Here is a 72,089-nt window from a genome sequence, read left to right on the forward strand (position 1 = left end):
AGGAAATGAAATCACTATCTTGAAGAGATGTGTACATCTCTAGTTCATCACAGTATTGTTATCATAGCTAAGGCATAGAAACAACTTAAGTGTTCACCAGTGGATGAATGGATGAAGAAAATGTGACCTATATGGGTGATTATTCAGCCATTAAAAGGAAGTAAATCTTGCCACAATCTTGTTACAAAATGGATAAACTTTGAGGGCATTAAGTTAATCGAAATAAGTCAGACAGTGAAAGACAAATATATGATCTCACTTATACGTGGAATCTAATAAAACTAAACATAAACAGAGAGTAGATTAGTGCTTAGTGCTTGCTAGGGCCAGGAAAATGGATGAAATGGATGAAGGTGTTCAAATGATACAAACTTCTAGTTATACAATAAATAAGTACTGGGGATATAATGTACAAAATGATAACTATAATTAACAATACTATATGGTATACTGGGAAAGTTGCTAAGAGTGTAGATCTTAAAAATTCTCAACAGACACGAACACAAAAGGTAACTGAGCTGATGGATGTGTTAACTAACCTTATTATGATAATCTTTTCATGAAATTCTAACATCAAATCACCCCATTATACACGTTAAACTAATCCAATGTTTTGTCAATTATATCTCAATAAAGCTAGAAAAAATAAGAAAAATATTGTATTTTACTTTCATTTATTCCTTGACCACTGTTCTTCTTTTGTTTATGTATATCTGAGTTTCTGACCTAATTTTCCTTCTCTCTGAATAACTTCTTTGACTAGATCTTACAAGGCAGGTCAGCTAGTGATAAATTCTCTGCTTTTGTTTGTGTGAGAGTCTTTGTTTTTCCTTCACCTTTGAGGATAATTTTGCTCAATACCGAATTATAACTTGATTTTTTTCTGACACTTTAAAATTTCATCCCACTATCCTCATGCTTGTGTGTTTTCAGAGAAGTCCACTGTAATTCTTAACCTTGCTTTTCTGTAGGTAATCTCTCCAGCTCCTAGTCCTTTTAAAATGATCCCTTTGTCTTTGATGTTCTGTTGTTTGAATATATCCTGTTGTGGGTTTTTTTTTTGTTTTGTTATGTTTTTGTTTTTGTTTTCGTGCTATTTATCTGCTAGGTGTTTTGCGATTTTCCTCTATCTGTGGTTTGATGTGCATCATTAAATTTAGAAAGCTCTTAGCCATTGCTACTTCAAATATTTCTTCTGCTCTCTGTTTTATTTTCTCCTGCTTTTCCAATATTTGTATGGTACATCTTTTGAAACTGTCCTCAAAATTCATGGATTTTTTTTTCATTCTTTTTTTCCCTTTATTTCCATTTCAGCTTTGGATTTTTCTATTGCTATATTTTTAAGCTTACTGACTCTTTCCTCAGCCATTTCAAGTTTATCGATGAATCCATTAAAGATTTTTTCATTTCTGGATCGTGTTTTTAAAATTTGGTTTCAGTATTTTCTTTTAATTCTAAATTCAAATTTTCATACCACTGCTTATAATATCCATCTATGGTTGTATGTTAATCTATTTTTTTCATTAGCACTCTTAACATGTTTAGCATAGTTAATTTGTATTCCTTGTCTGATAATTCTCACATCTATGTCATACCTGAATCTGGTTATGATGTTTGTTTGTTTTTTTTTCTATAGTCCATGTTTTTTCTTGTCTTTTAATTTTTTGTTAAAGATTAAACATGTTGTTTTGGGTAGTAGGAGCTGACATAAATGGGCCTCTAGTGTGAAGTTTTATGTTAATATGGGTAGATGTTTGATGTATTTAAAATATTTTGTTGTGGATGTAGTTGCCAGATATTCCAAATTCCTCTAGTGTCCTTGGTCTTGTCTCTTCTTAGCTTTGGGCTTTTTAAAGTTCTGCTTTCCAGAGAGCATTTGCATTTTGCAGCTTTTTCAGCCAAAAGGCATTATGACTTCACTATAGCCTATTGGTATGGTGATAAGGTATGTTGGAGACAAAATATTTAATAATTTATTAAATCTCAGTCTTTTAGTGAACCCATGTCTCTAGTCTGCGATCTTCACATGTTTTCTTTATATACAATTTCCAGGTAATGATACTTGGCTTGAGAAGCCCTCTGTCATCTTTCTTACACAACGCCTACGTAAGTAGTTATACTGCCTCCAAACAATCTAGTTCGTATCACATAAGGCGGTCGATAATGTAAGAAGCACTTTTATAATTCCTACTCTGTATCAGGAACTGGTTTTAGACTTTATATATTTTAGATTATTTGTTCCCTATAAATAAGCCATGAAGGGGTACTATAATAATATATGCATTTTGTAGTTGAAGATACCAAGAGACAGGTTAAATAATTTGCCCTGAGTCAGTAGCAAATAAGTAGCAAATCAGGAGTTTGTCATTGAGAAGACTACCTCTTGAGTAATTAGAAATTTGGATGGATGGATATTGGCTAAATGAGCCTTTGTTTTGCCAGATAAAAGCATGATTTTAGTTTGTTATTACTTTCTCATGCCCTCATGTAAGGGCATAAATAGCACAGTGTTTTTACAACCACTTAGTATATTGTTTACCAGCTATTTGTGTGATTGCTACCTGACAGCAAGTCAATACTTGTTACTTGTGAATGTTTTCATTTCTTTAGTGATCCCCAAATTTATATTCCTCCAGTCCCAATTATTGGAGTATAATCCAGTCTTCACTATTAAATGAATTAGCTAGATGAATCTGTAAATGTTTCTGATGAAATTAGATTTCATTTTCTGTGGAGTCTGGTGGAGGAAATTAGGCATTTAATTCAATGAATTATGAGGACATAGTCTGAGCTGTATTGATTTATTTACCCATTTTCTTTTATTGTGGACTTTGAAAATGTAGTTATAACTATTATATTTTCAATAAAATAGGAAACTGTATTTTCACTATAGAATGGTGGCATACATTTCAGTTAGTTTCTTTTTAAATGGTCCTTATAGTTTATATTTAAAACTTCTTATACTTCATGCCCTGTTTTTTTTGTTTTGTTTTTGTTTTTGTTTTTTGTTCCCTGTTTTATATATTTATTGCCATGGTCAAATATATTCTATGCTTTAGTCTAAAAAGTTGGGTCATCTGGCTGCTAAACATTTTATCTTCCTCATATTATACTGCCCCATATTAAATAAATTTTAACATTTTATGGAATATCAACATGGAAACAGCCAGAACACAAAAGGTGTCTTCTGTAAGCTTAAACTATGAATTTATCAAATATCTTCATTTTCTTTAGATATGAGAATTTGAAACATTTAAAAATGTATTTTTATGAAGATAGTCAATTTTGTCAAACAATTGGGCCCACTGATCAGTCATTTTTAGGTAAATATGATGGTATGTAATATCACGGGAAATCCACTTTATGCCTCAAGCATATAGAATATATAGGTGAAGAAATTAAATGTGTAGCTAAGCTTGAAATCAAGAATTGAAGAATCCACAAGCATTTGAAATGAAGCAGAAAAGCAAAGAAAGAATACTGAATAGACACCAAGCCAAATGCCCATAGGGAAACTGGGACCAGATATGCGCTTTAGCTTAGGGCTCTATACTACTGATATATTTTAATAATCCTGACCACTGAAGCACACAAGAAGTATAGGAAGCAGAAATTGAATTGCCATGAGAAGGCCAGGAACCACAGGCACATACTGTGAAATGTAACCCGGAAAAACTCCACCCCAGCTGCCACAGGGAAATAGCAAAGGAATTTTCTACCACCTCTCAGAACTCTATCTTCCCAATTTCATCCTTGTAAACCTTTGTTCAACTTGAAAGGTGAATAAACTGGGCCTTCTCCTGCCTCAAGGCCTTTGAATCTATTGTTCCCTCTGCTTTGGATATTCTTCCAGAGAGCAGTGTGTCTGTGTTGCATCCCTTTTCTTTGATCAGGTCATTGGTTAAAGATCATTTTGTCAGAGGCCTTTCCTAACTGGTGTATATAAAATAGCATCTGCCCTTCTCCAGCCAAGAACACTGTATGTTCCCTTTGTCTTACTTTAGATTTCACCCTAGCACTCGTCATCATCTAAAAGATGGCAAATTCATTTGTTTGCCATCAATCTTCCTCTAGTAGAATTAAAGCTATGCTTACAGAGACAGATTTAATCTCTTAGTACATAGAAAATCATCTGGCATGAAGAAGATGCTTAATAGTGGTTGTTATTAAGAATGTGAGGGAGGCAGGAAGGAAGGAAAGACATACTCACAAACAGGTAAAGCAGATAAAAGTTTGCCTTTCTCTCTTTCTTTTTTTAGAGAGATTTTTTTTTTTTTTTTTTTTAATTCATGAGAGACACAGACACAGAGGTAGAAACATAGGCTCCGTGTGAGGAGCCCGATGCAGTACTCGATCCCAGGACCCCGGAATCACGCCCTGCTCAACTGCTGAGCCACTCAGGTGCCCCCTAAAAGTTTGCCTCTCTAAAAGTAAAGGGGGCATGATAGTTTGGGTGTTATTGCTCGCTAAGTTAACAAGCTCTTCTCATTTAAGAAAAAAGTTGCTTAATATCAGTGATACAGTATGAGGGAGTAGAGATGTACATTTGATATTACAAAGAACTAATATTAACTGTGTTGAAAATGCCAAGTTAGTATTCATCAGTGTATTACTTCCCTGTAATCTGAGATCTAGTTTATGGCAGAAAGTATTAATTCTTAATCCTGCTTGAGTATAGGATGTTTGTCAAGATTGTACAACTATAAATATGCCAAAGAATTTATACAACCTTTCTTTCTCAGTTCATACTTTCTTCATGTTCTTCACCAAAAGATACAAAGCTTGTAAACTTTTGTTCATTATGTGTCTGATGTCAAGTAGATTTTGAATAAGATCAAAGCAAGCAAATATCATCCAGTGGCCATGTCTAGTCAATAGAACTCTCCATGTTGTATGGGACAAATAACTAATTTCTAAATCTTTTATTGCCTTTTCATGATTTTGTTGTGTAACTTTGTGCTATTCAGGTTAGAAATGCTCACTTTCTATCTAAAAGCTTTAATTTCCCATAATGTAGATTGTAAACCTTCATCTAAGTCTTGAAAGATGTATCATACTGTGCCTTCTTTGGATCCATCCTGAAGGAAAATGTAAAAATCACAACTTTTATCATCTTACTTCCTGATTTTTAAGCAATATCCATCAGAATTGCCCTTGGTTATGAATATTTGAAATCTACAGGGAAAACATGAATGACAGTAAAGAGAAAACAGGGTCAAAATGGTCAAAGATTTGTCAGACTGAAGAAGAAGATGTTTTAAGAAAGGTGAAAAAGAAGTTTCTTTGAGATATCTAAAAATGAAATCTAACGTTCTTAAAACATTTTATTTATTAACTCAGTTCAGTATCATGAATATTGGATTTAATTCTTTGAGGCAACCTCTCTTTACATTCCTGTCTTGAATCTAGAAGAGTAGCTTAATGTGTAGTGTGGTTGCTTACACGTCATTATAGGTTTTATATTGTTTTAATCATTCATTCTTCAGTAAGCATTTATTATTTTTGACTACATGCATAAGCATTTAAGTCATGGGGAGAAATCTATCCCACTTAGTGAACTGATTCTGCATGCTATTATTGTGATCCACATTTATCAGCATGGGGTCTGGATATCTGGGTAGGCTGAGTTAACAACTAGAGATCATTCCTCTTCCTTTGCTCCTCATAATTCATAGGAGAAATAAGATAGTCACTTCAACACGTGATAAGATAGTCACGTCCAACAACGTGAAAGTAGCAGGAACAGAGCTGAAAGGAAGGCAGAAAGAAGCTCTGTTTCCTTAACCTCCCAGAGGAGTGTTTGGCTAAAAATTTAATTCATTGGCTTGATATAATTCAGGCCAATCTATAAGAACTGTTTACATTTTAATGATGATGGAGCTCTAAAATTATTATTATTTATAGAAGACATCATAACGATAATTAACAAATGTTAAACTGCCTCTTTGTTATTATCTTAGCCAAAAGTCACAGTTGGATGCATTTTCCTCCTATATTGAGCAACATATGATGGAATGAGCCCTTTAAAAGATTCTTTCTGGGCATAATTTAATACAGAGTTTGCTATGAATCATTAACAATGGTGGTATGATTGTAGCACTTATTTTTATATAGCTTTTAAATTTAAATTAAGTAGTCTGTTGATACAGAGGAGTAAATTATTTATCAATATATAGTAATCCAGAGAAAGAAAGGTTGAAGAAAAGAAAGATTACTCACTTTTAAAATGAATTATTATGTTGTGGTTTCTATTATACTGCACTGCTAATTTCTTCAAGAGGAGAATAAAAACAAAATTTAATACCTATGGATATATAATATAGTTGGGTAAATTGTTGGCTATATGATATTGGGAATCTGTGGCTAAGCTATAATATTGCTTACCAAATTATAAAATAAATTATCTGTAAAAAATGCTTAAAGATTAAACATATTTTGATTGAGCTAGAGATTTTATGGTAATTAGACATAATATAATGGTCATAAGGTCAAGTAGAAAGCCATCATTTTCTAGAATTTCTAGAGAGTGCCTAAATATGTAGCCACAGGAAATTTTTCCAGATGTGATGAGAACATTTCAGAAAGAAAAAAAAGTAAATTTGTAGTTTATATCTGTTTATCCTTCAGAGAGGTCATATTTTTTCTAAACTTGGAGAGAAAGTAGAAGTTCACTTTTTCTTCCTTTCTGTATCCTCCAGACTGGACTTTATTTTAGGTATTCAAAAGTCCCTGATAGTTCCTTCTTCTTTCTTTGAGGTAGCACAGCAGGTCTTGGGCTGGGATGAAAGTTACTGAAATTTGGCTTATGAAGGTATGAAACATGCATGTCAAAAAAGAGTCACAAAAAATTAGATTATTTCTATAGAAAGACAGAACACCAGGAGGGTAAGGAGTAAACCTAAATGGGCTCCAGGAAGTGAGGAAAAGATTGAAAAATGAGGAGATTCACATGCATCATACATTCAAAGCCTAGGGAGCATCTGCGTAAAAGGCTCGCCTTACCCTACCAAGATTCTCAGCAGGCATGGAGAGTAAGGGGCATCTTTAGTGTAATAGTGCAAGGATGGGTGACCAGAAACACCAAGCCAGAGACAAACTCCAGTTTTGTCAGACTTTAGAACATTGGCCAACTACTGTGTGATAGAAAATATTTGGCCATAGAAAATGATCAAGATAGAGAAAAAAATAAATCTCAATTCCTCAACTCTCCTTTCCCAGAAGATAGTCAAAGAACCTACTATGAAGATTAAAATATACTTTTGCTGTTATAGACTAGAAAGATAGAATGTCAGGGTTGGAGCAATAATTTCTTACTGTACATCTGAGTCATTGATCAGAATTCACCCAAGTTACATAAAGCAAGCAAATCAGTGAGAAATTATAGAGATGTCAGTGACAGGAATTTGAAGACAGTGGATAAAATAAAATATTCTCTCTCCTATGAAAAAAAAAACTGGATGTAGATAGTTCATGTCTAGCATGGTGATTCAGCAGTGTTATTTGGGGTGTATCCTGCTTCTGAGTTTAATTTTCTTCATGTTTAGTGTAGGGTTTCCATTCCTGAGGTTCTTCTGTGGCCCAATATAGCTTCCGATGCTCTAGCTAACGTGTTTATGTCCTGAGCAACATAAGGGATGAAGAAGGAAAGAGAACAGGTCAGATGCCTCAGAGGAGTCAGTTCCCTTTAAGGAGCTTTCTCAGGATCTTAGTTTTTAAGAACTTGGTAATGTATACACCTAGTGGGAGGCTAAAGAATTGATCTTGGCTAACGATCTCTCCTGAACAAAAGATAGGATTCTTCTATGAAAGAGCGGGTAAATGGATACCTGGTATGCAACTAGAGGCTGGGCCACAAAGTAAGATGACCACAAAGAATAAAATATGTGCAGGGCTTGAAGTAATTAGCAGAGCATTGAGAGGTCATATATGTAAATCAGAGCCAAAAAGATCCTGATTCTTTCCTTCCTTTCTTTCTTTCTTCCTCCCTTCCTCCCTTCCCTCCCTTTCTCCCTTTCTTCCTTCCTTCCTTCCTTCCTTTCTTTCTTCTTTCTTTCTTTCTTTCTCTTTTCTTTCTTTCTTTATTTCTTTTTCTTTCTTTCTCTTTCTTTCTTTCTTCTTTCTTTCTTTCTTTCTTTCTTTCTTTCTTTCCTTCTTTCTTCTTTCCTTCTTTCTTCTTTCCTTCTTTCTCTTGCTTATCAGAGAGAGAGAAAGTGAGTGAGCATGTGCATGTGAGTACAGGGAGGGGCAGAGGGATAAGGAGATAAGCAGAGTCCCTGCTAATTGGGGAGTCCCTGAGAGCATGACATGACTGAAATCCACAGTGAGACACTTAACTAGCTGAGCCACCCAGGTGCCCCATCCCAATTTTTTTTCATGTCAGACATCAATAATTCTATATGAGAAAGATAAAACATAAATAAAGAAGGAGGCAATGAACTATCATTAAAATGTGGTTGAGGATTAAAATGCACTTCCTTTCTGGACTTGATGATTTTATGATCTTCCTCCTTAAGGAAAATATATTTTCTACATGGTTAACTGTAGAGTTTTGGAAGATTGTCTAGGAAAGAATGAGACTAAAAGAAAGTTCAGCTGTAGAGATTTTTAAAAATATTCATTTCTTCTGTTTCTTTGATACAGTAGTCAATGAGTCAGTATATCCTATCAAATCTAATTATTTAATTGTCATGTCAATGAATTTCTTCTTATTTTATTTTTAAAGATTTATTTATTTATTTATTTATTTATTTATTTATTTATTTATTCACGAGAGACACACAGAGAGAGGTAGAGACATAGGCAGAGAGAGAAGCAGGCTCCATGCAGGGAGTCTGATGTGGGACTGGATCCCAGGACCAGGATCATGCCCTGAGCCAAAGGCAGACGCTCAACCGCTGAGCCACCCAGGCATTCCGAGCTTCTTCCTATTTTAAAGAGCAATGGTTAAAAATATCACTCATATCATTTGAAGAATTTAATCATGGATTTAATAACGCTGACTACTGAGAGTGCCCTTGCGATTCAGAGACAGCATAGCTATGATTTGGTCCAGCACTCTAGTTAGCAAAACATCAGGGTGACTCTTTTGCCAGTCTAGAAAGTTTTCTGTTCTTGATTATCAGATTTTTTGGGGGGTGGCAGGGGAGAGAATAGGTCATTGCGGTAGAGTAGACACATGAGAAGAGTAAAAAGCAACACTGGAAAATCTGTCTTCACAAAGACATTGTAAGTTGTTTTACTCAAAGGAGCATGAACCAATAATAGCCTGAACAACTTTCAGACCACATACTTTAGTAAAGCGCTTGTTTCTCAGTTATAATTTTTTACTACTTATGCTTTTTTTTGTTTTTACTAGCTTTCCTCATTTATTCAAAAGTCTTTTTAGTTGCATGAGGTTTAAAGTATTTTATATCAGTGAAGTGGTAAAAAGTAAAAGTTGCCCATTAAAAAAATGTATTTGGAATTAGGCTAATTTTTATCTTATCTATTATATATGTGTATATATATATATATATATATATATCTTAATCTATAATCTATATATATATATATCTTAACTATATTTTATATTTATCTATAGTTACTTGATTTTTCTTGTTCTTTGCCAGCCAGTATTTTCTACTTCTGGACTTATTGGAGAAAGTCAGTAGTTTTCTGTGCCTTATTGATAGATCTGTTGTAATTGTTGGCACATTTAGTCACTGAACAGTCATTAATTTAATATTATGATCATCCGGCATCTACTCTATTCTACATATTTGTTAGTTTCTTCTGACCCCTCCTCATACCAGTGGAATGTAAGCCACTTGAAGGCAGCAGTTTATAGCCATGCAGTGCTTTTCTCATACATATTATAATATTTTGTCATTTTGAAAATAAAGTAAAAATATATATATCTTGAAATGTAGCTGAATTTCATCTTTTCAGTAAGCTATGTAATGATTTTTAGCAATTCTTCACAGTGGCATTATTGGATTGGCTGCTATTTGTTTAAATTAGTTATCTTTCCCCAAGAGATGATATTTGAAAGGGAAGGGCAGATTCTTAAGTTAAAATTGTGTTTCCTGATCAAAAGCATAGGGCTTTGCTAAAATAATTGTTGTGGCTTTTTATTTCATTTCCAGATTATTGGGTAAATAGAAACTAAACTTTGTTGTTGATTTATACTTACCCTAATTTTGGAAGCTTCTGAGGTTGAAAGCATGAACTATACTTCTCTGTGTCCAACAATATATATTTTTAGTCAAAATGGAATAAACAAATTCAAAGTAGAAATGAACAGTTATTAAAGGTTCCTATTGGGCACCTGGGTAGCTCAGTGGTTAAGCTTCTGCCTTCAGCTTGGGTCGTGATCTTGGAGTCCTGGGATCGAGTCCCACATCAGGCTCTCCACAGGGAGCCTGTTTCTCCCTCTGTCTATGTCTTCGCCTCTTTCTCTGTGTCTCTCATGAATAAATACATAAAATCTTTTAAAAAAACATTCCTGGGGATCCCTGGGTGGCCCAGCGGTTTGACGCCTGCCTTTGGCCCAGGGCGCGATCCTGGAGACCCGGGATCGAATCCCACGTCTGGCTCCCGGTGCATGGAGCCTGCTTCTCCCTCTGCCTGTGTCTCTGCCTCTCTCTCTCTCTCTCTGTGATTATCATAAATAAATAAAAATTAAAAAAAAAAAACATTCCTGTATTATAGAATTAAAAGCTATTAGTTGTAAATTAGCAATGTGGTTTATTTTTAAAAACTTTACTCTTAATTAATCAGTGATCCATATTATAAACTTAATAAATTTATGTTTATAAAATAAGTTGCCTCAGCTTACATAATCATTTTCGAAATATGTTATAGGGAAACAATTAGCTTTCCTTCCCCAAAATCTATGTTCCCTTCTCTTAAAATGCCTTTAGAAAGACAGTCTGAATTCTAAGTTCTCCATACTTGCTCTTGTCTATATTTTTTAGCTTACTGTTTTCTAACAAGTATATGATTTAGAGAAACTTCATTTCTACAACACTTAAAACTCAAAACATTTTCTTGAGCTATTCAGATAAAGCAAAAGTATATATTTTCAGACTAATTCAAATAATTATTCTAATTTTCACTTCATTCAGTGTATAAGAAGAAAGAATGTAGGTAATGAGTAAGTTGGAGAGTATAGCTAGTAAATATGATGACTACATAAATAATATAAATAACTGTCAAAACATAGATATTTCTGAAAATGAAAGGAGGTACTAACCAGGACAAAGGGATAACTATATGAAATAACTGAGGCTCTCCTGGGCAAAGTAAGACAAATATTCATATTACTGATAAATAATTCACCAGATCCTGTAAATTTACAAGCACAGATCCTGTAAATTTATTGCAAAATGTGCTAGCTAAAATTTCCCATATTCTAATGTGTATATTTTCACTTTGGGCAGGGGGAACTTTTGTCATTATTTCATTCATTTGCACTTACGGAGTTCTGGGATGGGAGCTAGGTTGCTGGAGCTCATCACTGAAGGAAACAGACCCCACCAGGTCCATTTTCAGAGCATTCATCTCAAGCTTTCTTGTTTAATAGACGTATTAGCATTTTATGGCATTTCAAATGTTTTAGAATGCAGCACACACAAACTATAAGTAAATTTAGAATGTAGCACACATAAACTGTAGCCTAAATAGGTAGAACTTTGTAATAAAACTGATTTTAAAAATAACAGAATTTAAAGGAAAATCTATGTTTCCAAATGCCTGATGCTTTTCAACTGATTCCTTTTAGTGCTTATCTTCAGAGAAGAACTAGTAAAGTATAGGAACATCTTTAAAGAGATAACAAGTAATAGATTGAATAAAGTCACTCATCTGTGGGAATCTCTTTGAAAGTCAAAATGTTTATCACAGCAAGTAGTTCAAGAAAAAATGTAACTGGACAGTGATGGAAATGTCAGAGACAGAAACTAGAAAACAAAAAACAATAACATTGTTATAGTTAAGGTTCCTTAAAATCAGTTGAAAGAGATTTTTAGGGTATCTATTCCTTTTCTTCCTCAGAATCACTTCAAATAATAGTCTACTTGTATCCTGATTTGTACTCTAAATTGGCAGGACTGATCATTTTCCAGTGTTTGCCAATGGTAAGGAACACATCTACTCAAGTTCTCCTTCCATATTTGAACAGAAATATTGGTGTTGCTTCAGTAATAGAAGTTCTTGTAAAACAAAGCAAAACAAAACAAAGCAAAACAAAACTTTACCAACTGTTTGAGTAGAACACACAGCAATACTGTGTTTTGTTGTGGAACATCAGTTTTGGTCCTGGATCAGTTACTGATCGGCAGTGGTTACTTATCTAAATAACTTGTCCTCTTTGGATTTTAGATGTGTGAGCAAGTTGGAATAAGCCTCTAAAATGTCTTCCACCTTGAATGTTTGGTGAGTGTTTTACTTTCATATTGTAATAGAATTTCTGAACTTCATTCTTTCCATTGTTATTTAATTAGGCCAATGTGGGACAATGAAGAGTTGGAGGCTAATGCACTGAACCACCCACATGTCCCATGTTTCTCATTATTGTATGTTCCATCTCTGGTTTTCTAATTTTCTTTTCCTTTCCTTCAGAGAGAAGCTTCTGAAGGAATAGATTTCCATTTTTTGTACATGTAAAACTCTGATTCACTAATATCTCAACTCTATGATACGGCATTTCTCTTACCATTTGACAGATTATTTTTTAGATCATCCACTGAAGACCTTTGTGTTACTAACTCAAGATAAGAATATGAATTTTTATCTCCCTTAACCTCTCTGCAGGACATGATCTTTTGGGAGCTTTCTCTTTTTGAAGTTCTCTCCATCATGGTTTTTCATAATATCTTCTTTTCACTTTTTTTTCAAACTTCCCTAGCCACTCTTTTTTTTTTTTCTTTCTTAATATTGGTATTCCACAAACCCTGATTCAGTCTTTCTTTAACTGTACTTAAAGCTATACAATTTCATCCATATCTCATAAGTTCAATTTCCATTTATTCTTGTATTCATGAATCTCTATCATTGGACCAAATATTTTTTAGGTTCTATTTTACCACATACACAACAGACATTCATCTGAATATCCAGCAGATACCTCAAATTTAACCAATGTAAACTAAGGCAAACCAAACCACTTTAGCCTTCCAACACAAAGATGTTTCTCCCAGAGTATTCCTTATCACTGCATCTGGTACTAGTTGCCTAAGTCTTTACCTTCTATCAATTTTACCTACTTAAAAAAAAAGTCTTAAGCTGTTCTTTACCCTTTATATTCATTATTATGACTGTGGACTAGCCTTTGTATTTTGGTGTTAATGATATAATGGCCTACTGACTAGTCTCTTGTTCTTCACCCCTACCCACCATCTAAAATGTTGGCATAGCTATAGGTTTCTGCAACAGTGAAATTATTCTACCTCTTGTCTGCTTGGAATCCTTCAGTGTCTTTTCTTAGCCCTTAAGATAAAGCCAGAATTACTTAACATGGAATAAGAAACCTTTCAGAGGTGGCTATTGTCCATCTATTCTTATTACCCCGCTACATAGAACTCTATGATTATTTACATATTTATTTCTTCTTTTGAATTATAAGTCCCTTGATGATGAGGTCTCTGAAGTATCTCCTGAGCTCTAAATCCTAGAAAAATGTCCCACATCTGAAAAATGTTCACGAAGTGTTAATTATTTAATTAAATGGATTATCAAGGTTAATCAAAGTAAAAATATTAATTAAATGGATTATCAAGGTTAATCAAAGTAAAAATATTGATATCTGCTCAAAGTTATATAGAGTAATACCTTTAACAAAAAATTAGAAACCTAAGTTCTAATCTTCTATTTTTTATTAATTAGTTCACCAAATCTCATAACTTTCCTGGTCCTCAATTTCTTGCCTAGAAATTGATTTTGTAGTATTAGGTGATTTCTTCAGGCTCTTCTAGTTCTGACTTTCTGTGAGACCTGGTACTGTTCCATGGTCGTAATTTAATGAGACACATTAACTTTTCAGGCCTCTAAGGAACAATTTCCTTAACACTCAAACATAGTGTTTCACCCTAGTTTCTGTCCTATATCTAAGTATGTTTTGCCCCAGGGAAAACAGACTCAGAGTGCTGTGATGGCAGAGAATAGTTTCTCATTTCCATCGGTTTTATATAAAGGGGAAAAAAAACAGTGTCATAACTCTAGTGGATTTATTTCCTGCTAACTTTAAAAGCTAAGAAATGCTTGAAAATATATCTTCAATGTCACAGATTAGAACGTCCTGTGGAGACAAATTAATTTTCTCTAAATGACATTTGAAAACTTGCTAAGGGCAAAGAACAGAAGAATATGGCTATCCAATGAGTCATTTTATAATTTCAGGATGAAGTTGACCACCTTGTATGATAAGTTTCTGTGGAGCAAACAGGACAAGGTGAGTTTTCCCCAGCTATGAGCAAAGTACCTATTACTAATTTATAAAAGGGAGGGATAACAGTCTGGAAAATTATAGGCACATTTAAATAACTAAATGTGCTATAAAGATATATGCCAAGATTTTGGCGACAAGACTTGGAAGAGTTATGGGTAAATTAATACACAGGGACCAAGTTGAATTTATGAGGCATGAAATAATTACAGACAGTATGAAGAAGAGTTTTATGTTAATGCAAATTGATAGTGATACTCAGACTCTGGTGTTTGCAAATTCTGTTAATATCCAGGAAGTGTGTAATAGAATGGAATAGAAATAGCTAAGCTAATATTAAATCATGTAAGTTTGTAAATCTTGTTTTTTTTTGAAGAAGGCATTATTATTGTAGCAAAAATAAATTGTATATTTATGGTGCCAAATGCCCAACATTGAAAATGCAGGTAATCAATGGAATGCTACCTAATTGGAAAGGTACAGATATATGATTGAGATACTCTTCTTTTCTTTTTTTCCTTGTAGACTGGCTACGTATTGAAAGTTATTTTTACATAGTTTGTACTTATGTTACTTTACTCTTATAATTTTTGTGATTAGGGAATGGCTTAAATCATCAGTATGACACATTTTAAATAATACATTCTCAGTCACAGGGATTTGAACTTATTTAGGAGTTACAAATTTAAAATGCTGATGGTAGTATATTCTTACTAAATCTAAAGAATATTTCAGGGAGATGCATGTAATCCTTTTGACTGAAAAAATAACATTTAAAATTTCATAGAACTAAAAACATATTTCAAACATGTCCGTTACCAGCAGAGTAGTGGTTTAGATACTCAGAAGAGCTCTCCTCCTACAAAACAACTAAATCTTACATTAAAAATGCTTTGTTGAGTTTGAAGAAATAAGCAAAACCTTTAAAGGCCCAACAATCAAACAGCAAAGATGTAAGTTGAAAATTTAACAGAAAGCAGTGAAGAATAAGTTAACCTTAAAGCTGAGTTGGTCCAAGGTGTAAATGCCCATGCTAACCCTGAGATTAAATGCTGTTATGAGAATGTATCACAGTGTGTAGGAGCTTAAGCAGGAGCCCCAAGTAGTTACCAGAATCTCTTAGATCATAGCAGAAGCAAACAGAAATCCTTTATAGCTTAAAGTATCATACTTTTAGGCACTTAGGATTCCCACAGAGTAAGATCTAGAAAAGAAATGCTCATAATCAGAGATCCTAAAATAGAAGGAAAGAAGACACAGGGATAAGCATCAGCATAAAGAAGAAACACTTCATATGCTTTTCAAAAGGTTTTTTTTAAAACTATAATTGATATTCTTAAGGAAAGAAAATGTAATTACATAAAATGCTCAGTTAAAACCACAAAAGGCAGAAAAAGTGTGGAAGACAAAAGTCAGGAAAATGGGCAAGAAGAAGAAAAAAGTAACAAATATGGTAGATATTGATCCAACTATATCAATCATTTTAAATGTTGATGGTCTTATATGCACCAATTAAAAGACAGAGGTAGTCTTTTAATGCCTGGTGGGTGCCTGGTGGTTCAGTAGGTTGGGCATCTGCTTTCAGCTCAGGTCATGATCTCAATGTCCTGGGACTGAGCCCTGCATCAGGCTCCCTGCTCAGGATCTCTCTCTGTGATTTTTTTTAAGGTTTTATTTATTTATTCAAGAAAGATACAGAGAAAGAGGCAGAGACATAGGCAGAGGGAGAAGCAGGCTCCCCACAAGGAACCTGAGCAGACATTCAACCACTGAGCCACCTAGGTGTCCCATAAATAAAATCTTTAAAAAAAAAAAAATACACTGGTAGTCAAAGCTGATAAAAGAACAAGATCTCAATGTATATTCTACAAGAAACTGAATTTGAATAAAAAGACAGACTGATAGTAAAGGGATGCTGAAATATAGATCATGCTAACATTAATCAAAAGAGTGGGGATCTATATTAATTTCAGCCAGAGCAGACTTCAGAGCAGGGGAAGCTATCATGGATAAAGAAGGAATTGCATAATGATAAAGAGGTCAGTAGTTCAGAAAACATAAAAATTCTTAATAAATATGTATTTAACAATACAGTATCAAAATATGTGAAGCAAAAGCTGATAGGACTACACGGAGAAATAGATGAACCTACCATCATGATTGAAGACTTGAATGCTTCTCCATCAGAAATGGACAGATCCAGGAGGCAAAAAATTAGTAGGTACATAGTTGAATTCAACAATGCCATCAATTAACTGGATATAGTTGACATCTATTGAGAATTCATCAAACAACAGCAGAATACACATTCTGTTCATGCTCACATGGGACATTTACCAAGGTAGAGTACATTCTGGGCCATACATCACACCTTAAAAATTTAAAAGATGGGGCTGAAATTTCCAAGCTTCTAATCATAGCTTAGTCCTCCTGGTGGCCAGCCTCCATTCAGGAGCCCACCCACCATTGCTCCATAAGAACAAAAGACACTCCTATCACCCAGGAGATTCCAAAGGAATCTGTTAAATAATGCCATCTCTACATATATCCAGTTTCCAAATGTGGAGTTGTTGGCGAGATTTCTACTTAGTTCCATTGTTGAATTTGTCTGACTTTGTGCCAGCATCATACTGTCTAAATTATAATAACCATTTGCTTGCTAATGAGGTAATTTTTTGTCAACCCCTTACTGGTGCTTCTTTTCAGGAAGTATCCTGTATGTTCTGGGATCTTTTTTTAGGCATAGTTATTCTAAGTCAATAATCCACTTTCAACCTCATTGTCATCATCATTTGATATTACATTTGACAGTTAACAAATACATCTTCATCATCTGTCATATACATATACATGACCTATGTTAGGGGCTGTAGCGCTGAACTGTGCTATTATGGCCCCTAACCTAAGATAGCTTATAGACTTACTCTGGATTTTGTTTACTGTGCTCTAAGATAGCAAGCATATTCTCTTTCAAAGGAATGTGCAATTCAAAATTGAAAAGAGGGGGATCCCTGGGTGACTCAGTGGTTTAGCGTCTGCCTTTGGCTCATGGCGTGATCTTGGAGACCCAGGATCGAGTCCCACATTGGGCTCCCTGCATGGAGCCTGCTTCTCCCTCTGCCTGTGTCTCTGCCTCTCTCTCTCTGTGTGTCTGTCATGAATAAATAAATAGAATATTAAAAAAAAATGAAGAAGAAAATATGACCATCTTCCCCTTGATTTTTAAGAGATGCAAAATAAGACAACCTCAGAAGTTTGCATCTAAGCATAACTGACTTCCAGCCAATTCCCAGTATGTATTTAAATTCTGGCAGGTCCGCACATCTGCATACTTTATTCCATATTGGTGAAAAGTCTGGAAAGTGGGTAAAAGCTTGTTAAAGTAAAATTAGAAAACCCAACTTTCGATGTAACTAGAGGAGGTATTTCTGTGATGTGATGCATGCTTGTGCTTGTAAGAAGGCACTGGTCTTCTAAATAGAATTCATTATAGCCATTAAAGAAATGATCCCTTTAGGTACCAGAATTATCAACTGCTATAATTCAGCTAGTACTTGCATTGTTCGTGATGGCAGGGAGTATTTTAATTAAGCAAAGTCAGACTTTTGAGGATTAAATCATTTGTCAGTTACTTTGCAAAATGACAACTAGCCAACTGAAAACAAATTTTCATAAATAGGAGGGGTAAAGGAGATGTCTAGGAAATCCTTTCTTCTGAAGCCAGGGGACAAATGAAAGACCATGGGAAGGCAGAGGAACAATAGAAAGAAGTGACAAAATAGAAAGCTCACGTTTTCACTTAGCCTATCCCATTCCCGCTGCTTGAACTTAGGCTGTGATTTTTGGAGTGTTCTGTTCTCAAAGAGTTTTGCCAATCAGGAAGAGTGATGAAACCAGAGAGCCCATAAAACTGGAAAAGTACAGATGAGATAGCAAAAGCTTGTCAAGAGACAGAAGCTTGTGTAAAAAAATGTTTTTAGAAGCAAATACCAGCAAAATATACTAAGTTTCTATTGAGGAAAGTATTAGAAGACATAAGATGCTATATAATACTGTCTTTATTCAAAACCAATGATAGTAACGAGTCCGGGAAGGCTATAGGAATTAATTTTGAGTTGAAATGGGGGTAAGGCAGCAATTTATTGGATGGCAGTTGCTGGTGCTTGTGCTTGAGCAACTTTGTGAAATCTCAGATTTCTTTCCCATTTGCACATAGGGATAGGCCCATTAGAAGACCTAAGTCCAAAAACTCATTGCCTAACCACACTCTCTGTATCATATAGAAGCATCATACTTTTCAAAAACCCCTAAAGAGGAGTGAATACAGGAGCAGAGCAAAGCTGTTTTAGTACTCCTCTGCTTGAAAGCAAATTTCTTTTTTAATGGTAAGAATTATTAGACTTCTATAAAATGAATACCTATTAGATTTCCTTTTAAGATCCTTTCTCTAACCTCCTAATTGTACATAAAAGTTCCTAGATGCCAGAGAAATTTGTGTTGGACTAGTTGTAAAAAAAATATAGATACCCCACTTTCTTTCTCTCTTCCCTTCCCTCCCCTCTACTTTCCCTCCCCTTCCCCTTCTTTTCCTTTTCTTCAGTCTGTCTTTTTTGGGGCCTCTTTTGTCTGTCAGACAGATTTAGAGCACTAGTGAATTACAAAAGGAGGCAGAGAAACCAGAGGGGAGAAATGATGCCCAGCAATAGGCCACATATTTGAGTCTGTAATATATTTTCACACTCTAATCTTGAATACAATTCCAATGTGGAAAAAAAATGCTTCACCGCTTGCATACCTGACTCCTCATTCTCTCTTGTGTTTATTATTTTCTAAATGGCTCAACTTTGAGGTGATTTTAAGGCAGTAGTGTTATAATGTTTCTCTATTTATGGGAGGATTAATCAAATGTGCTTAACATTATAATTGTCCTGAAGGCCAACTTTGACCACATTGTTTACATTGTTAAGGTAATGTTGAATTTCTCATTCAAATACTGATTATTATTTTCCACTATTTCTAATATTTCCATTATTATTTTTAAGTCAGGTGCTCTGTTCTTGAGCTGTTTATGGAACAGAATGGTAGTTAATGTTTATGGCATTTACCCAAACCAATTCCATTTCCCACAGAACAATCAAAATATCCAGAACACAGCCTCACTTTTGCTAATTCATCTGGTTTTCTGCAATAAATTGTGTGTATAGTTCTCTACACTAATGAAAGTGTATTTTGCTTGTGAAAAAATAATTCAGCTCCATATGTTCACTTATATGATGGGTATAAAGATCTGAAATGCTTCTCTTTATTATAAAATATTTTTTAAAAATTTTCACATATTTCAAATAACTAATATTTAAAAAACAGAGTTTTTCATCTACCATTTTAATATATATAGTTCAATATATATAGCTGCTCTCATTCAGCCTTAAAAATATTATGATTTTTTAAAATGACACACTTATTCTCGTAGAAAGTTACATGGTGTATATAACCCTTTAAGCTAAAAAAAATATGAAATTGCCACAAAAAGGCTAACGAGTTATAGCATAAAAGATCATTTTTAAATTTTCCGACAGTTTAGCACATTAGAAGGACAAAAATCAGTAGCACATTTGCCCAGTCCTGAAAAACATCTTGATTTAATCAAGACACTCTGTAGGCTTTTATAATTCAAAATAATTGTACTGTCTGTGAAATCAGACATTCAGATATGTAAGCTACCGTTTTAATAAGAAATGAATCAAAGATTAGAGAAACATTACATTTACTTTCTTGTTTTCTCTTACAAGCAAATGTAGCTTTCCAACACAAAGACATTTCCTTCTATTTACTCTTTAAAGTTATATTTATACAATTGATGTATATTGTCAACATTAATGAAATGTCTGTCAAAATGTATAACAACACAGAAGTATAACAATTGCAGTTTCAAGGATAACTTACCCTTGAAATTCAGTTTTTTACTGTCTTTAATGGAATGGAAATTTGAAATGATCTGTGTGGGGAATTATTTTGATTAGTACTATCATCATTGATTCCCCCCAATTACCTTACTTCAAATTAGAAAAATACATTTTTTTCTCTTTGCTTTTCTTTCCATCCTGAAAGCAAATGAATTTTAGGGTTCAAAACATCATTGGCTAGCCAATTTAACCATATTAACTGTATGCTTACAGGTGAAAATCATGGGTAAATTTTGCAAGAGGTTATATATATATATATATATATATATGAATTTAATATATATATAAAATATTGAAAGACTAAGGAAAGTGGTGCCAATAAACATGAATCTGAATTCTAATTTTGGCACATTCCAGCATTTTGAGAACAGCAAATCATTCTCTGAATCTCTGTTTAAAAAAAAAAAAAGTCTGTAGGAAAAAGGTAATCTCATTTAAAAATAATATTTTTCTAAGCAACAAGTAAAATTATGTAGATGAACATATGAATGAACCATAAAATCCCATACAGATCTCTGTTAATATGTAGAATCAGAGATAAAGCAGTCTTTGGGAATGTAAATTGGTACAGCCACTATGGAAAACGGTATGGTGGTTCCTCAAAATATTAAAGATAGAGGTATCGTATGGTTCAGGAATTCCAGTCTTAGGCATGTATCTGAAGAAAATGACATCAGTGTTTTAAAGAAATATCTGCACCCCCTTTTCATTGTAACATTATTCACAATAGCCAAAATATAGAAATAACCTAAGTGTCAATTGATGGATAGATAAAAGAAAATGTGGTACACACACACACACTCACACACACACACACACACACACACTGACTCACTCACAAATATTCTTTAGTCATAAAAAGAAGGAAATCCTGCCATTTGTAATAGTATGATTGGACTTTGAAGGCATTATATACTAAGTGAAATAAGTCAAAGTAAGACAAATCTGTATGATCTCATTTATATGTAGAACCTGAAGGGGAAAAAACAAAAAAACAACAACCAAATTCATAGAACAGATCACTGGTTGCCAGAGGTGGGGGTATATGGGTGGGAAAAAAAAAAAAAAAAAGGTAAGTTAAAAAAGCCATGATTATTTAGAAATTAGATATTTTTCCTTGAGAGTCAAATCATAAAATCAGTGTTGCAAAGCACTACTAAGCACAATCATCAAAAATATAGAATGACTCTCATTAGACATGATAGGAATTAATTGAAATAATATAATCAAACAGCTCAAAAATAAAACATGGTTAAAAACCAGCTAATTCATAAAAGTTGTTGGTAGCAAAGACACTTAGGAAATTCAATTATCAACTCTATGAACTCTCATTTGACTCCAGTTTGATGGTTTACCATGACCTTTAAATTCAGTTACTATTTAATTAAAATTCATTCTAGTTTCATTTAATATACCATGGGAGCCCTGTTTTCTTTTTCAAATCTCCAGGGATTTAGGGGTAAAAGGGCTGTTTCAAATATTTGTCTGTAACTCAGCTCTTACATGAATCTCCATTTTGTCTCCTGCTGAACTGTCATTCTTCTTCATCCCTACCAGGCCCTTATTAAGCCTTCCCACAGAACCACCCAAATGAGAATAAGTGCATAACAATATAAAACTGTGACCAACATTCCAAGGATTGTGGTGTGGGTAGTAGCAGTTAGAGCAGAGCACAGAACAGTACGGAACGTGAAGGTCACTCAGGAGCTGTACCTAATCTCTGGGTTTAAAAATCTGCCTCTCCTTGAAGAGCCTCATCTTTGTAGGCTTCTTATTCTCATTCATCTTGGTTGTCTCTCCCTAAGTCAAAAATCTCCCCTCTCTCTACAGTGGAGAACAATTCAGTTCCCTCCGAGTGAACGGCGTGTCTCCTCTGCATTGACAAAATTTATGAGAGTGATCTATTAAACAAAGGGCCAAGGAGCAGTTCCAGAATTCCACGCTTGCCAATTGTGTTAGTTTCCTAGCGCTGCCTTAGCAAGGTACCAAAGACCAAAAAGTATGAGCCTTAAAACAGCAGATATTTATTCTCTCATAGTTCTGGAGGCTTGAAGTGAAAAACTGAGATGCTGGCAGCATTGATTTGAATCTTCCCTGAATTTCTGAGGTAGAATCTGTTGTTTGCCTCTCTCCTGGCTTCTGACGGTTTGCACCAATCCTCGGTGTTCCTCGACTATGGATGTGTCACTCCAATCCTTGCCTTCCTCTTCACAGGGGCCTTCTTCCCCCCTTGTCTGTGTAATTTCCCTTTTCTTATAAGGACATCAGTCGCTGAATTCAAGGAGGCCCTAATCCAGTATGACCGCGTTTTAACTTAATTATATCTATAAAGACCATTTCAAAGGAAGGTCATCTCCACAGGTTTAGAAGTTTTGATTTCAATATATTTTACTGAGGGGCACAGTTAAATCCATAACATGAAGCAAATGGCTTAAGCAGAAACCTTAAAACTAGACTTTTTCTCTCTCGTTGGCCTACCCTACGGTTTGGCAGAGCTGCTGCTCTCTAATATGAGACACCCCACCTTGCGGGGTGCTCATTATTTTTGTGTTTCGTAGGGTAGCAGAGCATGGCACCCCAACATATACTATTTTGGCATAAAGCTTAGGTTGAGCTGAAAGCTATTGGGAAGAAGCAGATGCAAGAAAAAAAGCAGATACAAGAAAAGCTGTCTGCCCTCCCCCATGTGCCTGAAAGCAGGATGCAAATTTACAAAGATGCCCTCTTTTCCTTTTCTATGAGGAAGGACAAAGGTTAATCACTGCAGACAATTTATGACCTTTATCAGCTTAGAGACAGCATCAGAGGAACTGATAAAACAAACTTTATTAACTAACCTCATTTGCCGTTAATCTCCCATGTATTTGCCTCCCCACAATTTGCCAGCCCTGGAGACCCAGAGTCCTTTTTGCTTGTCCTATCGCTTCTCTAAAAATGTATCATCCCTTTGCTAAGATGCTACCTAAGCCCAAGTTCTAACCAAACCTCTGAGTTACTCATCTCGTCTACTCCCTTGCGTTGCATGCACAATGCATGTTAATAAATACGTTTGTTTTTCTTTTGTTAATCTGTTTTAGGCCCATCTAATTTACAGGGCCCCAGCTGGAAGAAACTAGGTTGGATAGAGAAAGAGATTTTTCCTCCCCTATAACTCCTATAAATATACTTGAGCTTCATTACGGGATGCAAATAAATTGCTTGGGAATAGATCCATCCTTCCTTTTAAGATTTGTTAGGGGGGATCAGAGCAGAGCTCAATTTAGGACTGATTACTCCTCTACCACAGAGGTAAGACTCTTGTGCATATTCCAGGGCCTCAGGAATCATGATGAGGCTTTCCAGCTGGGTCAGTGGGACCGGGCACTATTCCCTCCAGCCTTACGTGAGTTCCAACACCTCTGGTTCCAGACTTCTGGGTGATTCTTTCCCTGACTTTGGGTAGTTTCCTCACACACGTGTTGATCAGTGCTCAGGGGTCCCATCTGCAGGTCTCCAGGCAGCTCTCTTTTCTCCAGTACTCTGTCCTGGGAGCCCTGCCTCCTTTGATCTCCCAGTCTCTCCACCTTCATGTTCTGATACTAGGGGATCTCCTGAGCTCTGCTTGGGCGCCCTGCTGCAGCCTTGTGTGGCCTTCCCCCAGTTACTCAGCCGTCCTCCTGTGTATGAGCAGATGGTTTCCAACACCTTAGTAGTTACAGTGCTGCAGTGATAACCTTGTGCTTATGCTCATATCATTAGAGGTGAATTTAACAATACGATTTCTAGGAGTGTAATTACTGAGTCAAAAAGTAAGTGTACCTGAAGATCTATTGCTGCCTTGCCAAAATATTTCCTTGGAAAGATTGTATTGATTTCCATTGGCATTAGCTACAAATGAATGTGTCTGTTTCTCCTCAATCCCATGAACAGAAAGTATTGTCAGGGTCTTAAATTATTGTCAGTCTGATAGCTGAGAAATGGTATTTCAATATTGTTTTACTTTTCATTCTCTAGTTACGAGTGAGTTTTGAAGGTCTTTTTGTGTGTTTGACAATCATTTATTTTTATGGGGTTTTTTTGGTGACTTTTCTATTCATACTTTTTCCTAATTTTTATTAAATTTTTTTGACATTTTATCCTCAATTTAAAGAGTTCTTTATATATGAGAATAGTAACTCTTTGTTTATGTTATTTATTGTAAAACCCCCCCCCCCCCCAGTTTTTAAATTTTGTTTCATATAATAAAATGTACTTTTAATTTCGTGCTTAGTCAAATTGATTGGTCTTTTCATTTATCACATCTCAGTGTTATGTCATAGGTGAGTAGCCGTTCTCTACACCAAAGTTAAAGAGCAAAACATTCATGTAGTTTTATTTCATTTTATTTCATCTCAATGTTATGTCATAGGTGAGTAACCATTCTCTATATCAAAGTTAAAGAGTAAGCTACTCATGTAATTTTATTTTACTTCATTTAAAAAATTTAGATCCTTAATCTTTTTAGAGTTTATTATTAAGATACGATTCTAATTTTATCTTTTTTTCTAAATTATTATCCTGTTGCCAAGAGCACCATTTATTTAAAAAGATTAGCCTCACAGTAGTGCTTTGAAGTACCTTAATTGTCATGTACCAAGTTGCCACATATATTTGTGTATAATTGACTCTATCCAAGAATCAGGGATTCTCCTACCTCTGTTTGTCCAAATCCTATTTGGTGTCTTTCTTTTTTTTTTTTTTTTTTTTATTTGGTGTCTTTCAAGAATGCTTTAGAATGTACTTGTAAAGGTTCTTATGTTTCTCCTGAAATTTATTTCTAAGTACTGATTTCTGTGTTGTTATTGTAAAAATGGTTTCTTTACCCTTATATTGTGTTTCTTGTTTGTGTAAAAGAAGAATTTTTTAATTCTCTGCATTGATTATATACGCTGGTATTTCTTTGAATTTAATTACCTTTTGAATAAGTTTTTTCATTGATTCTCTGGGATCTTCTTAAGTATGCTATTATATCTATAAATATATATTGTTTAACTTCCTTTTTAGTTATTCTTGTGGCTCTACTTGATTTTTATTGTCTAATTGTACTGCCTGATGTTTAAATACAATATGCAACATTTCTGTATTACTCATCTGTCTTTACCCTACACCTTTGTTTTATAAGTACATTTACATATTTTAACATGCTTATTTCTTTTCTTGAAATTTCCCTGTCATATTTTGGTTGAATGAAACTCATCCTCTAGTACAGAGGTTGACAGACTATTGCCTACTGACCAAATCCAGTCTACCTCCTGGTTTTATAAAGTTTTATTAAAACACAGCCATTCCCATTTATTTATCTTTTGACTTATATTTTGACTGTTTTCATACTACAATGGCAGTTAAGTAATTACAACAAAGACAACAGAGCCCTCATATCCTAAAATATTTACTACTTGGACTTTTATGAAAAAGAGCATATACCTAAGCATAGAATTTCTGGGTGATAGGTAAGTGTATCTCCAAATTTACTAGATAAAATTGAATTAAAGAATTTCTGTCTTTCCCTTATCATCTAAGAATTTCTATTTCTTGAAATTTTGACAAAAACTTATTTATATAAAAATGTAAATCTAGTAGTTTTCAACTGAAGGTTTGACTACTAACATAATTTCTTTAATCTATTTTAGGTCTTTCTTTCTTATTGAATCAATTTTAATAATTTCTATTTTTATAAAAATTCTCATTTTTATGATTTTAAATATGAAGTTATTAACTTTCTTAAAGTACTATTATAATTTTAAAACTTTACTGTAAATATATGACCTTTTTCATTGGTATTATTGCTTATTTTTAATTCCTCTCTTCCTTCCTTTCTTTCATCTATTATGTTTGTCTAGGAATGTAGTATCTTCAAAAGACCATTTATCAGTTTGTTCTCTGTAAAGTTTCTTCGTTTTCATTACATTAATTTTTTGCTCTTTTTTTTTTTTTTTTTTTTTAATGTCTTCTACTTCCTATGGGTTTACTCTCATTTTAATTATACTTAACTTTGCAAGTTGGATACTGGGCTAATTCCATTTTCTTATTTTCTAGTATAATTATTTACTGCTGATCATTTTCTTATAAGCAATATTTTGTGTTCATTTATCAACCTTTATATGTAATGCCTTTATTATTGTTCTATAGTAAATATTTCTAAATTACATATAATTTTTTCTGGGACACATAATTATTTACAATATTTCTACCATTTTTCTTTTGTCTCTTAGTTAGATATTCCTGGCTTTCGTGATTTTGATTAGGGAATAAGATCTGTGTAGCTTGTTTTTTAGTATTTTGGTTATTTATTTGGACCCTACTATGTAGTTATTATTTATACTTGTTCTTTGTGTTTTTGAAGTGATATATAATCTTCTAGTACAATTTTTAGTCAACATTTGGTCAGTACCAATGAATGGATGGTAATACAAATAGATGAATACATGAACAGGTTGTGAAAGAAATAAACATTTCAGATCTAAGGTTGTCAGTCACTAAAATTATCATCTTCCATTGATAAATTCTCTCTTTTTTGATTTATATTTTGTTTGGTGTGATGCTAGTTTGATATACTGAGAATGAGAAATCTATCATATATCAAAGTAGAGATATTATTTAGGCGGCAAACTACAGAAAAGGAATTCAAATGGAAATACTAAGTTAAAATATGAAATTAAGCATAATTAGTCTATAAATAGACTCAATGAGATCCTATGTAGCTTATAGGAGGTCTTTAATCAACATTTGTTAATTCATATATTAATCAGTAGGGGGGGCATTTCAGATAGAAAATAAAAAAGAAACTGCAGAATTCATAGATTAGGTAAAGAAGGAGAAGACCAAACAGACAAGTACGGAGTGATGGGCAATAAAGCAGTATTAGCAGAGGGCAGAATTGTCAGCAAACCAAAAGGGTAAGATGTTTCTAGAATAATTGAGTCCTATACCATAGAATTCTTCTAAGTGTCAAATAAAACAAAAATATACAGAAATACTTATTAATGAGCATTGATTACTTCATCTGCCTGTTCTAGTCACCAAAACTTTATGCGCAATAGTTAACTGGATCTAAACATTCTAAACTTGAGTTTCTAACTAGAAGAGGCTTTTCTAACCATTATATGACCTCGGATTGCTGCTTTATTTTTTTTTTTATTTTTATTTTTTTGGATTGCTGCTTTAATATGAAAAGGAAAACAGGTTGTCTGAAAAATCTTCATCGACAGCATCACTAATCAAACTTCAGAGCAGTAACTTCAGGGCAGTGGGAAAATTTAATCTTCCATGAAATACAGTGCTAAATAAAGAAACCTAGTGACCATTTGCAAATAAAGACATTCATCAAGTATAGATGGGATGAATGTCAGAAAGTTGAACGCCCGTTTGGTACATATGCACTATATAATTAAAAGAGAAAATTAACTGCTGCTGGAAATGTCATATTTGAGAAGTGTTTTAAAAGCACTACAGACAAAGGCAGACTTAGGAGAAGGAAGGAATGAAAAGTCATTAAATTTTTCTAAAATGTATTATATGGCAAGCTTTTTGAGAATGTGTGTGTGTGTGAGAGAGAGAGACAGAGAGTGTGTGTTTTCAGTCATAATTTTGTACCAGAATACTTAATTTACTCATATTTACAAGTGTTAGAGAATTGATATCAACCTGATGTTTCTGATAACAATAGTAATTTGAAAAAGGATACTGAAACAGTACAGAAATTACTTTATATGGACAGGTTCTTGATAATTGAGAAAGAATTATGGACTCAGCATTTCAGGAGTACAGCTTGTTCATTAAGTTATCTTCATATGTTTATTTTATTTTTTTTTGTTTAATGCTAAAAACAAAACAAAGTTAAACCTACATTTGAGAATAAGTTCAAGGACTTTCATAACCTTTTATTAGTGAACCTGCTATCTCTCTGCATATATTGGCAAATATTTTTATCCAATTGGATTACTGGAAAAAAAAAACATTTTCTTTGTAATACTTGAGCTTCAGTGAGCTAAATTTCTAAAATAGACATTAAAACTTTTTTCACTATAGAAAGGTTATTAATAAAAAATTCAATTTCATGTTTAATTATTATCTTAATAGTTCAGTCTTTGAACAAATGAGGCCAAGTCTGTTACTAATTTAAAATATGATTCAAGTAATTGGTAGTGTAATTCTTACGGATGGTAAAACTTGAATGATTACATTTGACCTTTTAATCAAGTCATGTGTTCAATTTTATTTATTTTTTGTTAATATCATTTTCATTAGTGACTTTTTCACTTGACTTACGTTTAATCTACTTCTAGTCTTATAGAACTTAATCATAGAGATGAGAATAAAAGTCTTAATCAGGATATTTCCAATGTGTTTACGATTATTTTTATCAATAGGCAATACCTTGCAGTCTATTTGGATGTTATTAGATACTGCCATGGTGTTTCTAAACTGTGTGTGTGTGTGTGAGTGTGTATTTATATATAATATCAACGATTTGTGAGAGTGATCTTTACTCCATATTTTTACCAAAAGTTGGCATTTTTAAACTTTTTTTATTTATTGGTCCTTTAGTGTTCTCTTCTGGGAAACAATAATATAAATACTCACATATATGTATTTTTCTATTGAGTTGCACATTTTTCTTATATTTAATGAAAGTTATGTAATTTGGATAGAAATAGTTTTTTATTTTTGTTATACATATTTTCTTATTTGAGTGTCTTTTATTAAGCAGTTCTTAATTTTAGTGTAATCAGATTTTTCAATTTTTTTAAATTGTGTATACATTTCAGGGATTACTTTAAGAAATATTTTACTATTTATAGATAAATAAGATGTGCCTGATATTTATTTCTAAAACTTTGTATTTTTTATTTTATTTTATTTTATTTATTTATTTATTATTTATTTATTTATTTATTTATTTATTTATGATAGTCACAGAGAGAGAGAGAGGCAGAGACACAGGCAGAGGGAGAAGCAGGCTCCATGCACCGGGAGCCCGACGTGGGATTCGATCCCGGGTCTCCAGGATCGCGCCCTGGGCCAAAGGCAGGCGCTAAACCACTGCGCCACCCAGGGATCCCCTGTATTTTTTATTTTAATGCACATGGAATAGATTTTTGCATTTAAAAAGTGTTATCTTTTGTAATTGATTTCTAATTTCATTGCATTGGTGAAAGGTTTCATAATCTATAAAATATTTTTGAAACTTTGGGAGATTAATTTTTAATGAAGTTTCTGTTTGTGTTTTTTCTGTAATTATTGGTAGTACAATTCTGTGTACATTCATTAAACACTGTATTCTTAGAAATTTGTGAGTGGTGTGTTTTAATACCCATTGTGATCATAGGTTTATCAATTTCTGTTATTCTCTGTATAAAATAAGATGTTTATTTAATGCATTTAAATTTAGAATTTTAGGAAAGCCTGGGTGGCCCAGCAGTTGAGTGTCTCAGCCTTTGGCTGAGGGCGTGATCCCAGAGTGCAGGGGTTGAGTCCCACATTGGGCTCCCTGCATGGAGCCTGCTTCTCCCTCTGCCTGTGTTTCTGCCTCTCTCTCTCTCTCTGTGTCTCTCATGAATATATAAATAAAATCTTTAAATAAATAAATAAATTTAGAATTTTATTATCTTCTAAGACTAAAATTATGTTTTTACAGTCACCATTTTTATCTCTAGTAATTCTTCTCAGCTTAAAATCTCTGTTTTATCCTAATCACAACTACTTCACCATTCTTTCAGTTGCCATTTTCCTATATGTATTTCCAGACCATCCCTTGCAGTCTTTCTGTGTTCTTATGTTTGGAACAAACATCTTATTATGATCAAAGAAAGTTGGGGTGGATCTTTAATCAAACTCAATAGTCTCTTTCAGTTGATTCATTTTTATTAAGATAATTTTATCAATAATTTATTAAGATAATTTTGAATATATTTTAACGTATTTCAACCGTCTTATTTTATACTTTCTTGTCATCTTTTTTCTTTTCCACTTACTTCCTTTATCAACATTTTTTTCCCATTCAGTTTTTCTCCCTTGTACTAGATTTGAAATTTTTGTTTCTATTTATATTCTTAATTATACTTGAAATACAGCTATGAATTTTATTATATTTCTTGAGTTAATCAATGTCAAACTTCTTTTCAAATATTTCAGTGAATTTAGAATGTTTTCATTTTGATCACACGCACATACACATACGCCCTCCCATTCACATGGACTTAACGTCCAGCTATTTAGTTCTTGTGAGTTTATTTTTAATTTAAAAATATGTCTAATTTAATATATTGACTTGGAATTCCCATAACCAATAAATAATATATATTTAACCCAATATTTTTTTCTCTTTTTCTATACAGTGTTGTTCTAAAGACAATCAAGTTTCAATTTCATTGTTAGTTCCATTTTGCATGGAAAGAAAGCTTTGAGTAGCCCAGTCTTTTATTGGTGTCAAGGCCTCTTAGCTGTTCTGTCTAACACCATAGGTCCTAGCTGTGTGGGGCTTTTGATATTTAAATTAGATAAAGCATGCAACACTTGATCTCTGGGTTGCTAGTTTTAGCCTCATGTTGGCCATAGAACCTACTTAAAAAAACAAAACAAAAAAAGGGTAAATTAAACTTAAATAAACTTTAAAATCTTCAGCTGCACTAGACATATTTTAAGTGCTCGATAGCCTCATGTGGCTAGTGGCTATTGTATTGGTAGCACAGCTATAAAACACACATGGAAAGTCCATTTGCACCTCACTGTTGGAGGGTCTGGGGCTCTCACTCCTCATTATCCAAGAATAGTTTCTTTTTTCCCAAATGGCCCTTTAACAAGAGCTTTGAGAGTTATGCATCTGGTTTTCCGATTTGGATATTTGCCCCTTCTTTACTATTTGCTTTTTTTTTTTTTTTTCTGTTAACTCTAAGTAGGTTTTTTGGGATTTCCCCAAATTTTTCTTTTGGGGGGGGGGGCAATAGAACACTATGATACTGGAATAAAAGGCAAGGATAACTTATTTTTATTATTCCCATATATTTCCATACATTTTTTCCATGAACTGTCACTGTAACCTTTACAAATTATCAATTAATTTCTGTTGTTTTGTTTTTTTACAGCCTTGAAGGAACTCTATAGGAAACCACCCCTTTGTTACCAAAAAATTTTGGTGATGTTTCTTTTTTTGTTGTTTTGCTTTGTTTCTCTTTGATGTTTGCTTTTGCTCTTGACTCTGGAATAGTATATATTGCCAAGGAGACTGCTTTATTCTAATTTACATACCTTTTTTATGGCTTCTCATGTTTCATATGAAATTTAAGAAGATCTTTTTTACACTAAAGATATATATTCTTCTAGTACAGTTGCAGTTTATTTTTCATATTTAAATCTTGAACCTATCAGGAATTAATTCTAGTGTAAGCTATGAGATAGTAGTTTTATGTATTCTCAAGACATATGAATTTTTCTACGACTGTTCATTGAATAATCTATTATTTTCACTGATGAAAATCAGTGATGTTTTATGCAAAAGCCCTGTGTGTGTGTGTGTGTGTGTGTGTGTACATATGGTATTGAAGGGCTAATTTAGGACTATTTATTTTCTCCTTCCGTATGGTTTCTCTGTCTAATCTTGCACCAGTCCTAGAATAATAGGATATCCAGAAGTTTATTGTTACTGTTGTTATTCTTTTTCTTCTTGTTTTTAATGTCTATATGTAGAAACTTTATAATTCACTTGTTTTAAAAAATTACATTGTGGTTTTTATTGGTAACAGATTATGCTTTAAATATTAATTTAGAAAATTTAACATTTTATCTTACTGAGCAGTTCTAGCCAGAACAGCATATTGCCTTTTAATTGATTCAAATTTTATTTTTATGTTCCACAAGAGAGTTTTAAAATTTATTTCATATGAATCTTGAACATTACTTTTTAAATGTATTTCTGTAGGCTTAATCTTTTCTTGTTGCTATTGTAAATGGAGGCCTGTCAAATTGCTTTAGTTTTTGATAGAGGAAGGCAATTTAAATTTCAACCTCCAAGAGATTGCCCTTATTTTTTAAAATAGTTTTTCAGTTGATTTACTTTAGTTTCCCAGGCACACGATATTGTTTTGGATAAATAATGATGGTTTTGCTTGTTTTTTACCTTATTTCTCTCTTTTGTCAAATCATATAAGCTGTTATGTCCAAAATAGTGTTAAACAAGAGTGGTGATAGTGAATATCCTTGCACTGTTTCTTTTTCTTTTTTTTTTTTTAATATTTTATTTATATGAGAGAGAGAGAGCATGAGTGGGGATCTGAAGGGGTGGGGGAAGAGGGAGGAGCAGAGTCCCCCTGAATAGGGAGCCCCTATGTGGGGCTCAATCCCAGCACCCTAAGATCATAACCTGAGCCAAAGGCAGATACTTCACTGACTGAGCCACCCAGGTGTCCTGCCTTGCATGTTTCTAAATTTAACAAAAGCACTGATTTGTACATGAAAATCTATATCCATATTAATACAATAAGTTCTAGACTTATATCCAAATATGATTAAACTTATATCTACATTTTCTAATGTCAAATAAATATCCATGATTTAAACTTATTATGTACTATTTAAATCAAACATGGATGTTGAATTTTTATCATAAACTTTTTTTAACACTTAAGAAGCGATCACAAGCATTTTATATTTGAATCAATATTGTGCAAGCTGTATTCCTTCAATATTGAGTTATACTCAAATCCAGTAAGATTTTAGTTAATAATAGATTATCACTGTGTTATGCTCCTTTATTCTGCTTGCTAATGCTTAATTCAGGATTTATGTCTAAGAAGTGAAAATGTATTATTTCCTTGGCTTGTCTTCCACCTTCATTTAGATCCGTTAAAGGTGCTCTTGAACAATTTAAATAGTGTAAGTTTTATGTTGCCTAAGTAATTGGTAGAATTCCCTGAGTTTACTGAAATATCTGTGATTAGTATTTTATTTTTATGGGCTTGTGTGTCTGGAGATGTGGGAGGTGAAAGGTTGTTCTTTGACAAATGTCTCTCTTCTGTGGTAGTCTGTATGTTTCATGAGTATGGTATCTTAAATGGATTATCTTAGATTATTTTACCTGCATCTGCAAATTAATCTTCATAGTTTATAATTCCTTAATACCATCTTCTATGAAAATCTGCATCTTTTATTTTTGTTTGGTGTATTTGGTTTTTCCCCTTTTTAAAAAAGTTAAGGATTTATCTATTTTATTCTTTATTTTACCTATAGACTCCTTTCTCAGAAATTTAACTATATTCTACTTTTTAGTTCAATATATGCTATTTATTACTTTTTCAAAATATTTATTCCCTTTCCTTATTGCTTTAGCTTTTTAGGTTGGGTATTCATTAAATTTTTTTCTCTGCTTAGTAATATAAATCATTAGACTATTCAATATTTCTCTGAGCACTGCTTTAGATGTGTTAAATCAGCTATCCAATATAATATTTTCATTATTGCTCATTTTAGGGCAGTCTGTATTTTTTTTTTCTTTTTGTATTGGTTTTGAACCAAAAACTACTTGAGAGATTTTTTTTTTTTATTTTATAGTTTTGACAACATTTTTTTTACTCTCCTTTTATGAGATTTATAATGTTATGGACATTCCATTAATATGTTCTGCTGACTCATTTCATTCTTATAATAAACCTGAGAAGTATACCTTTAAATCCATATTTTGAACAATGCAAAGGGATCCTACAGTATTTAAGAAGCAGGATACATCATGGAAAAAATGAGGGTGAAAGTTAAAATTAAGCCTACATCTTCCATATGTCAATCATTTCTTTTTTGAGGTACATATAAAAAGAATTAATGTATATAATTTGTAAGTGAAAGGATGTGATTAAATGAGCCACAAGGGCCTGAGGTCCCAGCAAAAGTAGCCTTATCCACTCTTTTGATGGGATATTCAGCTTGAAAGGAATAAGAGATGGCAGTGGAAATACTGGAATTTGTGGAGACAAGTTTAACAGGAGACCCTGCTGTATTAGATGCATCAGTGCTTTTTCAGATCTTCTTGCCCTGAGTCACAAACAATGTCATCTTGCCTTAAAACTGCTATTCTTGTTAGTTACCATTTTGTTTTTTTATATTTCCCCATTTAAATGTCTTACATCATGATGGGATGGAACCTGAAAATTGGACACTAAATAATACTGTCACAACTCTTAGTGATCCATTGAAGAGAAGGTATCATTTATGGCTTCTCTGATTTATAGGATGAATACTAAAAAATGCAAAATTACAAACATAATTTCATTTTTTTCCCATAATTTCATTTGTAACTGAGAAACCCCCTCTCTCTTTTAAGCTTGGGTTATTTCCTTGAGAATGCACAGAAGAGCTTATAGATATTCTGTCTTGCAATTCAGAACCTGAATCTCTAGCAAGAATTCTATAGTACTGTAGCTTAAATGCTGTGAGTAGAAGATTCTGTGGAATCTAATTCATGCCTCGCTTTCCCAAAGAGTAAGTGGTGACCTGAAAGTCAAACTGTTCTCTTTGGCCTATAATGCAAGGAGAAAACTACACCTTCTAGACCTTCCTGATAGCAATTACCCTCACACAAAATTCTACTGTGGTTGTACTTTCAGAGAACACCTCTAACCTTGATCATAAGATATGATACAAAATAAGTCTGCTTCAGCAGAACAACACAGATTGTGCACAAGAGAACCATTCTAATGATTTTATTTCATTTAAGTCAATGAATGACTTGTCCCTTAAATTGCTATTAGCCAGGAGCTAATGTATCCCACTTACAAAAATTTGGTTGAAAAGCTTGTCAATGTCTGCAATTCCTTTTATTTTATGTACATAAAAGAAAAATGTAAAAACCCCATTTGTAAGAGAATCTGTTCTCCTTTGAAAGCAGAGATCATCCAGTTTTTGTGGTGGGTTTGTCTTTTAAAGGCAGCAAAATTACCCAATTTGTTTTTACCACAACCTATAAATGTCAAATATTCTCAATAAAAATGATAAACACATAATTTAACTGTCATGTGTATGCTCATAAAGCAAGAACATATGCTTGGTGAGACTTGGAGATAGAGTTTAACTTGGATTACACTATTGTAAAGTTATGAATATATGTAGAATATGTATTTATTGATTTTCAAAACAGCATTATTTGTTATTTAGCGATTAACATATTTTAGAAGGAATCACTTAGGCTTGCTGTTTCCTAGTAAAAGGCATCTTTATTACTTTGAAATAAGTTACATATATTTATATAGGATTATGATATTGGATATAGGGCCACATTTCGTTTTTTACAGCATATGCCATGACAATGAATGGAAGAAATGACTTAAAATTTGGTATGCTTTTATGGAGGGTTGGACTTGAGTTAGAGTACAATACTAATAGAAATCCAGTCCTGTTAGAAGCTTGAGGATGATTATATGCTTATTAAACTGTATGCATTGGATTTGTAGAAATAAATGATGAATTTCTACTACTGCCATGCATTCTAGTGTATTCCTATCTTCCAGGTACTGATAGGTCATTTATCTTTATTGTTCATGTTAAAAAGAGACAATCTGGCATACATTAAGAATTTACTGATATTCGTAGACCTATTTCAAGTTTTTCTTTTTTCAAAATGGCACTAGTTTCCCCAAATCCTTTATATTGCTAACATTATATGATTTTATTGAATGAATTGGCTTACTCCTCTATAATAAAGTAATCATATGAGGTGGGAAGAGAAAACCAAGTCAAACTAAACTTTGTTCTTTTTCTAGCAGAGACATAATTATAAATATATAGAAAATCATAGGCAACCTGCCATCAGGGTAGTAGCTGTTTTACACACATGAGTAAAACAAGCCCTGAAGAAAAAAGGCACTGCCTACATCATTCTCTTGTTTTAAAACAATTCTTCCCAACGTCTTCCCTGCAGTTCAGAACTAGAAGTCTGTTAGTCATCCTTAACACCTCCCTCTCATGCAATCTATTAGCAGTGATGTTGACTTCACTTCCTAGATATTCCAGATTCCATCATTTTTGTCTGCTGCCATTCTGCTCCTCTTGGAAGCTGACATCCTTGTTCATGCACCTTTTTAGTACCAGCAAAAAGTACTACTTCCCAGGTCAATTTACTTCCACATGTTCCCTCCTCAATTTATCTTCTATTATGTCCATGTCACTCTCATGTTTTCAGCCCTCAGTTGTACCATGAATGTCAAGCGAAATTCCAGGAAAGTCTAGGAGCCTGAATGGCCCCACCCATATTTAACTCCCCAAACTCATCTTGCACATTCTCCTGGCCTTTCCATTCTACCTTCTTACAGTCCATAGTTCCTGTCATGTTCTTTTCTACCCAAGGGTCTTTGTATATGTCATCTTGATGGCCTGGAGCATAATTTCTTCCCTTCTCATCCAGTTCCTGACTGACTAAGGAGTCTGAGACATTTCTTGGGCTTCAGAGCAAGCACAGCAGCCTTCCCTGAGCTCCCTGACAGATATGATCTGTTGTAGTTTTCCTTCTTAGCACATATCATAATAGTAATTTGGGTAATTATTTGTTGACTACCTATCCCTGTCACTAGACTACAGTCCTATGAAGGCAGGGTGGTGTTAGCTATTATTAACATGATACTATGGAAATATTTTGTTCTCTTTATTTAGTATAGTGCTTGCCACCTCACTGAATATTTGCTGAATGAAGACTGCGAATAAAGGAGTAAGAAAATTACAGTTCAGTTTAAAAGACTAGAAACAATGAAAGAGTGGTAACTTTGGAGGTGGGATACCTTGGGAAGTGGGTCAACCTAAACAGAATTTGAAGTTGAGTCACATTCCCCTCGTAGCAGGTCCTATTCAAAATATTTATAAACCTAGTGTTACAATAATAACAAAAAATAAGTATCATTAATTGAATATTTACCATGTCTCAGGAACTGCACCGGGTTCTTTATATTGTGCTTTAAAAGATTGAAGCCATGATTTTGTAAAGCATCTACAGTATATGGAGATGTCAAATGTTCCCAATTTCTGTGACATTTTTGTCTTTAGCAGGCAAAGATATCTGCTGAAAAGACATCAATTTGAATAAGTATATGAGGTTAATGTTTTGAGATGTAAACAGATGGAGGCTTCTTTTTTTGATATTTCCAACTATTCCATATGGCAGAAGGATTATATTTCTTTGAACAGTCAGCGTCCGTTTTTTCTGTTCCCGGGGTTGAAATTCCTGCCCTGTCTGGGATGAAAGAGAGCAGAGAATGAAGGGAAAGTCTAAAGATTAAAAGCTAGTATGTCTTGGAGTTCCCAGAAAAGGGATTGTAGAACCCCTGTGGCAACTCGATCAGAAGAGGCTTATGCCACTGTTGTCTAATGGGGCCAAGAATGTAGCAAGATCCCAGGGTTTCCCTTTGCCTATGTGGTGTGGAAGCAGAAGAAATGTCTGTGTCAGCCATCCAGCTATGTGATGCTGCTGAGCTAGTAGACTCCACTCAAGACCTTCTCATAGTTGAGGTATTGCTAGAATTATCTTACATTTAACCCCTCACCTAGTGCAAGGGAGACATAGTTGCATTTAACTTCCTTCTTAGAAATGAGTAAATTATTTATATTACTTTATGGTTTTGTTTGAATAGAAACTCTATTTTCTAGGGGAGGAAGAGAGGAAAGGAGAATGGTATTAGCCAGAGGAATGCAGAGAGATGATAGGCTTGAAAATCTCGAGTGACTAATACTGCTGTTTAGCATCACAGGAGTAAAGTGGCTTATATAGATATAAGTAGTAGATGAAACTGTATTACTCATAAGGCAAAACACATTTTAAATAGATCTCAATAGGCCAAGAAATCAAGATTTCTTAAAAAGAACGAGATTTGCTGTAGCCTTAGGGCAAAACAGGAATTCCTAGTGCCTATATGAGAGCAAGCACTTCCTACAGTCTTTTGAATTTTATGAGTATTCTCTCAGGATATATATATATATATATATATATATATATCCATTTAAATAGAAGTAAAAACTCCTTTAGAAGTGCTTCCTCTTTTTTAGATAATAAATACATGAAGCAAGGCTTTTTTAGGGATAGAGAGCGATTTGAAAGCTTTAATGCTCACAAATCACATTATTGTCATTGTATAATTTGAGTCTTTTTTCCAAATAGTTCAATTTATAGGTTCAAAGATATTTCTCAAAATTTGTATCAGTAAAAGAAGAACATGATATGCTTCAGAAATATTTTGCTATTTAGTTTTTTCTTAAGTTTTATCACCACCATCTTCATGGTTCATATGGAATAACAATTTGATTGCAATATGGAAAATTAATAGATTTTTCTCAATAAGAAAAATCAAAGGTTTCCTTTATTATTATTTTACTACTGTTTTGCTGAGTTCTAGTGAGAAACCTATTTTAATATTCAAAATATTCTGTTCTAAGATCAAAGGTCTAAATTCTTCTTGGTGTCATTGTGGTTTACATGTGGTTTTAAAGAGTTATTTATGAACACGGAATTTGTTCTGTAGAGAACAAAATGCTATGTGCAGAACATCAGGGTATATTTCATTTACCCATGATTTGAACTATTAATATTTTTCTTCTAGCTATAAAAAGAATGCTGGCTGCCCAGTAAAAAGGACACCGGCAAAGGGGTAACATGGCACCATTCAGGAAGCACCAGCCTGGGAGACAGAGGACAAGGGATAAGGTACTCCCTGACTATTCCTAATGATCTTGTTTTTTTGTTTTGTTTTTTTTAAAGATTTTATTTATTCATGAGACAGAGAGAGAGAGAGGAAGAGAGAGAAACAGGCTTTCCGCAGGGAGCCCCTATGGGACTTGATCCCCAGTCTCGGGATCACGCCCTGAGCTGAAGGCAGACACTCAACCGCTGAACCACCCAGGCGTCCCTGATTCTTGTTTTTGTTGAGTGCACCTGAATTTTGCCTCCCATTAATTCTGAGCCAAAAAATAATAATAGTGTTTTTCATATCCATGAACATGTATAACTTTTGTTTTCCCTCTCCCAAACAGGAGAGAAATATGCTTCAAGTTAGTGAGAATGAGAAATTATTGTGTATGCATTTGTCTAATCAGCATGAGAATCAACCTATAATCATTAATTGATTTTATAATAATTACCATGAAAGGCAGTGTGGTTTAATTGAGGAGAGAACTAGATTTACTATCAGCCACGCCTGAGTTGATGTTTTCTTTTTAGTGCTTATTAGTTGTGTAAACTTAATCGAGTTCCTTCAATTTCTGGGCCTTATCTGTAACATGAGGCTAACAATATTTACCTTCCTGTGTTGTTATAATGACTAAATAAAATAATTTGATAGATGCAGTGCATATCACGCTAAGTACTCACTCCACAAATGATTATTTTTATAACAGAAAAACTCTGAATCTTCACCGTCACTTATAGATGCATTGCATTTCTTCTGATAAACCTCAGGTACCTGCTACTTATTTTGTCCCTTTTGGGTACTTGTTGAGAACGTGATGGCTATTCATCTCTCTACGGCGAAAATCTTTATATGAATATGTATTACCTGACCCTGCCATTTTGACCAGCACTTAATCAGTCTATAACCAGTTGACTGAGCAAAGAGCTAGTAAGCCTATGGCTTAATGTAGGGATACACTAAGAGCACAAAGGGCTGTTTATAGCCCTTTTTTTGGAGAATTTTGAATGTGAAATCCTCAGACATGTTTCTTCTTTCCTATTTCCTCCTCTATCCTCTTAATGATTTTATATTACTCACATTACTGAATGTGTCTCTGTTCATTCAGTGCAAACAGGTAGATAATATAGAACACAGTTCTCCCTCTCATTTCACCAGTAATATGGCACCTAAGTGATATTTTTAGTGGTGAATATTTTTTCTTCCTAAAGAACCAGGTATAAAAGACCATTGTCCACTTTACTTCCAAGGAATAGAACTGCACCATTGAGAGTTGCCCTAGAAGCACAAGAGCTAGAATATGAAGGATAAAACTGTTCACTGGTCTAAGTCCTTGATAAAATTACCATTTAAGTGTCTAATGCTTATCTCATTTAGTATCAAAGTAAATGGTAATTGGGGAGAAAGTGATGGATTAGTTTAGTTATGAAGTGTAATGGTTGCAAAATTAAGTACAATGCCACTAAGTAGAAATTTTAGGCATAATTACTTTCAAGGGAGATAAAATTTTCAAATAGCCACTTTGGAAGATTACTTAATTCATGTTTATAAATTATATTAAAGATGAAAAGCACTATTTAAATGTTAGGGTATCATCTAATGTGCCTCAAAGAATTTAATTTATGTGCAAAATGACAATTACTAGATTCTAATTAAATAGTAAGAGAGAGTAATGGTCTAATGCTTTGATGATAGGCAGAACCCTTGATTACTAGAATCTAGTTCTAAGTTTGTTGGTGTTAGGCAATCTCTGTTTCTTCTGATGAGACTAAATGACATTTTCCTTTTCATGGGAATAAAAAAAATTAAAATGAGAGGGTTTGCAGTTGATCTGACATTTTAAATATCATTATTAATTGATTTTGATAGTACTAATCAATTGTCTTCTTTCTTAAAAAGTTAATTCTTGTCTTCTTCAGCTCTTAAGGCATAAGATGATGTGGACATATGTACATGGATAATTACTATTTTATCATCAGAGTAAAATTACTATAATCACTTTTATATATATAATTTATATTGTATATATGCACAAATACAATTATTTAAAAGAGGATTAAAAAGTTGCATGTATTTTGTCATTCTTTGTTAATGATAGACCGATAAATATTCTATGATGAATTTCATGTTTTCATTTAACAGTTGAATTAATAATTATTCCATAAATCTACCAGCTAATAATTACCTGCATTATAGCCCTATTTAAGGGTCAACTTAGAATGAACTAGTCTTATATTTAAACAGAAGTCTTGACATCTTCTTACCCTGCATTCATGCTTATTGATTTTCAGTTTTCATACTCAGCCAGAGTCTTTGTCATTTATTTCTCTATTATTCATTCATTTGGCAGACTACTATTGAAACCCTCCTATGTGTTCTAGATGTTCTGCTAAATTTAGAGAATGCAGAGAGGTCTCATCTTCTCCTCTAAAAAATTTCCTTTCCAGGGAATAGGATAAATAAATAGGTAAAGTACACCACTGCATCAAGTCGTGAAGATAGTGTATATACTGTACTTTATGGGAGACTGACTCAAATACTTAATGAAGTATATGAAAGAACAGAGAAGGTTTCTTGAAGTGTGTTCTCTGAATAGAATATTAAAGGGTAAGTAGCTAAGGAAAGCAAGGAGGGGATGTAGTGACCACATTCCAGTAAGATGGCGCCCATTCATTGAAGAAGAAGAGGGGAAAATAGAGTGTTAATTTTGTGTATGTCTATAATGCCATGTAATAGAGGGGACCACAAAGAGGCGAGATTAGGAAGGAGGCAGGGGCAAGGTAAAGGTGGACCGTGGAGGCTAACTAAGGAACATGGATGTAATCAAATTAGGCAGGAGGGGCCAAGATTTTTTCTGCTTAAGGAACAATTTGTTCCATATTTCTCTGTACAAAGGCATTCAGTAGCCTATACTGCATACTTTTGGTCTCATTGCTCTGAAGAGAGGAGGATCTATATAATGTGGCTTGCCAGAAAGTATATATACACATCCCGGTTAGGGTTCTGGACTTAAAGTTACTCTTCATATTTGCTTAAACTACGCCATGATGGGCTATGTAGTGCTATTAAGCACTATCTCTAGAATGTCAACCTAATTACCTACCATTTAACCATTTCATGTACCATTACCTACTACATTCATACTTATGTGTGTAGTAACAGATTCAATAAGGTAATTAAGGACCAAGTCCAGCAGTAGAAGAGAAACTATGAATTGTCTGTGTGAAACGGTAATGTTTCTATCTTGAATAATTAGGCAATATATATTACAGGAGAAGGCCTTCTTTAACCTTGAGGCAAATTTTCTTTTTTTTTTTTTTTTTTTAATTTTTTTTTTAAGTTTATTTATTTATGATAGGCACACAGTGAGAGAGAGAGAGGCAGAGACACAGGCAGAGGGAGAAGCAGGCTCCATGCACCGGGAGCCCAACGTGGGACTCGATCCCGGGTCTCCAGGATCGCGCCCTGGGCCAAAGGCAGGCGCCAAACCGCTGCGCCACCCAGGGATCCCGAGGCAAATTTTCATTATGCGACTTCCTGACTTACCCCAAGGAGTCAGAAAACTGTAGTTAACTTTTAGAATAATTTAACTGTACAAATCCTTTAGGTAAGAGGAAAACTCCAATAGTAATTAGCATCCTAATTATCTAGGATGCCTATACATTAAGTTTAGGATATGAAATTACCATCAGAACCTAAGAGGAAATGGAAGCTTTTTCAAAGTTATGTCTTATAGCCTGATTTTCTTCACTTTTAATTGGGGAAGGCATTGCCACATGAGGTTCTAATACATCTTCAGGTAGAGTGTAAATAATGCGCGTGCTAGCTCCATTTATGGAATACTAATATATCACAAATGGCTAAACTTGTGTGAAAATAAAGCAAGAAGCTTCATTTCATGACCTTTTAATTTCTGTCAAGTTAAAGTAGTCTTCAGGGAATAAATTGATTTCCATATCTGGAAAAATAGAAATTATATGTCCCAATTAATGCTTGTGGCAAGGCAATTTATTGAGATGTAAATTTGTGAGTATGTGGGAGGGTATGCTACTTTTTCCAGTGTTTTGGAAGGACCCCTTACCATTTGATTCCAAAAAAGAAGTGTTTCTTCCTGTTTTAGGAGCTCTTTTAAGCTCTAACTGTAGATTGCTAGCTATGTTAGGATGGCCACATATCTCTGTTTTCCTGGGTTAATATAAGGGCAGCAGATGCCCAATACTTCCTCAGATTTTTTTTTTTTTCATGGAAGTGTGGTTTCTATCCCAGTAGGGAGCATTTGTGTCTTCTTGTGGGAGGGCTACTCTAGGACTCCTTTGACCCACTCTGGCAGCACTTAGAGAGCTGAACGTACCAGGGAATTTATGTTCATCTAGAGCTGCACTTAATGACTGCTGGGTGCATGGGTTTAAATATCCTAGCCAACTTGTCCCTTGGCTCTCTTAAGTGCCACCCAGACTTTTTTTTCTCTCCAGAGACCTCTTAGATAGGGTTGCCAAATAGAGCAAATAAAGATACAGGATGCCCAGGAAGAAATTGTTTTCAATATAAGTATGTCCCATGCAATATTATAAACATACCAAAAAATTAATTTTTGTTCAATTTGAAATCCAATGTAGCTGGATGTTTTGTACATGATTCGGTACCCCCTATTTTTGTGAGACTTCACTGGATGTGGCATTCCTGCTTGGCTTCTTTGCTATCAGAGTTCTACCTCCCCACTCATCTACCAGGTTTTCTTGGGAATATATCCTAGGAAATCACTCTAATATATGGGCAGCCTAGGTGGCTCAGTGGTTTAGCACTGCCTTCGGCCCAGGGCCTGATCCTGAAGACTCGGGATCGAGTCCCACATTGGGCTCTCTGTATGGAGTCTGCTTCTCCCTCTGCCTGTGTCTCTGCCTTTCTGTCTGTGCATGTCTCTCATGAATAAATAAATAAAATCTTTTTTTAAAAAAGAAAGAAATCTCTCTAATATGAATCAGGGTTCCACTTCCAGGGAGCCTCATCTCAGACAACTAGCTAAATCTTTTGCCTTACTGTGGTTATTAATCCATTCTCAAAATGTTCTGGTTTGAATGACAAATTATATGGTCATTCAAGCTATTATAAAAACATAAATGTTTCTTGCAGAAGCTGTGGTATTAGATCTGTCTTGTTTTAGTCATTAAAAACACCAAAAGGGGCCCCTGACTGGCTCAATCAGTTGAGCGTCCAACTCTGGGTTTCAGCTCAGGTCGTGATCTCAGGGTCCTGGGTAATAGCCCTGTGTCAGGCTCCATGCTCAGTGCAAAGTCCGCTTGTCCCTACCTTTCTCCCTCTGTTCCTCCCCCACCCATGCTATCTGTCTCTCTCAAGTAAATAATAAAATCTTTAAAAAACAAAACAAAATAAAAAATATACCCCCCCAAACAAAACAAAAAAACACCACATAATTTATTGAGGACATTGCACTGTGTTCTCAAGAAATATACAGAAGATGATGAGTTAGTGACTGTAGGATGGGAAATTGGAAGCATAAGAGGGAAGAGGTGTTTCAACAATAGGGTTTGGTCTAAAACTTGTGGTTTCCAGAACAAGTAGGGAATAGTGATTCAGACTGTTGGAATACCCTGGAGAGTTTGGGAGATTGGCCTGTTTACTGTGACAAAAGGCTAGCTAGATGCTAGACACCAGGATTCCTGTTCTTATCAAAATTCCCTACACCCAGATATATCACGGAAATAACAGAACAGACCACTGGGGCTATGCAGGTTTGGACAAAGCTAGGTATTAGCAAACAGAGAATATTGAAGCCTGAAGTTATGAAACACACCTAAGGCCTTCACATGCTCTGAATTGCTTGTGCATCAGCCCTAGTAATGATCAAGATTCGGTTTTTCATTAATTTCAAGAGATAAAATAAGTCATATTTAATTTGATTTAAATATAATACTTTTTTTGGTATACATCCAAGTTTATGGCTATAGATTTCTAACATCACATTTTATAGAAGTGTATGATACAGTTAATAATTATTTATTACCTCTTTAAGTTTTAGTTATAACTTTTTAAGTACTCAAAATAGCCACCCCAAAAGTTTTGTGTTTATTTGAATCTGATTTCTGGATTTATATTCTGTCATATGCAGGATCATTTTGATACTAACTTCGAGTAATCTTAAATAGTATACATGAAAATGAGACAACTATTTCAGGAGGAGAAATATACAGAATTATATATGATGACTTTTGTAGGATTTCAAATTAAATATTACAACAGTCACTAGCTATCATGCATTTGTAAATAAAAAAATCACATAAATTGGAAGTCAGGTACTAGATTCACCTTTACTTAATTGATATATAAGTTGTTTAAACAGGATTGTATTAAACGTATAAAACCAAAGAGTATATTTTGTATTGCTTTGAGAAATAATCTGTGCTAATCAATTTCTTTGGCTGAATTAGTATAACATGACCCCGGCTTTTAAATGCACTTAATTTTCTATCAGCAGTACTTTCTCAATGAAGAAATAAAATTTAGAAATTAGAAGACATGATGAATAGCCTTTATTCTAAGGTCAGACGTAAGATACTTGAAGCTAATGGAAAACATCATTCTCAGCCATAGCAAATGAGCCCTACCAACATAACAAACTGCTGATATCAGCCTGGAAACCATCTTGAATGTCAAGGGATATGCTCTTCATTTGCAGTGTTTGATTGTTCATATAAATATTTAATGAAAATATTATTAGACTATTCAGCTGAGTGAAATAAACTGATGGCACAAGTAGCTAAGGAAGCTTACTTAATATTCACTAAATGAAGTGGCATAATAATTTATTTTGCATATTATATAAGTCTTTTGAGAGGTTTTGTACTTTTAAACTTTTTAGCACTATTTAAAAGGCATCATTACTGCCATAATTATGAGTTTTTAATGTATTTTTATGGTTAATGAAAATGTAGCACACATTTTATAGGGAGAAAGAAGACCATCATCCACATAATGGATGATGGAAATAAGGTACCTCTGATTCTGAAGGTTGACTTACCTTTAATATAGCTTCATTGAGTCTTACCATAAATGTTAACTTTATACCACATAAAATTACACAGTGGGTTTCTCAAGAGTAGAACTTAAATGATTAAATGGATAAGGTAGAAAGCTTTTTAACTATCATGTGAGCTTTGAATTTTTAGGAAAGTTGGAAATCACCTGTTCTGAATCATGTATACATTTAAACACTGTTTTAGAGAGACAATATGAAAAAAATATTTGGAAACATAAGCTTTAGAGAACAGTTATCAGTTAATATATTTATTTAAATATAAGATTTCTCAAATTGCCTTTCTAAGTGCTTCCTATATTAGCTATTTTGAAAAAAAAATGTTACTTAAGGTTCATATATATGTACACAGGATAATAAAATACATAGAAAAAGAAAACATGTTCTAAAAAATATTTTCTTTGGAAAGTCAGGAACAAAAAAATGATACCCACTTTAAAGAAAAGTTAAAAAATAAGGGGCAGCCCCGGTGGCCCAGCGGTTTAGCACCACCTTCAGCCCAAGGCATGATCCTGGTGACCTGGGATCCAGTCCCACCTCGGGCTCCCTGCATGGAGCCTGCTTCTTCCTCTGCCTAGGTCTCTGCCTCTCTCTCTCTGTCTCTCTCATGAATAAATAGATAAAATATTTAAACAGAAAAGAAAGAGAAGAAAAAGAAAGAAAGAAAGAAAGAAAGAAAGAAAGAAAGAAAGAAAGAAAGAAAGAAAGAAAGAAAGAAAAGAGAAAGAAAGAAAGAAAGAAAGAAGAAAGAAAGAAAGAAAGAAAGAAAAGAAAGAAAAAGAAAGAAAGAAAGAAAGAAAGAAAGGTAAAATGGAGGCCAACTTTAAGCACAGATTAAAAAATTATAAGCAAAATAAAAGCATATCAATTCAGTAGTATATAAAAAGGATGATGTATCACGATCAAATTAGGTTTATTCCAGGAATATAGGGTTGGTTTAACCTTCAATAATCAGCCAGTTAACGTACTCATATTAACAGAATAAAGCACAAATATATAATGTCCCATATCAGTATGGAGAAGGTACTTGGTAAAATTAAACATATATTTATGACTTAAGAATTCTAACAAATTATGAATAGAAAGAACTTCCTTAATCTGATAATGGATAGGCATAGAAAACATTGCAGAGGCTTTATATTTAAGTGAAATATTGAATGTTTCTTTCAGAGATTAATACTAAAACAGAGATATCTTGTACTTCTAATAAGCATCATACCTGAAATCCTAGCCAGAGTAATTAGCAAGAAAAAAAGAAAAGGCAAAAGCATAGAAAAGGAAGAAAGAATCCATAATACATTGCTATAATTAATATTCAAATTTGACAAACTTGTTGGATACCATGTCAAAGGGTAGAAATGAAATTATATGTATGTATATATGGCCTTTGCAGTAGCATCAAAATATTTCAAATACATTGGAATGTGTGAAAAATTGCTGCAGAAAACACTAGAAATATTATTAAGATATATTTTAAAGTAATAAGATAGATTTTAAAATTAAAGAGGGCATTTGTTGTGTTAAGTACTGGATGTTATATGTAAGTGACAAATCACTAAATTCTACTCCTGAAACCAGTATTATACTATCTGTTAAATAACTAGACTTTAAATAAAAATTTGAAAAAAACAAAAGACCTAAATAAATGGAAGCATATACCTGGTCCAAGGATTAAGAGATTTAATAACTTAAAGATGTTAGTTGCCCCAAATAGATTTTTGTATTCAGTACTATTCCAGAAAAATACAGCACATTTTATCTGAATATTGGTAAGGTGATATCAATTTGCTAACGCAAGTAGTATTTCCCAGCCAAGACACTGTTGAAAACATAAGAGGTGATAGAACTTGTCCCAGCATATAGCAACAATGATTATGAGAGTTGGTATTGGCTAAGTTAACAAATATATCAATAGAATAGAACAAACATATTAGAACAGAATTGTGAATATATGGAACTTTATATAGTGCAAGGGTGATGCTATAAATTTGTGTGCAAAAATTGTTGTTTCAACTAATGGGACAGTGCCAACTGGATATCTGTATAGAAACAAAAAGAACTTGACCTTTTTTCATGTCATTAAGTAACAATTGCATGTACATTGCAAAATTCGGAAGACAAAACATGAAAGATTTTAGAAAACATGGAGAACATCTTATGACCTTGGGTAGAGAAATATTTTTGAATAGGTTTCCTAAAGCATTAACAATAAAAACAATAAATCAGATTACATTGAAATTGTGTATCAAAAATAACCATCAAGAAAAGACATAATGAATGAAAATATTTGCAATTCATATAATTAGAAAGGACACATCCAGAATATAGAAAATGTACAAATCAGAAGGAGGAACACAGTCCAAAAGAAATTGGGAAGGAGACTTGAATAGGCACTTCATAAAACAGGATATCAAAATGACTAATAAAAATATGAAAAGGTGTAGAACTTCATTAATCATTGTGGGGATGCAAGTCAAAACCATTACAGTATACCACTAAACACTCTCCCAAATGCCTGTAAAGATTGACGGTACCATTTTCACAAGAGTTTGAAACAACAGGGTCTCTCACACACTTCTAGTGAAGTAAAATTTAGCATCACTATTTTGGAAAACCATTTGCTATGATTGATAACTTTCTACGATTTTGAAATTCTACTCGACTTTCATGTGGGTACATAAAATACATTTTGTATTTTAGGATTCAAAGGACCAAATTGAAAAGGCCAAACATGTACATATTTCAGATTAAACTATTTTCCAAAATACTCATTTCTCGTAATGGAACATATTTATTGATGAAATTGTAACACCTAACAAAGTGCACGACATACAACATAGCTATAGAAAGGCTTGCAGACCGGATGAATCTGTGGATTGTTCTAGTGAGCGATTTTTGTTACTCTAATTGGATGATCTGCAAGATTAACCAAATTTATTCTTCCTAAGCACTTTTCTATTTTGGAGTAGATGTATTTAAACCAAAGAGGATAGAAAAGGAAAGAATAAAATGAAAAGGAATCAGTTACAAACTATATGACATTATTGGTCTCTTGAAAGAGATCATCTTTGGGAATGACTTTCTATATGCTACGCCGACTCAGAGTCTTGATTTAGTTAGAGAAGATACATCGTTTTCCTTAGACTGAAATCACTAAATCAGAAAAGAAGAAGGCTATAAAAGCCGATGTAGACACGAGCACCAGTGAGAGATTTGATTGGATGTACCTAGATTTCATCACAAACTCTGATGATGGTTCAGTTCAATTGAACTAGGTCATTAAGCCTAAAACCCTCTCCTAAGGTGGAGAGAGGCATTACAATCGATAAACCCAGGCTTCTATTTGGGATCAGTGTTCTGTGGCAATGGGAAATATCTAAGAGACTGTCTTCAGGACTTTAGGGAAGGTGAGTGGAGACTTTGGAAAAGCATTACAGCCTCTCTCTCTAAGTCGAACTTTTTGGCTGGATATTACTTTCTATAGTGTTTCTCTGTCATACTAACCAATGTATGACCAAGGGTAAATCTCCTGGGATGATAAGTCTATTGTTCTCTTGCTACAGAAAAAAACTGAATCCAAAATACTAAAGAAAATCAATATACTGAAATCCAGGTAAAGAACTCATAATTTGTTCCTCAGAAATGTCAAAGCTAAAACAGGATACTGAAACTTTCCCTTAAGCTTAAAAACAATAACCCTGTAATATAGAAAGGGATCTCTGTGGATAAATGAACAAATTTATTCCTTAATAGAGAAAGCTGAGACTAGCATATAATATAAATCTAATATTAAAACATTAATTTTGACAAGAAAGGGATTTTTAGCGAAGGTTCCCGTGATTAGCTGTCATTCAGTGGAACTCACTGATAAAATCCTAAGTGTACAATGTCATGTTGTTCTCTCTTTCCACTGAAGAAATAGATTTAACCTAAGGCAGCGTAAATTCAGGCACGTATATTGAGGACTGTTTTGATAGCAAAGGTCATTGAATTCAAGAATAGACTTATTTGGGAGAGAATCATGGATTCTGCTACTGTGTAGTTATTGAATAATAGGACTCACCTGTCTAGCATGACTCTCATGCAATTTCCAACTGAAGTCAACAGGATGAATAAGATAGGCTTTCAAGGATCTTTGCTGTCATATAATTCTACAAGACTGATGCAATATATTTTAAGAAGTGTAATTCAAAGATCAGAAGGCAGACACATACATACATTGTTGCGAATACAAATCACTTCTGCAATATTTACAGATATTGATAAATGATAGATACTGAACTTTTTCATTTCTTAACATTTGCTAATTCCTGGTGAAGAAGAATGCAAAATTCCCCATACAATAAGCTTTCTGATGGTTGTACTTTATTATGTAAAATAATTCCTAATAATGACATAATTTTTGATACATTTTATTTGGAATCAGCACATTTTTGAAATAATAAGAAATCTCACTTCTTGTTTAGACAAATACCATACATTGTTGGTACCCTCAGAATTTAATTTGATTTTTAAAAATCATTTCCAGATCCTCAAGATCTCATTTTCAAAAATTAATGGAAATTGAACCCTCTAAAGAGGCTTTGTCTAGTTATGATTAAATTAAATCATACTCCCTCACAAGCTTGGTATCACTCTAAGTGTTGCTATCACATGGCTATGGTTTTATGACCAGTCTTGCCGGGCCTAATTTATTAGCTATAAATTTTAAAGTCTATATTTTGATGCATTATATTACATTTTCCTTGGTTTTCAAATATCTGTGCTATTTGCCTTAAATTATACTTGTTATGGTACATGGCATTTCTTTTCTATTTACTTTGAGTAAACATGATGAAAAGAATACTAAGAATATACAATATCAAAATATCAGTGTTTAGAATAAAAATTGAACTTAAGAAGTACTGATAATTTTCCTTATGGAATAAATTCAATCTTTCTTTCTTCTTTCTTTCTTTCTTTCTTTCTTTCTTTCTTTCTTTCTTTCTTTCTTTCTTTCTTTCTTTCTTTCTTTCTTTCTTTCTTTCTTTCTTGATTTTATTTATTTTATTTATTTATTCATGAGAGACACAGACAGAGAGAGAGAAGCAGAGACATAGGCAGAGGGAGAAGAAGCAGGCTCCATGCAGGGAGCCTGATGTAGGACTCCATCCTGGGACCCCAGGACCATGCCCTGGGTCAAAGGCAGACGCTCAACCACTGAGTCACCCGGACATCCCTGTTTTTTTTTTTTTTTCCTTTCTTAATAAAAGTTTGTAATATCACCATGTATAAAAAACAGAACATTTAGAATAATCAGGTGATGAGGTGTTGATAGCACCAATGAAATCCTGTAAGACATGTTGAATGAAGGAATTCACGCAGACCATGTTCATTTAGAAATGAAAGCAGGGTTATCACACAGTGCTTATTTCTACCTTTCTTATCCATCAGAAATTTCACCATTATGTCACTGTACATAAAGTTGAGTTCTTTTAGCAGCATCCTTGCTCATTTTGTATCTCTGTCTGTAACTTGAAGTAATTTCCAGTAGATGGCAATGTGGGTACCATATCCAAGAAGCCAGTCATCTCAGCAGGTATGCCCTCTATGCTAGTGGGTATTGTTGGAGATTAGGCTAAGGTGCATTAGTGTAGGGCATATCAGAGGATACTATTTATTTTCAAATTAAACATATAACTGAAGTAACAAAAACAAGTTGATATATATTTTGAGAGTTTGACAAGCAAGAATTTTAATGACAGCAACTTAATGCCCTGAAACCTTCTCTGTACCAGGCACTACAATAAATTTCAAATACATAATGTATCATTATCTCATTTTATAGATTTCAGTCTTGCTTCTTAACCTGTTTATCCTATCTCACACCTTTGCTCCAACCTCACCTTTTGAAACTTGCTGCCTCAGCAAAGAACAGTAACCAGGCACACTTGCAGTAGATGTTTTGGGTCAGCCTTGCTTCATACTCACCCCACGACCCTTCTTCTATTTCAGAGAGCTGTATCTGAATTTTTCTCATCTTTTCGCAGCCTTGTTGGTTTTGTGTTTCTGGAATTAGTGCTAGTGTTCTCTAAGGATGCCTACTGAGTACCATTGCTGTTTTCTCCTTGCTCCAGAAGTTCTCACCAGCTCCAGTTCATTCTCTTTATCTGTCATTGACCCTGCTAGAGTCTACTCAAATCCCCAGATGGGGACAGTTTTTAGTTGTTAGTGCATTAAACAGTACAACTAACACATGATGATGTTTGTTTTTTTATTTTGTTTTTGTTTTATTTCTGGCAGAATTATTAGACACTCCAGTGCCGTAGATGGTGGGTTGAACACTAATTATGTAAGTGCACTCAAATGGAAATGACTCTCTGATATTTCAGAGGGCTGGGGAGATCTGCCAATGTATTGCTGTTACCATTTAAACATTTCTGATTTTAAATTCAGGCAAGTACCTACAGACTAGAAAGCTGAGAAAAGAGATAGCTTTGTTTTTCAAATGAAGCATTCCATTTTCCAGCTTTAATTAAAACAGATGTCTTATGTGAAGATTCTTTTAATTACATAGAATACACGGCTAAAATATAGGCTTTCACTCCCTGAAAAGCCTTCACTGACCAGGAAAATGAGGCCAGGATAACCCAACTTCATTTAAGTCCTTTGAAATTTCAAACATTTCAATTTCAAGCGCTCTTCACAGAGTCTTTCATGCTAAGCTCTGTGTGTAGGTTTGCACAATGCCAAATGAATTGCCAGGGAAGGTGAGAGAATGACAATTGACCAATCCTTGATTTTTATTCTTGAATCTGTCAAGATGACTCATTGGGAAGTAGATTAATGTTCACAAAAGCTTCTCAATATAAGTCTCAGAGACTGTCAGGCTAACACTATGAATCCTCTTAGAAGGTTTGCAACATTTTTCTCTTAAAGATCCTAAGGTTTTATTTCTAAGGTAGGAGGTGTACAAAGATTTGCTTATTTTGTGAAACCCATTTTAAGGCTTTTCCACCTCCCATTATTAACAGATTGATTAATTATTTGCTCCATGAAGCAAATGCTTGTAGAATGTAAGCAAAGGCAACTCTTCTGCTTTTTGTGTTATTTCTTTTATTCCAAGTCTCATTAATTTTGTATCCCATCAGTACTATTTCTTCCCACTCAGGTGCCCAAGGTCAGAATTTCTTTTCTTCTTTTTGGGTCCTATCATGCTAGGATGCCACCAGTTATAATACAAAAATTTTGAAAGGTAGGGTTCCCTATTATATTTCCTCTATAACCATGTAATGCAGTAGTTAACATAAAATGCATATCAACAATTTTATTTCAAATACTGATTGACTTCCCTTTTCAAATATGAAGTGATGTAGCAGCCTCATGAAATGTTAGTGTTCATTTCCCATATTGCTTTTCTGACAGAACATGCATTATACAGGGTATTTCTTGCACTTTAATTGAAAACAGGTATTATAGATCACCCTCAGAAGATTAGAAGTGTGTATAAATTCATACGTCTTTGGTGAGAATTCTTTGCTGGCTAAAGTTGAATAAAATGATTTCCATTTCTTTGGAGGAGGAAAAGAAAACAAAAGAGCATTGCATGCAATACAATGAATGTTCAATGACTAGTAAACACCAAGAAGAAGGTTGTTTTGAATAAATATTTTTAATTGTTGTGATGTCAGGTATAAAAATTCAACTTTGGTATTTTAAAAAAATATTCATTACCAAATTGTATTACAAAGGACTTCCTCTCATAAGCATTCTAAATACATGAGAGAAGACAAGCAGATGATTGTAAATATTACGCACAAAGATGATAACCATATTGGCAAAACTAATAGGAAGGAAGTTATATACCACTTGTAGAAGGCACAAAATGACTTAAAGAATTCTCTGGAGCTCATTTTTCTCTTTACAAAGAGAATACATGTTTATATTTAAACAAAATTGATGATTCTACTCTCTTTGTATAAATCTGAATTGCTAATTTTAAGGTATCAAAGTTATCAGTTTTTTTTTCTGGGATTTTCACCTCTGAATTGGAAATTATTCAAATTCAAAACTTTATTCAATTTAAATAAAAAGAAATATAAAACTTCTCTTGATATCTAACAAAGGTAACTGACATTAAACATTAGATGTTTCAGATATTCCAAGATAAAATATTCAGGTTTAACTTGAATAATTTAGAAGTTCTGAGACTAACTAGAGATGTGATTTATAGGCAGCCCTGTAAAAATATATTTTGCAAGATATATGGTAACACTCTACTTTTTCAACAAACTCAACTCTATAGGATAAGCCTAAAACTGGCAAGGCTTCTTCTTATAAAAAGCAGCTAAAACTAAGTCCTAACGCTGCCTTTATTTAGACTCTATTTATATTCATTGTATCCAAAAGTTATTTGATTTCTAAGAGTGTAATGGGTCCTTTTTTTCCCCCTATCTTACTTCAGTTTCTTTTACCAGCAGGATGAATGTTCACAACTAAAGGCTTAAAACTTCCACTGGACAATTCCTGTCAGCTCAGTAAGAGCAAACCTGCCTGGGAGGTTCTACATCCTACCCCAAAATGGGCCACCTCCATTGCCTGGGGAAGCGACCACTTAATGACCCACTGAAACGAGGGTCATAGAACTGGTCCCCTTGCATCAGGGTAGTAGAGAGTAAGTAACAGGATGATGGATTAAAATCTAATCATATCAACAATTACATTAAATATACATAAATAATTACTAAAAATAAAACACTTGATATGTTCTGATTCATAAGAATATAAAAATTTAAAAAGCATATTATAGCCTTAAATAATTCAAGTAAAAATTAGCAGAATAGGGACGCCTGGGTGGCTCCACGGATGAGTGTCTGTACGAGCTTCTCTAAAGATACAAAATCAGGACATAAAGAATTTTTAAAGAATCTAAGATGGCTTTATTTGTAAGATGTACCAATTGCATGTGCCACTAAGAAGAAAAAATAGTGTGCCAATTAAATTATGCCAAGATTCTCTTATTCCATGAATTTTAAGAGATCTTGGTTTAGAAATGTATACTGTTTATGATGAGGTACAGTATGAGGGAATTTAATAGAACAAACATTGTAGAGAGATAGGCCTGATTTGGGAATCTGCTAAGAAGAAGCAATTCTTAGAAAAAAATGTATGCCACAGGAAAGGGTCCAATATTACAGTTAGACTGAGTTACTCCAGGAAGAGTTAGGCTGATCAAGGATGAATATGTATCACTTCTCAGTTTTGGGTAGGCAAATGTGCAAAAGCTCAAGGTTTGAACTCTAAAGTTTGATTTCTACCACTTATTAACTATGTGATTCTGAATAAGCCGTCCACCTCTCTGTTTCAGTTTCCTCTTATGTGAAATTGAGAATATATTGAATTGAGAACATATATTCTCAATATATATTCTCACATATGATAATCAAAACTTTACATATAAATAATTGGTAAAGGTTATTATGACTGCCTCTGTCTCCAAAACAGAGGTGAGAAAGGAAACAAAAAGATCTCTTAGGTGGTTATTGTAGAAGACAAGATCCCCACCCCATCCCCTGCTTCTTTTCTCGGACTTCTTAACTTACTGAATGGTTCCCTCACCATCTACTGATGTACGACAGAAATCTGAGAATAATTTTTAGTACTTTTTTCTCACCTCCTCTTTATTCTAGCTATTTCGAAGTGTTATATATTTTCCTTGAGTTTTTCTGCTTGCCTGAAGCTTTATTATGCCAATTTTCAGCCAAATTATTATCATAATTCTTCACTCAGACTTATCAAAGGCTTCTACCTTGTTTCTCTGCAGGTAGTACTTGTCTTTCCCTCCTCAGGACATGATACCTCCAATCTCATTAAAATCCTCACCTGGGGCAGCCTGGGTAGCTCAGTGGTTTAGCTCTGCCTTCAGCCCAGGGTGTGGTCCTGGAGATCCAGGATCGAGTCCCATGTCGGGCTCCCTGCATGGAGCCTGCTTCTCCCTCTGCCTGTGTCTCTGTCTCTTTCTCTCTCTCTCTCTCTCTCTCTCTCATGAATAAATTAAATCTTAAAACAAACAAACAAACAAAATCCTCACCTGTTATCATAGTGTATAGGACAAAATATCTTCAAGTCTTTGAAACCTGTCACAAGTCTGCCATTCAGTAATGATAATTAGAGGCTTGGAGGAAAAAAAAAACTAAAATTTCAATAATTACTTTAAAAATGGAGTAAAAATATTTTGGAGTCATACCATATTGTTCATTGGTTGGACCAATTCTATATGATTAAATGGGCAAAAAGAGACTAGTTTCAAATGTGCAGTAAATTATTTCATTGATACGATTCCTTATTAGGATTAGTGAAATTATACCAGTCCTTTGACATTACCAAGTGGTTCAGGTCTGTAGAAACAGGAAATTAGGGAAAGGACACAAAGAGCCCTTGAACAGACATTAAGTCTCTTGGAAGAGATGGTGAACTCTGTCAGTGGAAAGCACAGAGAAAGTTTTGGAACATTTAGGATCCAGGCTGGGAGTATACGAATCCAACAATGAATTAGTGTAGACTGGAGGAATGTGACGGAGGAATCAGGTGGGAGCAGAGTAAACTGACTCAAAGGTGCTATTGAATATTGAAGGTAGGGATGAGACAAGCTCAGAGTAGCATGCCCAGAACTCTGGAATGTACAGGTATCTCCTCAGTGCTCCATCCCCATTCCCATCCCTATTCTGGCATTCTTAATATGACCTGATCACATAGAAATATATTTTGAGAGCATGCATGTTACCTTTTTTAAATGTCACTGCAGACTATATTCATTGGTTGTTAACTTTTGTGTGTATCAGAATCACCAGAAAAAGTAAAATTTCTGATTCAGTAGATAGAGATGAGGGCCCAGGAATCTGCATTGCTAACATGGTCACAGGAGCTGCTGAGGCTGGTTGTGGGACCACATTTTTATAATGGTATGAGCTATATTATGGTAGTGGAAGGAGACAGAAAAATCTTAATTCACTGCCTCCATTTGAGGAGAGTATGCTTCGTATTAGGAAGAAATACTCATTTTGGGGAAGGAATAAGACTTCAAAATGAAGGCTTATAGAATACTTTCTAATTCAGGAGAGTCCTGTTTATTAGAAGCCCTTTTGCTCTGCTGAGCTTTGGCATAAATTAGGATATACATGTCTGTGGAGAAAAACTGGGGCTGAATTTAATCTGCCAGCATTAAAAAGAGAAGAAGGATTAAAAGATCTCAGGGATAAATGGAAGGGAAAAGAGGCAGGAAGACTTTCTTACAAAGAGGGGAGAAAAAGCAAAAGTAAATCACTAGTAATGGTATTTTAAGGTGGGATTTAACAAAAGGAAAATATGTAAGGGATTTTTAAGAAATTAGCCTGGGTATGTGAGCCTGGAATAATCAGAAATGCTTTGGAACAGAAGAGTACTTTGCAGGAATAACAAATACTGCTGTCTGGACATGGGAATCCTAGAACAAGTGGAGAGCTGATGATTGGTTAAAGTAGCCTTATAAAAATGATTAGAATAACTATTTTAAAATTTAAATTGTACCTCAAATTGGAATCGTGATGTTGTTTTTTTCTCTATTTAAACAGTTGCAGGGATCCCTGGGTAGCGCAGCGGTTTGGCGCCTGCCTTTGGCCCAGGGCGCGATCCTGGAGACCCGGGATCGAGTCCCACGTCGGGCTCCCGGTGCATGGAGCCTGCTTCTCCCTCTGCCTGTGTCTCTGCCTCTCTCTCTCTCTCTCTCTCTCTCTCTCTGTGTGTGTGACTATCATAAATAAATAAAAAAATAAAAATAAAAAAATAAAAAAAATAAACAGTTGCAGTGTATGCATAACATTTCAAATGAAATAAACACTTCAAAGCTGTCAATTGGTAGGAAAGTAGAACGATTAATCTCAAGAGCTTTGGGGGCAGGTGCGTCAGGTAAGAATAAATATTACTTCAAATGATGAAAAATAAACAAGTTCCAGCTCATTTAATATCTCATATTTCTAGAGACATTAAAATCAAGGTCATGATATCTAAGAATATTCCCTGTTGATAGCCATTAATTCCCAGATTTATTCATCTTTGCTAAAATAACAAAGTACTGACCTGGCTGGTTAATTAGGCAGGGAAGATGAGAAATATTCTGTAAAAAACAAAACAGTAAATAAGACAAAAGATTTTGTTTTTTCATAAAAATTCCACCTCCTTTTTCCCAATTTAAAGTATATACCTTTTAAGAAAAAAAAAAAAAAAACTGGAAATATACAAGTTACAAATTGTAAAATCTATAATTCCTATATATAAAACCTATATACATATAACATTCATTATATGCTAACAAGTACAAGTATTTGGGAATATGATTTACCTGTACCCATCTCATATATGTCATGTTATAAAAACATTTGAAATCCTCTATCTTCAAAACTATGTTCATATATCATTTTATATTTTTACCTTTTTACTCTTGTGCTTTAGATACTTTTCAAATAAATAGTATATTCTTGCAATTACTTTTCAAATAAATAGTATATTCTTGCAATCTATTGCTTTTATCCCATCAAACAGATATTTTCTCTTAATGGGAAATTTAATTTTTAAAAATGTGATAATATGTGGTATGTCATTTTATATATTAATTTCAAGCTATTAAATTATTTTCATTAATTATAGTATTAATTATATGCATATCTTTATTTTACATATATTAGAAATTATTTAGAGTTTACACAATAGATTTAAAATAATACATGTGATTAGCATTATGATTTTCAAATTGTCGTATGCAAGAGCAATTGCATTACTTATGGCTCCCTCTTAATGTAAAATGAAGAACTTAGCATAATACTCTCTCACTCCCCAATTTCTCTCAATGCATTAAGATCTGTGTATATACATACACTTGTATAATTATTATTAATTTTTATGTCATCTTTTAAGTATCAATATTGTTCCTTTGGCAATTTTGTTACTCTATTGGCCACAATTTTTTTGTCATCAGTCTGTTGCCTGGCATAGTCCATGATGTATTGGTGCTGAAAAAATATATGTTGATTTAATGAGTAATCTAAACTTAATTTTAAATATATAGAATATATATCACACAGGTAATAATATGAGATAGAATCAGGGCTTATGACATAATATCAATCTAACTTCCTCCACTATAGTCCCTATTTTCAATTAATACATTTCTGGTGCAGGATCATCTTCTACCTTGTGTTCCGATTTTGCATATTCAAAAATCTCTTTAGATTGTCTTTACACATTCATGGCAGCTTTTGCAAGTGTATTAATAAAGCAGAATTACATTACTTTCCCTAAAAATGGTCACTTATTTTTTTTAAGCATGGGTGTTTATGATTGTATTTTCTTTATCATTAAGATTTAAAGCTTTCCTAGAATATGTCAAACTGAGATTCTTTTCGCATTCTTTGAACCAGGAATGTAGTAAATTTTTGTAGTCAATAGGTTAATTTAAATACACACAAACATATGGTGTGCTGAGATTATTTTTGAATATTTTTTTCTGTTTTTTAAATATTTTATTTATTCTAGTTAATTTTTTAGAAACATAGTTCATTCATGAAAGAACTGTATTCTCTCTGTATTTACTATATATTCTCTGCCTTTGATAACCATCATGTCTTTCATAGCTATTATGTTTTAAGTATAGTTTTAGTCTCATTTCCAGTTGCAGATTTGAATTTGTGTTTGGTTGATTCTTTTAACTCATGTATGTTTTCTGCATTCCTCTATAATTTTTAAGCATTTGTTGCTTATATCTCCTAGTTACCTTTTCATTTAATTTTTAATCCTCTATAATTTTTAAGCATTTGTTGCTTATATGTCCTAGTTACCTTTTTATTTAATTTTTAATACTTTATTTCACTTGGACTGTTATTTTAATATTTCTGGAAACTCAAATGAATATAGTTTTACATGTCCTATTGTTTCTTCAAGTAAATATTTGTGTAGGTTTACTTTCCTTCTGCTTATTTTAAGAAACTAGTTCCATGCTTTTATATTATGAAGTATTATATAGGCCTCAGTATTTTTTTTTCATTTCCCTCTACCCGTAGTTTATGCAGTCTTGAAGCAGTAGAGATCTATTCAGACCAGAGGTTACTGACAGTGTATCTATGTTCTCTATTCCCATAGATCTTAGTTCTAAAATTTTAGGTTAAATTGTTTTCAGTAACTCTTGAATAGGCCTTTGTATTAGGTACTTGTGTAATGCAGCTCTGCTGCCCTGAGGTGAGAATTTTACCTGATTTTTCATTCCTGGTTCCTGTCATAATTTAAAGCAACCTATGGGTCTTCTTTTGTATGTAAGCACTCCTCTCCAGAATGTACAGCTTTCTGTGTTCTTGTTTTTACATCACTTAACTCAGAATAAAATACATCATCACAGATCCCCTTCTAAGATGATGTTATCTTACAGAACATTGTCTGATTTTGTAATATATAAGCACTGAGACTTAGAGTTGCAAGTGGTTCCTAGCCACACCTAGAGGCTTACATCAGGAGGAAGGCTGACCTAGAAACTTTGGTGGCACAGGCACTAAATCTTCAATGTAGAAGTGAAAAGTGAGTTGGGAGAAAGTTTCCTATTTTATTCATTTTCAGTTGTTTTGCTATTTCATAAATCTAGGTATTAGTTGTTTTCTTACAATGTCTAAATCTTACCCACTCATTTACTTAAAATTCAAAGTTCTCAGGTAAAAGAAGCAGTATGATCAAGTGCCCTGTAGTCCAAGGAATCATGGAAGTTCAGGAGACTGATAGATAGCCAGCTGTGCTGTACCCAAGGCAAAGAAGAATATGATGCAAAAAGAGTCTGAAGAATATAACAATACAACACATTTTAACATTTTAATAGCCATAAATATCAAATCTGTTTAAGAAATTTTGTTCTCTCCTAAGAACAATAGTAAATTAATAATTTCCAGTGGGTTTCCAATGGTAACAATAAAATGCAAGTTATTTTCCTTCATATATGAAGTTCTGTGTGATAATAGCCTTTGCCTACCTCCCTGGTGCCATGCATAGCATTTCTTCTCTAACCTGCTTTTGTAACACTGCTGTTATTTCTTTTCCTTTTTTTTTTTAAGTTTTTTTTTTTTTTTTTAATTTACTTATCAGAGACAGAGACAGAGAGAGAGAGAGGCAGAAACACAGGCAGAGGGAGAAGCAGGCTCCATGCAGGGAGCCTGACATGGGACTCGATCCCAGGTCTCTAGGATCAGGCCCTGGGCTGAAGGTGGCCCTAAACCGCTGAGCTACCCGGGTCCCTGGGTTATTTCTGTTTCTTAAAGATGCCCAGCTTAAACTCACCTTAGTGTTTTTACACCAATTGTTCCATCTACTAGAATGCTTTTTATGTTGGATTTCATGTATCTGATTATTTTTGCCACTAATTTAGAAAGCTATTCCCTGACTCTGTCTTCCTTTTATATTATCCTTTCACATTTGTTACTATTTGATATTTTTCTTGTTTTCTTTTTTTAAATATTTTATTTATTTATTCATGAGAGACACAGAGAGAGAAAGAGAGAGAGGCAGAGACACAGGGCAGAGGAGAAGCAGGCTCCATGCAGGGAGCCTGACATGGGACTTGATCCCGGGTCTCCAGGATCACACCCTGGGCTTGTTTTCTTTGCATGTTTATTATCTATCATCCCTATTAACTTAAACTCCATTAAAAGAGACATCTTGTTAACTTTACATGTCAAGGAACTAGAAAAAAAAAAAAAAAAAAAAAAAAAAAAAAAAACAACTAAGCCCAAAGGTAACAGAAGGAAGGAAATAACAAAATCAAAGCAGAAATAAATGAAATAAATATTAAAAGGAAAATAGAAAAGATAGTGAATAGTGATAGCTATTTCTTAGGAAAGATAAATAAAATAGGCAAACTTCTCACTAGCCTTACCAAGAAAAAAGAGAGGGGGCTTAAATAAACAATATTGAAAATGAAATGAGAGACATTACAGGCAATGCTACACAAATACAAAGAGTCACAAAAGACTATGATAAATAAGAATTATATTCTAAAAATTTGGCAATCTTACAAGAAGTAGATAAATGTCTAGAAACATGCAACCTACCAAGACTGAATCATGAAGAAATAGAAAACCTGAACAGACCAACTAGTAAAGAGGTTATTAATTATTGATAAGGAGATTTCAACAGTAATCAAAAACCCCCAACAGTCCAGAACCAGATAACCTCACTGGTGAATTTCACCAAATCATTAAGGAAGAATTGATACCAATCCTACTCAAACTCTTTCAAAAATAGGAAACACTTCCAAACCTATTTAATGGGGCATGCATTACCCTGATACTAAAATCAGACAAAGACACTACCAGAAAATAAGATTACAAGCCAACATTCCTGATGAACATAGACACAAAAATCTTCCACAAAATATAAGCAAACCAAATTCAGCAGTACATGAAAAGGATCATGTACCATGATCAAGTGATATTACAGTGATTCAAGGATGATTGAGCATCTTCAAATTGAACATTGTGATATACCACATTAAGAAACTAAAAGATGAAGTTCATAAGATCATCTTGACAGATGCAGAAAAATAATTCAACCAAATACAATATCCTTTCATGATAAAAGCTCTCAACAAACTGAGGGAATAGTAGAAGAAATAGTACTTCAACATTGTAAAGGCCAAATATGATGGACCCAAAGCTAATATCATACTCAATTGTGAATGCTTAAAGGCTTTTCTCTAAGATCGGAACAGGACAAAGATGCTTGCTCTTACCACTTTTACTCAACAAAGTACTAGAAATGCTAGCTAGAGCAACTAGGCAAGAAAAAGAAATAAAAGACATCTAAATTGGAAAGGGAAAAATAGAACTGTTTCTATTTGCAGATGACATATTATATTTGGAGAATCCTGGCAACTCCACTAAAAATCTGTTAGATGTATAAATTAAGTCAGTAAGGTTGCAAGATACCAAATTCATACACAAAAATCAGTTATATCTCTATACACTAATAACAAACTATCAGAAAAAGAAATTAAGAAAACAATCATATTTACAGTTACATCAAAAAAATTAAAACACCTAGGAATAAATTTAACCAATGAAGTAAAAGAGTTACACATAGAAAACTATAAGACATTGATGAAAGAAATTGAAAAAGACACAAATAAATGGAAAGATATTTTGAGGTCATGCATTGAAAGAATTACTATTGAAATTTCCATTAGTTATCGGAACTAATATACAGGTTCAAAATTTCCATTAGTTATCTAAACTAATATACATGTTCAATACAATCCCCATCTAAATTCTGATGACATTTTTCATCACAGAACTAGGAAAACAGCCCTAGAATTTGTATGGAATCACAAGAGTTCCCAAATAGCCAGAGACATCTGGAGAAAGAATGAAGTTGAAGACATAATGCTTTCTGATTTCAAACTATGTTAAAAATCTGTAGTAATCAAACAGTATGGTATTGGCATAAAAAGTCACATAGATCATTAGAACAGTAAGCCCAGAGATAAACTAGTGCATATATGGACAATTAATTTACAACAAAGGAACCAAGTATGTACGATAGGGAAAGGATAGCCTATTGAATAAAAGGTGTTGGGAAAATAGAAAAGTCATATGCAAGAGAATGAAACTGGATTCCTGTCTTACACCACACACAAAAATCATCTCTGAATGGGTTAAATATTTAAATGTAAAACCTGAAACCATAAAACTCCCTGAAGAAAACAGGCAATAAGCTCCTTGACATTGGTCTTGGTGATAATTTTTTTGGATCTGACACCATAAGGAAAGGCAACAATAGCAAAAATAAACAAATGAGACTGCATAAAACTAAAATGTTTTTGTACAGCCAAGGAAACCATAAGAAAAAAATGAAAAGGCACCTATGAAATGGGAGAAAACATTTGCATATATCTGATAAGGAGTTAATATCCAAAATATATAAAGAACTCCTGCAACTCAATAGCCAAAAAACCCAAGCAATCTAATGAAAAAATGGGCAGAGGATCTGTATAGACTTTGTTCTGAAGAAATACAGATGGCCAGTAGGTATATGAAAGGATAAGGAATGTCACCAATTATCAGGGAAATGCAAATCAAAACCACAGTGAGGTGTCAACTTTTTGATGGCTGGTATCAAAGAGACAAGAAATAACAGGTGTTGGCAAGGAGGTGGGGAAAAGGGAACTGGTATGAATGTAATAATTGGTACAGCGACTATGGAAAACAATGTGGAGGTTCCTGAAAAAATTAAAACAACAGTACTACCATGTGATCCAGGAACTCCACTTGTGGGAATTTATCTGGAAGAAATGAAAAGACTGACTCAAAAATACATATGTACACCCGTGTTCATTGCAGCATTATTTATGGTAACGAAGCTATGAAAGGAACCTAAGTATCCATCAACTGATGAATAAAGAAAATGTGGCATATACTATAATGGAATATTATTTAGCCATAAAAAAGAAGGAAATCTTGCCATTTGCAACAACATAGATGGACCTTGAGGGTATTATGCTAAGCGAAATAAATCAGACAGAAAAAGACAAATTACATAAAATCTCACTTTTATGTGGAATCTAGAACAAAACTCCAAGCTTATCGATACAGAGAAAATACCAGTGGTTGCCAGGGATTGAGGAATGGGCATAATGGTTGAGGTTGATCAAAAGGTACACATTTTTAGTTATAAAGTAAATAAGTCCTGGATACATACTGTACAGCATATTGACTATGATTAATAATATTATATTTGAAAACTTCTAAGAAAGTCTAAAAATTTCTCATCACAAGAAAAACAATTTGAACTGTGTAGTGATGAATGTTACTATTTTAATTATAGCAATTATTTTGCAATATATACAAATATCAAATCATTACATTTTGTACCTGAAACTAATATAATGTTATATGTCACTTATATCTCAATAAAAAAAAATAAAAAGGAAGGCACAAACAGGAATATTAAAGCATACAAAACTGAAGTGATTGTCCTAAATTTCCACTGTTAATTGTGGAAACACAAAGACATTCAAAATGAGGAGTGAGATAGACTAAATAAAGAAAATACCTTGTCTTGCTAGAGAGAAAAATGAACATTGCATCAACAATGTTTGCTTCTTGGCATAGTAACCATTGTTTTCACCAGAACATTTCTAGAGAAAGGCTGTCTTACTCTGATGATGGTTGTTGAACTGTAAATTTCTGGGAGGAGGAAATAAATCTTAATCACCTTGATTTATCACATTGTCCAACATTAAATAAGGTCTCACCAATACAGTCCTCATTGAAAAGCATCTAGCTGACTTGAACTGAACAGTTTTGTACAACAGTGAAGTGTATATTAAAAATTATATTTTATTTGTTTTAAATAGATGTTCTTCTTTGCCCTGGAAGTCAAGTACATGTGTTTGGGGTGGGAAAGGGCTTGGGGCAATGTTAAAGAGGATCCGATATCCAGATTGTCAAAGCCTGTAAGGAAGAGACATTGGTATGTATATTGTTCTGTGGATAAAAGCTTGCTGAACACCAGAAATAGTGTGGACCCAAGAGGGGTGAGAGACTGCTCCTGAAACATTGGCATGCATCCCCTAAAGTTTAGAAATACATACATTTCATTTTCACTATGTGAATAATAACATTATATCTTTGTATAATGACAAGGTTGACCCTTGGCTGGTGTCTAGAAACGTCTATTTTGGCTGGGTTCCCAACCCGTAATGAGAAGAATGATCCACTGTGTCTAAACTGTTTTGTAAAAACTATGTGGTTTATACCAAACACCTGCTTTCCTCCTGGGAGTCTGGAATTTTGATATGTGTTGGGCAGACAGTACCTATGTGACCAGCTCCCAGTGAAAACCCTGTGTATATAGCTTCCCCAGTAGACAGTATTTCACATAAATTGTTACAAATTTTTGCTGGGAGAATTAAGCATGCCCATGTAACTTCTATAGGAGAGGACTCTTGAGACCTTGCACCTGGTTTCCTCTGGGTTCCCCCCCCTCCCCGTGTACCCAATGTGGTTGATTTTGTTGTTTATCCTTTTCTCTGAAATAAATCATAGCTGTGGTATGACTTTATATGCTGAGTTCTGTTAACTCTTCCTAGAAAAGCCTTGAGCTTGGTGGTGGTAGCCTTGGGGACTCCCAACATAAGTGCACAAGAAGTGCTTTATGGTTGTTTTATGTCTCATGTATTTGATTGATAGTGAAATTGAGTATCTGTTCAGATTCTGGAGTTCTCCATGTAGTTTAATTTTCAGATTAACTGTTTATTTTGCTTCCATGGATAGTTGTCCCAAAGAATATTTATTCAATTATCCTTATTTTTAACTGTCTTGAAAATCCAGCATTACTGTATATTAAATAGTAAATACATTTGAATTTATTTCAGAATGAAAGTTCATTTATATTGACATATGTCTACTATTTTGCCAATGCTACAGTGTTTCATTATTGTACATATTTTTTTATAGTTAGTAGGCAACTGGCAAGATTTTCTCAGGGATTTGAATGCCTCCTTGATTTTTTACATTTTAATCAATTTTTATTGATTAAATGTAACTTAAAAAGTTTATTTTAAAACATTTAATAGAATAGACCTAATGCTTTTGCATTAGTATTGATAATGGAGTTGAAGGGGATGAGCCTAGCAAATAAAAACATAGGCTATTGAATTAAATGTCATCACTAACAACACTACATGTAGAGTAAATACTTATTTTGTAGAAGAGATGAAGAATATGTTTCCAGTGTAATAAAGAATTTTATTACCAATGCAGTCAGGAACAATAATTCATTTGTAATTTATCATAATTTTTTTAAATATTGGAAAAGTTGGAAGTACAAAAATTATGCATATAGTGTTGTACACATTCATAAAGTGTTTAAATAAATAGGAAAGTTCTTTAATGATGGATAAGGTGATTAGAATTTTTTATTATTTTGCTTTCATAAATCCTATCTAAAATACATTATTTGTGATTTTCAAATTTGTTTTTCTTTAAAGAAAAGAAAAATGACAGTATGTGATGTAAATTGTATGCAAAATCTTCTTCTTTTTTTTTTTTTTTTTTTGCAAAATCTTCCTTGATCATTATTTTTGTCTTACACTCTCTCAACCGTAACTCAACAGCAAATTATTTTTAGCAATTCTTTATTGATGCTTTCAAAGCACATCAAAGTATGGTATAACTAGGGGAAAAAATTCCCTGTTTTACACTCATGGTTAATACAATATAAAATTACATTAGAGAATTCTAATAAGAATATGACATAATTTCTTTGAGAACAAATGTAACTGACTTCAGGGAAATGATGGGAGAAGAAATGTTCTGGAGGACTGGCCACAGACATATGTCAATATGTTTCATGGATGGAATGGGTGCTGTGGGTTAGTGTAGACATTTGATTTAGTGGAGAATGACTAAAAAAATTCTACTGCATCAATAATAGACATGGACTTTAAAGATTAACATTGCTGAAATAAGCAGCACTGATGGTAAATTAGGGTCAGATCACTTATTAACAAATTTGAATATTAGGGGAATGAGGAAAACAAAATAAGTGAAATATGTGAATAGAAATAAAATATATAGAAAAAGAATAAAAGTGAGAAAAAAGATTTGTTCATGCAATTAATATATCTTGACTACATAGCACGTTGGTAATGGCAGACATTAGAGATAATGTGAAGAAGAGAGATAAGACTTCTGCCTTCATGAAGGTTGTAGGTAAGTGGAATTAAAGTGGTGGATAGAAATGAATAAAAATAATAAATTTTCAAATAATATGTTATATTACAGAAAGACAGGATATATAAAACTATAATACTAGATGCATTAACATAAAGTGATGAAATATTTTAGCATCTTTACATTCATATTCATTATTTTAGTAGGAAACCAAATGCCCTTGTATGATTAGTTTATTATTTTATTAATCATATCTAACCACCATCAATTTGGTAAACATTTTGGCAAGATGACTTAGTACAGTCATCTACACTACATGTAGAGGAAATACTTATTTTGCAGAAGAGATGAAGAACATGTTTCTAGTGTAATAAAGAACTTTATTACCAGTGCAGTCAGGAACAATAATTCATTTGTAATTTATCATAATTTTTTATGATAAATTTTTATTTTAACATAAAGATGTAATCATCTTTATGCCATTAATTGTAATCCTCACTAATCTCCAATTTTCAGTTTCAGATGCTTTTATGAAACTTCTCTGATATCTTAGGATTTTACATTGCTTTGCTGTACCCAGGGACTGCATGAAACAAAACATAGACCATATTATATTGGGCTTTTTAAAATACATTAATGTGTACTAATGTGTTTCTACTGATAGTCTCTGCTGTAACTTTAATTTTTTTCAAAAGCAATTTTAAAAGCAGTGATACCTTAAAAATTATTTTTCATTAGACAGCTTAAAATTTTGACTTAAACATGTAATAATATTCAGTATATAATAGGAAGTGTTTTATATTTCTGATCCACTAAGTCCCTAGTACATGCCTATATAAGTGTAATTGGATAATACATGTATTGATCACCTTTATCAGAAAACTGAGTGTTTAAAACATAAAAATGTCTAGATTTACAAAAAAATATTTTAAAATGAGCACTAATAAAATTTACTTGTTGGTCCTTTGAAATTTTTTTGAGAATATTTAGGTTTTTTTTTAATAATTTGACCCTTTATAGATATAAAAGACAACTAGCGAGCAATCTTTTAAGTTGGATTTCCAAATATATATAAAATCATGAGCCCTCTTCATTTAGAACAAATAATTCAACCCTAAATGTTAAATTTTGTAGACTGGAGAAATGATGAATTAATTAACCAAAATTTGTTTAGTGGATTAGGTAAGCTTGAAATGGACTTTGAAGTCCTGCTTATACATCATTTTGCAACAGAATGAATGAAGCATCTGCATATAGGAGGAGCCATGTGGTACATTACTTAAAACAAACAAAAAAGTGGTGTGCTAACAAAACAAAACAAAAACTTCTTACAGTAGGAAACTATATTGTTTACTTCCTGTTATATTTTTATGATTTGTTTTTCTTCCTTGATTAGGAAGATCTATGTAAATTACACAGTATTTGATTATGCATACTTTAAATCCAAAAACAGCAGATTTAAGAAAATAACAATTAGGTATCTCTTTAAAAGTATCTTCTAATCTGAAACTTCTTTCCACTGATAACCCCTTATAACAGTTTAAAACGGTTTGTAATATGTTTCAAGACTTTTTTTTTTTTCCCCACCCTGTAGGTCTTTGCTTTTGGTCCATGAACTTTGTCCAGTGTCCATGGCTTAGAATAAAGGTTCTTCAGTACTCATCATACATTCTAAAATGAGCCAAAAAGAAATACTAGTATTTAGGGCTAAAGACTTTCCCTCAGGGCTTACAGATTAAAAGACTAGACATGGAAAGTTAAAGTGGCTCACCAAAGACCACTTTTAAAGTAAGTAGTAAATGTAAGATTCACACCTAAATAATCTAGCTCCAGAGCCAGTGCTGTTAACCACCATGATTTCTTCTTCCACAGAAGACCTTTGCGTGTGCGTTCACTATTTTCTCCTAAGGGATTCACTTGAGAATATAACTTTATGATGTATATTTCTGTATATATGTATGGTTCTATTTTGTCTCTAATTACTGCATGGTAATCTACGGTACTGAGGTACCATGGTTTATTTAGCAATTCCTTCATTAATGGACTTTGGAATGGTTTCTAGTGTTTTGTTTTCACAAGCCATGCACCAGTGAATATCATTGCACACATATCTTTGCTTAGAAACCCTGAAAAGTACTAGTTTAAAAGTTATAAAAACATTAAATTGTGATAGTTTTTACCAAATGGACCTCCAAATATATGCATGTAATGGTTCTATTTTAATGTTGTAGGGAAATACCAAGTTTCTTACCCTTATCGACCCTTATCAATTATCAACATTATTCATGATAATTTCCTTTTTTCTCTCATATGATCAGTCAAAAGTTGATTGTTATTTTAAAAACTTTTATTACACAGTTTTCTTGTAATGTTAAGGATAGATTTTTAGGATTTTTCTTTTATATTGCCAATTTGTTGTGTATATTATTTCTTTCTAATTGAAACATTTTCCACTGGTTGTTTTTAGTTTATGGGGCTTTTGTATATATTAAGGATGTTGATATCTGTTATGTATTATAAACATTTCATCTATTTGTGTCATTTATGACCTTTATTTATGATGGTCTTGGTTATATATACTCATGTATCCATTGATGGGCACTTAGGTTGTTTCCATATTTTGGCTACAAATAAGTGTTTTTATGTTCTTAAGGTAGATACCCAGATAAAGAATAGCTGGATCATACGGTAGTTTCGATTTTTAATTTTTTGAAGTACATCCATACTGTTTATTCATTAGTGGTTGCAATAATTTGCATTCCCAACAGTGTACAAAATGTTCCCAATAATTGCAGCTTTGGATTCTGCATCCCAATATTGATGTATTAATTAATAAAGTTACCTTTTAATTCTATATTACTAATTTTAAGATTATATCTAGAGAGTTGAATTATAATTCTTAATGTATCACTTTACATAAATATATTTTCTAATTTTTTTCTAATGTTCTTATTTGATTCACTTAGATGCCTGGTAAGCTGATATTGGTGGTTGGGGCGACCTTCAGATCCTTTCAACATCCTTTCCAAGTTGATTTCTCCATAGGGCAGATTGAATGTCCCCATGATATGGTGGCCAGATTCCCCTAGATTAAGTGAGTCAAGTTTAAGGCAGAAGCCAAGATGGGGATCCCTGGGTGGCGCAGCGGTTTAGCGCCTGCCTTTGGCCCAGGGCGCGATCCTGGAGATCCGGGATCGAATCCCACGTCGGGCTCCCGGTGCATGGAGCCTGCTTCTCCCTCTGCCTGTGTCTCTGCCTCTCTCTCTCACTGTGTGCCTATCATAAATAAATAAAAATTAAAAAAAAAAAAAAAAAAAAAAAAGAAGCCAAGATGGCCCCTTCATCTAGCACTGGAGATCATATACTGCCACTTCCTCTACATTCCATTTGTTAGAAACAGATCAATAAATCTACCCATATTTAAAGGGAGATAAATTAGGCTCCACCTGTTGAAGTGTCAGAGAATTTGTAGGCATATTTTCAAACCAGCAAAATATACCCTACACAGTATGTGTATATATACATACGTATATATGCATGTATGTATGTATGTATATATTTTGCACTTATAAATGTTTTAAAATATTTTATTTATTTATTTGACAGAGAGAGAGAACACAGCAGAGGGGAGAGGGAAAAGAAGGCTCCCCACTATTTAGGGAGCCGGATATGGGGGTCCTTCCAGGACCCTACGATCATGACCTGAGCCAAAGGCAGACACACCTGACTGAGCCACCCAGGTACCCCTGCACTCATTAATTTTTATGAATGGTATTATAGTCTGTGTATTCTTCTACTTTTTAAATTCATGTTTTGTGATCTATACATCTATTCGTCTATTTATCCACCCATCTCTTGTTCTAGTATTCTTACTTAAATTTCTATATAAACTTATTTTATGAATATATCTTACTATGTATTGCCAAGAATTTTATTTTTTGACTGCAAACAGTGAGGCTAAAAACACTCTTATATGTCTTTTATGCAAATATGTGAGACTTTTAATGGGAGATATATCTAGAGGAGACATTTCTGAATAATTGTTTTATTATTTCATCTTTATAAATAGTCAAATTGCCCTCCCCAAGCAGCATATTAGAGCCCTCATTGCTTTATATTCTCACCACATTTGATATTCCTTATTTTTAAGTGTTGTCAATCTTAGTGTGAAGAGTATCTCACTATAGCTTTGATTTGAACACATATAATTACTAATGAAGTTTAATATAGTTCAAGTATTGATTTACCAGTTTGGATTTTCTCTTCTGAGAA

At 33.5% G+C, this 72,089-nt stretch overlaps 1 long non-coding RNA gene across 3 annotated transcripts; it reads left to right on the forward strand.

The window, feature by feature from the left end:
• Positions 1-1,984: 1,984 nt before the first annotated feature.
• Positions 1,985-57,749, forward strand: LOC106559688. Of its 3 annotated transcripts, XR_005369725.1 has the most exons (7): positions 1,985-2,106; positions 12,361-12,414; positions 14,377-14,428; positions 38,967-39,070; positions 41,498-41,657; positions 54,558-54,754; positions 57,690-57,749. It is a non-coding gene; the product is annotated as an uncharacterized LOC106559688 (long non-coding RNA). The 3 variants fall into 3 exon arrangements; XR_005369724.1 differs by lacking the exon at positions 41,498-41,657; XR_005369726.1 differs by lacking the exon at positions 41,498-41,657 and having other exon boundaries at positions 54,561-54,754.
• Positions 57,750-72,089: the final 14,340 nt, after the last annotated feature.

Source organism: Canis lupus, chromosome 14 (genome assembly GCF_011100685.1).
Source record: "Canis lupus familiaris isolate Mischka breed German Shepherd chromosome 14, alternate assembly UU_Cfam_GSD_1.0, whole genome shotgun sequence".
In the NCBI taxonomy this organism is placed as follows: Eukaryota; Metazoa; Chordata; class Mammalia; order Carnivora; family Canidae; genus Canis; species Canis lupus.